Source organism: Phoenix dactylifera, chromosome 1 (assembly GCF_009389715.1).
Source record: "Phoenix dactylifera cultivar Barhee BC4 chromosome 1, palm_55x_up_171113_PBpolish2nd_filt_p, whole genome shotgun sequence".
NCBI classification, from domain to species: Eukaryota; Viridiplantae; Streptophyta; class Magnoliopsida; order Arecales; family Arecaceae; genus Phoenix; species Phoenix dactylifera.
Genome location: NC_052392.1, coordinates 12,165,179 through 12,229,466, shown reverse-complemented (window position 1 = coordinate 12,229,466; position 64,288 = coordinate 12,165,179). Strand labels below are relative to the sequence as shown.

The 64,288-nt window shown below is 39.1% G+C and overlaps 3 protein-coding genes and 1 pseudogene across 3 annotated transcripts; 2 read left to right on the top strand and 2 right to left on the bottom strand.

Annotated features, from left to right (window-relative positions):
- The first annotated feature begins 5,438 nt into the window (after nt 1-5,438).
- LOC120110850 (potassium transporter 10-like) lies at nt 5,439-14,959 on the top strand. Its single transcript, XM_039126701.1, has 9 exons — nt 5,439-6,002; nt 6,096-6,594; nt 6,731-6,784; nt 10,843-11,103; nt 11,184-11,236; nt 11,875-11,998; nt 12,117-12,371; nt 13,461-13,867; nt 14,024-14,959. The coding sequence occupies exons 1-9, from the start codon at nt 5,964-5,966 to the stop codon at nt 14,654-14,656; spliced, it is 2,325 nt and encodes a 774-aa protein (XP_038982629.1). The 5' UTR covers nt 5,439-5,963; the 3' UTR covers nt 14,657-14,959.
- A 1,303-nt stretch (nt 14,960-16,262) lies between these two features.
- LOC120103785 lies at nt 16,263-36,260 on the bottom strand (annotated as a pseudogene).
- On the bottom strand, nt 18,081-18,695 carry LOC120104756. The gene has a single exon (XM_039116593.1). The coding sequence runs from the start codon at nt 18,693-18,695 to the stop codon at nt 18,081-18,083; it is 615 nt and encodes a 204-aa protein (XP_038972521.1).
- A 2,598-nt stretch (nt 36,261-38,858) lies between the features above and the next one.
- Nucleotides 38,859-41,778, top strand: LOC120104492 (zinc finger BED domain-containing protein RICESLEEPER 1-like). The gene is made up of 3 exons (XM_039115795.1): nt 38,859-38,950; nt 39,450-39,671; nt 41,043-41,778. Exons 1-3 carry the CDS (start codon nt 38,859-38,861, stop codon nt 41,776-41,778), a joined length of 1,050 nt encoding a protein of 349 aa, XP_038971723.1.
- The last annotated feature ends 22,510 nt before the right edge of the window (nt 41,779-64,288 follow it).

The following is a 64,288-nucleotide window of genomic DNA, read 5'->3' as shown; positions in this document are numbered from 1 at the left end:
ATCTATATAGACTCTATCGATACGGTGTTGCATATCTGAAAATGCAATGTTTCAAAAACATCGCAATCAACATTTGTTTCAAAAGAATTATCTGAAATTTAGGAGATAAAACTGGCATATTTATTATTTTTTTAAAATTCAATCTTTTTTTAGTTTTTAAGTTAAAACTCCAACAAAATTGCCTTGTGATATATTGTTCCTTGTTGCTGACAAGAGAGAGTGCATGCTGCATGGAGAGTTTGCTTCTCGTCATGAGAGCTGCAAGACATGCTATTTATGTTTCTCTTATACACAAGGTCATGCTGTTCTATGAAATAGCAACATAGTTTGTTTCTCTAGGTCTCCAACACTGATGCCAAAGGCGAATGGAAAATGCTGCTTGTTGATGCAGTCTCTCCTAGTTAAAAACATTGTGATGATCACCTCCACGTAATACCAAAAAGGAGAGCATATATAGGTTAGTTTCTAGTAACCTTAATTGACATACCAACATAAGCATCTTGATCGCTATCACATGTAATGATGTAAAATAGGGGACTTGATATATATTTGGCTGGCTTCCTCCTTCAAGATTTGTGTGTGGAAACCTATGTAGCACGGTTATCTTTGTTCAAAGTTCCAAAGAAGGATTGTGTATCCTAACTGGATGCCAAGCTACCTTGTAGATCTAGAGAATATTGTGCATCCCAAATGCTCGGATCTGATTGTGTATCCACCTTTCGCATTTGTCTATCGAGCTGAGATCCAATGCATTATCGAATAGTATTGTATGCGGTCTGAAATAAGGTATATAGTTATTGTGCCCTCGTATTGTTTAGAGCTCGTGATAGCGATCATCGTATGGAAATGGGTGCTGTGAAAGGACGGTTTGTCGAGGATTTCTCCGTTTCACGTGTGGAGTTTAGAAGTGCATGTGGTAAAGTTGTCCTAGTTCCGAGTAATACTTGTCTCGGACTGTTTGCACAGCTACAACTAAAACAATCTGTATTAAATAGTGTAATTGCCCATAGATATGATCCATCTAATAATTTCTTATGTGAACTTGTTGAATTGTCGAAATGTTGCAAATAAAGAATAAAATATTTCAAAAACATTTGTAAACAGCATTGAAAAATCAATCCACTCATTTATTTGGTTATAACTTCCCATGTGGTTATGCTCTTTTTTAATTTTTTTTCCTTTGAAAAAAGAAATAAAAGAGCTTAAACCAATTATAAATTGGTTCTGTACAATGTGGTGAGTGACCATGCCCCATTCTCCAGTGGATCACACCAGCTCTTTCTGCACCACATCAATCCTCTAGGGCTCGTTTGGTTCGCAGGAATCATTTTTCCTCATAAAAATATGATTCCTAGGAAACATATTCCCGAGAAAATGATGTCTGGAAAAGTATTTTTGGCATGTTCGGTTGACAATGAAAAAGTGATAGATTTTCAGAGTGCTTATGTTTGATTGAACATCCATTTTCCTGGAAAAGTTATGTATAATTCTTATTATACCCTTAATAAAAATTAGATCTTTAATGCCTTTTTAATGCTGAAGGGTTTTTTTAGGAAAAAATACAAATAGAATGATTTCCGGCTCACGGAAAAGTAACTTTTCCATGTTTCTCATGGAAAAGACTTTTCCATGAAACGTGGGAATCATATTTCCATAGGAATTATATTTTCATAGGAATACAACTTTTTCATCTCCATCCTTTGAAAACTCCAACCAAACAAAAAGTATCTCCTTACTTTTCCATTGGCCACACTTTTTCCCCTTCTTTTTTCATGAACCAAACGAGCCCCTAATGTCATGCAACGTCAGATTAATGACTAGCATGGTAAATGCATTGGGCCATGGAGAGAAATCTTCCAAATCATTGTTATGATGGCAAGCCTGTATTTGGTATTTGATAATTTCATTAGCTGAATATTAGTCAAATAAAAATTTTAGAAGTAATTCTATTTTCTTTCTCCCACTTCCACTAGATAGATGTACATTTGGTGTGTGTGCGTGTGTACACTTATCTTGTATATTTATCTATTTATTTATTTATTTGAATTTTGGATTTAATAATTTTAATGGCATACTAGTCATCAAATCAACAATTCCTACTTTACTAGGTAGAGATCCATAGCTTTTTACAATTGCATGCATGCAGTGAAACGGACTAATTTATGAAATTGATGCCTAGATATTTATCTTGTTCTACATATTTAACTAAGTTGACCCATAGAGATGCGTTTAGGGCGCTCTGATCATCATCCAGTTCTTTTCCTTTCTTCTTGCTCCAATAGACCCTTTCCTTCAAAGATGGATATGCCTGAAAAGTGTCCCATGACTTCGTACCCAACTTTTTGTCCATCATTAAAACCTTCCAATTTTTTGTCCCTCTCTTGAGTGCCGTTCCCAACCTTCCTAATGTTTCCATGGCCTAACGCCTAATGACTAGGGTTGAACGCTTTTATGTCTGTTCCAAAAATTTGTGACCTAGATAAGTATGCGATGGCAGCTTTAATTCCCTTTCGCTTCCCAGCCACAAAAAAAAAAAAAAAAAAAAAAAAAAACTCTTGTAAGTAGGCACCTGATAAATGTGGAATAACATTATTTTTTTAGGACCACTGGTCTTCCAGACAAATTAAGCATTTTATTAGGAAAATGTCATGAATCTCTGCTTTTCCCCCAGGCTAGCCCATGATTTAAGATTCCATCTCATTTAAATTTATATCCAGATTTAAACTCAAGCCAACCCACTTAATTGAATCAAGCCTTGTTACATTGATAGTTTATTATTATTATTATTATTTATACAATAAATATATTGAATTCATATAGGGTAGCCTAAATCCAAATGTAAAACTACATTTTGACACATGTACAGCTGATAATTTTGCAGGAGAACATGATGCAATAAGAATATCGAAACATGGGAGACAAAACACCTAAATTCTTAGATTTCTCGATCTAAAATAAATGGCCAACAAAACATCCAATATTTGGCACCTATCCTCTAAGGGATTGCTCCGAGATGGCCCGAAAATACTATTTTAATATATTAATTGCAATCCATTATAAATAAAGAAAGTACTCACAAAATTTTATATATTTATTTTGAAAATATTTTTAGATGTAAATATAATATTGCTAGCTAAATGCTAAATAATAACATTTAATAAGTCTCTATAAATGCCACTATTCCATTGCATAAACTATTATAAATGGCTAGGGCTAGCTGTCATTTAATGTTTTTTATCCAAACAACAGTTTTTCACTTTAATTATAATATCTCAGTGTTTATAATGTTCCCGGTCCATGGTCATATTTTTGGGAGCATTTGGTATCCAATAATCATCCCAAAATTAAAGATGATGTGGATGGAAGTAATATGATTACCGTATTTAGTTGCAACATGATAATTCTATGTAGTAGTAATCCCAAATCATCCCCACTCTTTAAATCGCCACCTAATCTAATAATAAGATACCAATTTTTGAGGCTGGAAATCTAAAATCACCCTAAAGAAGTGATCTTAGGCTGAAATTTGATGACAAAAATATCCTTTAGTACAACTAAAATAATTACTATATTAAATATATTATACTTATGATATATATTATATTATAATATATTATTAATCATATTATTGTCATATTATTATTCAATGATAATTTTAAATTATACTAGAAATATATTAGTGTACTTTATATTTATATAATGAAATTATTTAATATATTAGTTCTATTTTTCTTTTTTTCTAATCAGAATAAATATAAATAAAAACATTAATTCTATAATAACAATTAATATATCTTATAGGATTAATAATTTAAAAAACTAATAAATATTTTTGGAATATACTACTAATAAATATATTAATAATTTTATTATAATATATCTATATGATTAATAAATATATTTTTTTAGAATAAGTTTTGGTATGATATGGCCAGTAATTTTGGATTTTTATGGAATACCAAATAAGTTATTTGTGAATACTTAGAAATCTTTAATCATTGGAATATAGCGTAGATCATCGGGATCAAATTACTCCAAAATAAGGATCATCGATGATCTAAAATTATCTCAAAGATTCTGTTCGGATCACGAAATGCCACCTTTAGGAAAGGAAAGCTTACATCCATTCCTTCTAGCAAAAGATGTCCACCTCCATGCCACTTCGATGCGACCCCCATTTACGAGCCCAGTCTCTCCTTACCAACTCAACATCAACGCCTCTTTCACAATACGGGCTGATGTTGTAACAAAACGTTGATAAGCCGTATGTGCCGCCAGCTGCACTAAGAAGAGCTACCGCATATCATGACAATTCGTGGCAAGCACTCGACAGCAAAAAAAAGTCGGTATCGAGCACAGTAAACGACGCTCTCCCCCCTCCTTTTCATCCTCCAAAAAGCAAAAGCAGGGTCTCCCTTGCAGCGTTGTGTATCGTCACAATACCTGCCATCCGGAGCCACTTTATTATTGGAACGAAAGTAACGGCCTTTCTTTATTTACCCCAGTATAATCTGATTTTAATAATACTACTAGATTGTGTTATTGTTTTTATAAATATATATATATATATATTATTTGAATTGATTTAGAGATATAAATATCTAAAATCATTTTTTTTCTTTTTCGGTACATGGGTAGCTCACACTAGTCTGGGACGAGCACTGTCATTTGAATTAAAACAAAATCATAATTTCAAGAGATTAACAAAAATAGCAAGGTATAATTCGAATAGTTATTGCAATAGAGGGTGATATAGCTGGTATTTATTGTTTATCTCTTGTACACATGAAGAAATTTCTTGGATTGGACTCCTGTCCCCTTCTAAGAGCACCTTAGAAAAATACATTCACAATTTTCTAAAGAAATATGAGAAATATATCTTGTTCAAATCTATTTCTTGCATCTGGGTAAATAAAGGTAACATGTGAATGGAATGTTGAAGTCAATTTTTTCAGTGTCTCATCTGAATGTCATTTTGTGATTCTCTTTTTCATCCGCGTAAACACCATTTGATTCCAACAAAAGTAAAGTGAAACAAACATACGAATCTAGAAAACAAAAATACTATAAGATGCATCAGACACTCAATGAAAGAAGTTTAAAAAAAATGAGCGGCTCTGGTTAATGGCATGTATCATATATCTACTATAGAATATAATTTCTCGTCAAATGAAATAATTTTTTGAGAGTACAGTATGCAATAGTATAGTTAGATATGGGGGAAAAAAAAAAAAATCAAAGTCTTCGCTGCAGACCTCTGCCGTCCAAAATGTTTCTCACATGCAACTGACCTTTTCATCGTCTCTCTAATAACTCTAATAAGAAGTTTCAATTCCACCCTTTTATCCCCCTCCCCTCCCCACCCTAATTTTTTTTCCTTTTTTTTCCCACGCCACCAGGCCACCTCGACACCCATAACCCAAATGCCACCAAAAAAAAAAAAGGCCACCACCAATTCCACACCTCAAAACCCACTGCCTCCACTCTCCTCTCATCTCAGCGGCAACTCTCGGAACCGTTTCTTCCCTTCCCCCGTACAGAAACTGACACCCCCTCCGAGCAGCCATTAAAACTCCCCGGCCTACCCCTTTATCAGCAAACAAAACTGCAGCGGAACCGTCCAACTCCGAACCAACTCCTCGCTCCATTCAATTCCCCTTCTTATCTCTTTCTCTCTCTTCGCTTCTTTCTTTCTTTCTTCTTCTTCTTCTTCTTTTTTCTCACCCTCCCTGGATGATCCTCCGATCCCCATTTGACCTTCGGCTCTAAAATCTCACCTACCCCTACCAAAACCCATAAAAATCAAAGAAGTTTCACCCAAACCCAATTCCCTGCCCTGTCCTTTTCCCCTCTCGAGCTTCTCACTCCCCCAGCATTTAGCTGGGAAATCTTTCTTTCCCATCGACGCGTTCTCTGGAAAAATTCAATGCGTTTTCCAAGATCTTGAGACCTCTCCGCTTGCCATGGATCTCGAGGGCGGCATCTACTCCAGTCCCTCCAAGGTAAGCTGGATTGCTCATCTGTTCCCTGTCTCATCTCATCTTGGCATCTAGTTTTTATGCGCTGATAAGGATTCGAGGGCTGGGTGATGACAGAGGGATTCGTGGAGGGCGGTGTTAACTTTGGCGTACCAGAGCCTGGGGGTGGTGTACGGGGACCTGAGCACGTCGCCGCTGTACGTGTACAAGAGCACCTTCGCGGAGGACATCCAGCACTCGGAGACGAACGAGGAGATCTACGGCGTGCTCTCCTTCGTCTTCTGGACCCTTACCCTCGTCCCGCTCCTCAAGTACGTCTTCATCGTGCTCCGAGCCGATGACAACGGCGAGGGCGGCACCTTCGCGCTCTACTCCCTCCTCTGCCGCCACGCCCGTGTCGGCTTCCTCCCTAACGGCCAGCTTGCCGACGAGGAGCTATCCGCATATAAAAAAGGGGAGAGCATCGGCGGCCGCGGGACGGTGGGCGGCGCGGCCGCGTCGAGGGTGAGGAGGATGCTGGAGAAGCACCAGGTGCTGCAGCGGTGCTTGCTGGTGCTGGCGCTCATAGGGACGTGCATGGTCATCGGGGACGGCGTCCTCACCCCTGCTATTTCTGGTCGTGCTCTTACTTTGGCCTGGACTTCTATAGTTCTATTTGGGTTATTTGGTTTTTGTCCCGCCCCCTCCCCCCCTTCTCTCTCTCTCTCTCCTTTTTTGAATCTTTTCTGATTACGCGATCAGTGATTTGGCAGTTTTTTCGGCGGTTTCGGGGCTGGAGCTTTCAACGTCCAGAGAGCAGCATAAATGTAAGGGAATTCTGAGGTTTGAATATTTTCTTGGATAAATAATTATAACGTATGGAACAAGTTACTGTAGACAGAGAAAAATGCGGCCTGGACAATCAATAGTTTGCTTTTGCAAGTGATTTGAGCGGCACGATCATAATCATTTGGTTCTTTTATGATATAGGCTGTTGCTAGAGCGTGGCGATGATTTTTATTTTTTTTTAATCATGGTTCTATTGATGCAAATGATTGAGTATTGCTTGGTTGTTTGGTAAACGTTTGAGACTGAGACTCAAAGATCCGTATAACTGGATTCTCATGCTCTGGTTGAACTTTCTGCTTGTCTAATTTAACAATATACTCTTCTGGGTAGCCTGAGAGCAACCTTAGATCTTCATTTAGATGCAGATTACACTCATCTGTTGAGCTGTTTCAACCAGGTACATAGAATTAAATATATGCAACTTTGTTTACATTAATATTATTCGGACAACCACAATTGTGATGCATTAGGCCTTAGTTTCATACAGGCTGGCCCTTCTGATTGATGAATCCTCAGCTCATCTGGTATATATAAGAAAGGGGTCACGGTAGATTCAAAAGTTATACTAGGGACTTCATCATTTTGATGAATGACTGACGGGGCAGTCTATTTATAATTTCTTTAGAGCTCTGGAAGAATAATATGGACAACAAGCTGAACATGTATATGTTGCAATGTTTATACAAAACTAGGGGTTGCCATTACAATCATAACATATCCTGCCCAAGTTGGATCATGACTTTTCTACAGGATCAAGACAAGAAGATAAGTTGTTAAACTGTTAACAGGAAGGGAATGTTTTATAGAGGCAATATAACTAGAAATGTTTATGAATGATTTGATATGAGGTGGCTAAGGCATCAAGTCCAACAGATGAGATAGGATGATGCTTGTGGATGCACAGCCATGGATGGAAAATTATGGGTGCTGATAACCAAACAGATCGACCAGCATAATTAACAAGAATAGTTTGCAGGTGCGTAGAGAGTTTTCAGGTAAGCTCATTTGAGCATGACTGGTTCTCTGGCAGCATAATGGACTCTTATTGAAGTGACAATATAAATTTTCAAAATTGTGGCCTAATTTGCTCAACTGGTTGTGTGGATAACAAAGCAAGAAGTAACAATGCTTCATCACATAGAACTTCAAGATGGCAAGATCGGCATATATTTGGTTGATCATGAGAATACTAGCTGATGCACTCCACTGAGTGAGTAGGCTAGCTGGTGACATCACTTGGAGTGACTGAAGTTTCGAGCATCACAGCAACACTGCAAATTCGTGGTGTCAGAACTTTTTAGGGTGCAGTGGAGGTGTGACTGTTCGTCAATATAAGCAATCAATGGTGAAAATGATTGCTAAATTTCATGACAAGGTCTTTTGGATAGTGAAGTTGGTTTAAAGAAAACTAACATCATGAAGTACAAAGGATATATGCAAAATGGAACAACTCCATCAGAAGTGAAGTGTAAGATGCAGTAATTGGCTGCTCTCAAGATTTTCAAATCTCAAGCAAAGGTCTCTTAGATGGCCACACAAGCAGAAAGATAACAATGCTCTAGTACCAAAGTCGTCGCTGGGGTCTGAGGCACATGCAATTGAAGTAAGGTTCCTAAGTATGAAGATATGTACCATAGCATGTTCAGACCCGAAAATGAAGCAATATGTTAAGAGAAAAAATGCAATAACCTAGATGTCCAAGAATCAGCTTTGACTAAATAACGAGACAATTGGATGTTCTACAAAACAAAGATCATTATCAACAAAAGAACCCATGAAAGTTTTAAGAACCCAAAAAGAAACTTCAGATTAGAAGAATATTATAGCCTATATTTAGATCAATGTGAATCTGGGGGTGGAATTGTGAGCTTAAGGGGAATTTTGAAAACAAGCTGCTATAGACATGACATGGAAGGAAGCATGAGCAGCTTACTGAAAATCAGTCAAGCATTGCATATAAAATTATGTTAGATGGCATGGAATAGCCATGCGTGATACATAAGAAACACCGTAGTTTGATGAAGTCCAAATACAGTAGTAACATAAAGCAGATTGAGATGACAATAAACCCAAAGGCTAGCAGGGTGACTTGGAACCCTCTTAGGTCAGGAGAACCTTTTCCTGCTAAACATACATGCAGCATAAACAAGCCTTATATCAGGCAACTTAAACTAAAAAAGGATAATAGAATTTCACCTCATACCAAAATCTTAGGTCCTGCAGTGAATCCAAGAAATAACAAGTCCTTTTAAGCCTAAAACTCGAATTTCAGTGCAGGAGATAATAGAAATAATGTTCTTTAGGGTGATATTTTTAAAAGCTGAATAGATTAAAATGAACCATTGCTATTTGAAGTGATGATGTCCTTTCATGTTGGATATTATCTTTGAGGGACTATTTGCAGTTGAAAAGGAGAGGGCAAGCCTTGGCGTAATGGTACAGGTTTGAAACATGTGGTGACAAGGCTGCGTATATCTGACCCTCCCAAGATCCTATAATAGCGGGAGGCTCATGCTCTAGGCCACCCTTTTTGTAGTTAAAAGGGAGGTGAAAATGAGAGTTTTATCACAAGTCCTTTGGTGGTATGGTGATGTTGAAGGATCGAAGAGGCTCACCAAAGAAGTATTCAGATCCTGAAATAAAATCTGATTTATTTTAGCCATATAGAAGTCAGCATTTATGGTGCACTGGCGGTGAAAAGTTTACAAGAAACTTGGTGAATTGATAAATGTCCAATTACAGCAAACTCTTTAAAAGCTGGTTTACAATAACTTTTACTATATTGTGATAAGTCCTGCTAGATTCTATGCATGAGAGGGTAAATTCAACACAATGACGGAGATGATGATGTAGGATGGCGATCCCATGCTCTGATATCACAAAACTTGGGGAACAAGTTCTGGGGTGAATACTGCATTTCAGCAAGTCATCAGTCCTGATATAGAATTATGAAGGGTAGATGATGGTGATCCCATGATTTAGTATTCCAAAATTTGAGGAACAAGTTCTCCTCGAGTTTTGGGGTGAATATATTTCAGCGCGGCATCCATCCTACGAAAATAAGGGATTCATGCACAATGAGCACTGGAGAACATGTTAAATAGTGCATGATGGAACCATGATGTAGGCTCCAAAAGAAGAGATCCCATTTCTTGTGGAAATCCTTATACAAAAGAATAACAACACATACATAACATCAGTGGTTGGTAATTCATAAAGGATGGATACATAAAATTTATGGGTTTGAGATACTTCATTCATCTACTGGAAAAGTGTGTTGTGATTTTGGCCCCTTTATTTCTTGAACTCACGAGCTTGGTTTTTGTTCTTCCCTTTATTTCCTTTTCTGTTTCCTTTCTGCTATCGTACCTTATTCTGGAATAATATACACCACCTTTGACTTTGGCTCCGTACTGAGGTTTGCTCAGAAGCAGTTTGACATATCTATTAGCAAAAGCTGCGATAATGCGATGCCACTTCCCTCAAAGAAGTGAAAGAACATGAATTGAACATGACAAAGAGGTTGCAAGAAGAGAACTTTTTAGAATAATCATGAAAGTTGGAGACTGCATATCAAATTTAGGATTACTTTTCTAGGTCCTGTCTTCAGTAGGGTGAAGAGATAGTAGGGTTTTAGTGATGTAAGATTATTTGTAAACTCAAGAGATAGCATGACAGGTAAATTTATTGTCTTCTCATTCTTTTTCACTTATAGCAGCTGTATTATGAGTTGAGTGTCAAGATACTATTTTTGTTCAGTACACATCTTGTAGTTATGTGGGATGTAATTTGTGAATGAAATTATGGACTTAAGACAAATAATATGTTGCTTAGGATGCTGACAAATGATTGCCATTCAGTTGCTGACTGTTGGCAGACTGAGTTCTAAGTATGCTGCATACTCGCCGGTTGCTTATGTATCAGTTATTTGTGCCTTCAAGTTGACTTGCTTTGTTGATTTTCCTGTGCAAATCCATACTTACAGAAATCAGGTTTTGAATTTATATTTACTTCTTCAACATCCATTAACCTGCAGATGTGGAAGTTCCTGTTGCATGTTTTGTACTGGTTTGCTTGTTTGCTCTGCAACATTATGGTACCCATCGAGTGGGATTTCTTTTTGCGCCAATCGTCATTACTTGGCTTCTATGTATCAGCATGATTGGTGTCTATAACATTTTCCATTGGAACCCACATGTTTATCAAGCACTCTCTCCGTACTACATGTACAAGTTCTTGAAAAAGACTCAAAGAGGAGGTTGGATGTCCTTGGGTGGAATCTTATTATGCATTACAGGTATGTGAACATGACTTATTTTCTCTGATTGTCTGCCCATTATGCATATATCATATTCTAATTATTTTTCATTCTTGCAGGTTCTGAAGCTATGTTTGCTGATCTGGGACATTTCTCACAGTTATCGATAAAAGTAAGAAACATAAGTCAAAAGATTTAAGGAATCTTAACTCCCTGTGGTGTGCTGGACATGCATGCTCTATTTGATGCATCTGTTTAATAATTTTAATAAGTTCTCCTAGAGCTCCAAGTTCTCTTGAAATTTTACGTTTGCAACTCTTGCAGTTCCATGTACATATTTGCATTCTTATATGACAATAATCGATTAGTTTGAATCTTTAGGCTAGCTGATGAGAAGTAGCAAATGAAGAATTCTTACAAGGGCAAATTATATGACAGTCACTTATGTATCCAATCGCAGTGGTCTACCATGTTGCAAATATTATATTTTCTTTCTCGAGCTTCTGCTTAAGACCATGCTAGTCTTTTACCTAACCTTTTGGAGCTGATAAAGTTGGTTTCTTTTATTTGATTGGAGAATTGGATTCTGTATAGATTTCTTGTAACTTTCTCCTGTGTTGATCATTGTCACTTATGGTTATGCATCTAGATTTAGAGGGACATGAATATCTGTTTAGGCTATTTGATATATGCTCCTTCTTGTAAGGGGACTGGTTATATTTCATTCATGGACACCTTGCTTGTTTGTTATGCTTTCAGCAGCCAGGGATACTGTACTAGATCTTTCTAATGAACCATTCTCATCTGCAGATTGCTTTTACTTCTGTGGTTTATCCATCATTGATCCTCGCATATATGGGACAGGCTGCATATCTATCTAAACATCATATTATTCAAAGTGATTATCGAATTGGATTCTATGTATCCGTACCAGGTAGTCAGTAGTCACTTTTAAGTTTTTGTACTTTTAATACAATGGAATCAAGAAATTTTTTTTTATGTATAACATGTTGACTTTCAGCATATTGATATTTAGAGATTTATCTTGTTAGAGCGGATAAGATGGCCTGTTTTGGCAATAGCTATACTTGCAGCTGTTGTGGGAAGCCAAGCCATTATCACTGGCACGTTTTCCATCATCAAACAGTGCTCTGCTTTGGCCTGCTTTCCTAGAGTGAAGATAATTCACACATCATCTAAAGTACATGGACAAATATACATTCCAGAGATTAACTGGATCTTAATGATATTGTGCTTGGCTGTTACTGTTGGTTTCAGAGACACAAAGCGCATGGGTAATGCATCAGGTAAGACATTGGAGATATAATCAGCTATTCCCTTTGAATTCTATGCTTAACCCTTCTGTTTTAACATATCACAAACCAGCCTCAAGCATATACACAGAGACATGCAGTCATTGCTGTTTGAATAATTATGTGCCTTCTGATAGGAACTAATTTTAGGACATAGGTGACACTCTTTTCAATTCCCGTTGCCCTTAATAATTAAATCTTTACACGTGCATTGAATGTTTAGTTGAAACTACTGTAACTGACTGAGCTACCTCTTTAGAAATCAACTTATAAGTTATAACAAGGCTCTCTTCATTCTGATCCTAAATCCTTCTCTGCATCAAATTTGAAACTATCATTTGGTATTATATGTCATATATTGGATCTATTGATTTGATTTGGATGATTTGCTGAAGATCAATCTTAGGACTTTTAGCTTGAACTATTGACGCCCATAATCAGGTCAGTTAGGTAAACTTGATCATGATCAGACTTTGTCAACGAAGATTTTGGCTTTTAAATGAAAATATATAGAAATATTAGCTCATTTCTTCCTTCCATTTGTAATATTGTCTATATATTCCATTATCTGTAGTTATCAAGATCTTTGATTGTCAACTTTGGATTTGTATAAAGATAATGGTCAAATCCAAGTCTTTTGGACCCTTTATCATGAAGACCATACATGATTTCTGCGATTTATGAACATTAGACCTGTTTAATGTACCATTGATTATAATGGGTACCATGATGCCCTCAAGACTAGCACATGATGTGAAGATACTGAAAGTGATAAGCGGTCAAGCTGTAAATGAACATATTCGATATTTGTATTCCATTATGGATGTTAACTAGTGACTTGTATACATCTTAAGTCAGCAGATTCTTCACTAAATTTCTTGCAACTGAATAGTACCTTCCAAGAGGATGCTTGCTTGGACTTTCATCATTTTCACACCATCTTTGCATAGAAAAACAAATAAAAAAGAAAATCCAGCGCAGTCTGAATGAAAACCTTTGTTGTTTCACTATTCCTACTCCTGTGCAAGTTGTATTATAAATCACGACAAGAGCTAATGTTTTTTTGGTTCTTCCTTGGAACAGGATTGGCAGTAATAACCGTCATGCTGGTCACCACCTGCTTGATGTCCCTGGTGATGGTCTTGTGTTGGCGTAAGAGCATCTTTGTGGCTGTATGTTTCTTACTCTTCTTTGGCACAATCGAAGCTCTCTATTTCTCGGCTTCTCTTATCAAGTTCTTAGAAGGAGCTTGGGTACCTGTTGCCCTCTCCATCATTGTCATGATTATCATGTATGTCTGGCACTATGGCACCCTGAAGAAATACGAGTTTGATGTCCAAAATAAGGTTTCCATCAACTGGCTCCTCAGCCTCGGTCCTTCCCTTGGAATTGTTCGCGTGAAAGGGATTGGCCTCATACATACTGAGCTAGTATCAGGAATCCCGGCCATCTTCTCCCATTTCGTCACCAACCTACCTGCATTCCACCAGGTCTGCTATTTTAATTTGCTTTTCCACTGGTAAACCATATATTGAGCACATTAAATAGTAAAAATGACCTATGTTCGATATGTTTCTTGATCATTGTTCTTCTATGGGATCTGCTTCTCCCTCACACAATTTCAATGACATGCCACAATGCATCAGGTCCTCGTCTTCCTCTGCATCAAGTCAGTCCAAGTGCCACACGTCCGGCCGGAGGAGCGGTTCCTTGTGGGTCGAATCGGCCCCAAGAAGCACAGGCTCTATAGGTGCATCGTCCGCTATGGATACCATGATCTCCACAAGGACGACTTGGAGTTCGAGACGGACTTGGTTTGCAGCATAGCAGAGTTCATAAGGTCAGGGGCTTCTGAAGCCAATGGCATAGCGGAAGAGCCTGAGAAGGATGAAGAGAGAATGGCTGTTGTTGGAGCTGGAGTCCGTTTTGGCGAGGTCGATGCGGAGCCAGCGGATGCGGCCGGCCCTTCAGATTCTAGAGAGATACAATCGCCGGTGATTGCGACGAGGAAAAAGGTGAGGTTTGTGCTGCCCGAGAGCCCGCAGATGGATGGCGGGGTGAGGGAGGAGCTTCAGGATTTGATGGAGGCAAGGGAAGCAGGGACGGCCTTCATCCTTGGGCGTTCCTACGTCAGGGCAAAGAGTGGCTCAGGTTGGATCAAGAGGCTGGCGATCGATCTAGGGTATGATTTTTTGAGCAGGAATAGCAGGTGTCCGGCTTATGCAGTTAGCATCCCTCATGCATCAACTCTGGAGGTAGGGATGATTTATCGTGTCTGAGTTTTTTGATGATACAGTTGTATATGTTCGTTTCTCATGTAAATTATTGTACAAGTTCAGCCTCTCGTCACCTTGCGGTGTTTTCAAATAGCATTCGTGGGAAGCCACGTTCTTGCGGGTGATGAAGGGGAAAAGCATGAAAAAGAAGAATTCATGTCTGCAAAAATTTTAACTTGTCTTGAATTTATGACAGAGAGAATGTAATTAATCAGATTAAACAATCTGATACACTATTGAGGTTGAAAGATACGGTAAGAAAAGCGGATAATGTGCTGAAGGCATTGCTGATCATGGGAAACCTAACATCAATGGCTCTACATACATGATGATGATGGGTTGCTGGACTTTGGCTCAGGATATTTTGTCATCCTCGAATGTTTGTGCTGCCGTGGCGATTCCAGTCCTATCCATTAGAAGAATTGTTATGATATCTGTGGCACCAATTATGCCAGGCTTTAGGAAAAACTGCTCTCGTCCCTTTCGGCTTTGCCCAAGTTGCACTCGGAAAGGCTTTTTAGTTGGGTTTTATTATGCATTAATATTTTTATAAATATTGAATTTTGTATGAATATTTTTTTAAAATTGATATTTTTATCTATATCTTACTTGTTTTACTATTCTATTTTTTATCTTTATTTTTGTATATATACACACCATCTAACGTCATTAAAAAATTATTAATTTTAAATTAAAATAACTAAAATATTTTTAATGGATAGATGTGCAAAAAAATATATTTATAAGACGATCATAATGAAGAATAAAAAAATAATTTTAAATTTTTATTTTATTTTTAATTAAAATAAATATGATTTTTATTAATGATGTTAGAAGAATCATTATATTTGGAACATTTGTGCAAAAACAGGTCAAGAATCTCTGATCTCAACCTGGTATATTAACGGTGCTCCAGCTCCAATTTCCTCGATTGCTCTCTAAACTTTCAGTCGAATCTCTGATCTCAACCTGGTGTTCCAGGCAATCAGGGTTGTAGTTATTTAAATTGGCATGATCTGCCTACAAGATGAACAGCAGAAAGGGATCATTAATGGCTCATCCAGTGTAATAGGAAGCATCAGCGTAAGCTCTAGAGCAGCCAAGCAAACAGGAAGCACTTGACCCCACGTATACTGGCTTCTTAGATGGTTGCGAGTGCATTTTGACTTTAGGTTGGAATCTCAAAGCCCAACTCATCTTAAATGACTCGCCTTAATGGTGGTTTATGGAGGGGTTTTGAGGTCCATGCCAATGGAGTCTCAGGTTGAATGCATTGTTGGCATATTAAGGGATCTTTAAAGGATAGATATGTATGAGGGGGATTCAATTCAATGTTTTGGCCCTTTTGGGGACTGAGATCATGTAAGGAGAGTTCATGTACTTACGTAATTTTGTAGTGAAGTATCCACGTAATGAGAATCAAATTGTCAGCCAACTTACCTTTTCTCTTTTAGGGATTCACCGATGCAAGAGTTGAGGTCGAATAATTTAATTGAGAGATATATGAACTGCACAAATGAATGTATTAAAAGAAATTGCACATTAATAAATATGTCACAATCACTTGAACATAAAAAAGTGAAGTAAAATCAGTTCAACTCACATCAAATGAACAGCAGTAAGTTATCTCAATTGAATTGAAATCCATTGAACTGAAACAGAAACGTACAACATCAGAACATTTACACGGCCATATTACACTCAATCGAAAATAGAAACTGAAACGGTAACAAACTCAGATACCTCCAGAATTCACAAGAGTTTATGGTTCACTGACACATTGAGGCTGCTCAATTAACAATGTGTCCAAAAAATACTTCACATATACCTGGTAGCAAGCTTAAATACATAGTACACTCAAACTGAAGCTGAAACTGAAATGGTGACAAATTTAATCACGTACTGAATTTACTAGATTCACTGAGACCATTCAATTTACAGTGCATCCAAGCAGTGCTTCATATGTATCTGGTAACTACAAATACCAAGTTTAGAGGTCCATGAATTCATTATCCTCAATTCAGCCACTTCTCCCATTATTACCACGCCAGAAGGATCTGAGAGGAAATTGCGATAACCACGACCCAGATCCTGATGCAACAGCTCTGGCCCCCTCCATCTCCGCAATATCTTCACGCCAAAACTTGATAACATGGAGGCTCTCCTCCTCAGTCGACCTCTGGACAATGATTCGAGATGCATACCCCTTTTCTCTCATTGAACGGCAAATCTGGGAAGGATTGTTGGCTGTGAGGGTGACCATATAAAGCCAACCCTCACCTGAAAGCAGCTCATCTACAACAGGAAGGATCCTGTCTATCACCTTGCGTCATTCTCTCCTCCAGCCCAAGAAGCAGTTATCCCATCACAGCCAACTTCTTCTTCAGGTGTTGGCACATAAGGAGGATTAACCACCACCACATCTATCATACCAGCAAGGCGTTTGTGAAGCCCGGAAGCAATATTTGTGGTCATTATCTCTGCATGTACACTGTGAGCTTCAAGTGTCGCACGAGTCACCTCCACAGCATGTGGGTTGATGTCAGTTGCAAAATAATGGACTCCAGAGTTTTCTTCCCCAAGCATGAGGGCCAAAGATGTGATCACATAGCCACTCCCGCAGCCCACTTCCATGCATAACCTTGGCCTGTGCTGCAACAAATTTGCTCTATCAGCTAGAAGAGCATCCACTAGGGCAAATGAGTCATCACATGGCTCATACACCTCAGGGTGGCAGCTGAGGAGTCGAATCTGAGCAGTTTTGTATAACGACTCTGATGAAACCTACCAAGAATAACAGTTTCAGTTTCAGAAATCAGTTCAAAGGCGAAATTCACAAATAACATCCATTTTCTATTCCATAACTAAATGGTCCAAATAATTCAAGTATCCCAATCCTTCCCCTCCCTGCCATGAGGCATGATGTTACTGGTTCTAGCTTACAGTTCTGCTGCTCAACTTGCATTTTGTGGGAAAACTAGAGGATCCGATATCTATACCATAGTCCATGGCAGCTATCCAGCATAAGAACCTAGCCAAATAAATAGATGCCCCATATTAGAACGGCAAAATTCTTACATGATGGACAGAACCTGAATGATGCGGAACAGATAATTTAAGGAAGAAAATAAGAAGGGAAAGGAGGAGAGGGGAGTTCTGGAGTCCACCAGATGCCAAAGCAACGTTTTTTTTTTTAATCAAAATACTCTCCAACTACAACAATAGACATGGGGGTTCCATATATAGCCCCTATGCAACTACCCATGATTCCCACAAATGATCATATAACTACCCATGATCCCCACAACATCATGGTTCACTACAATAGCTAAATACAGTCATAACAAGCCAGCAACTAACAAAAGACGAAAATACATAATAAATAAACGAAAATACACAAAAAAATAAAACTAAGGCGGCCAAAGTGCTATGTACGCCGGCGACGCCTATACACATGCTGGAAACGGTGGTCTGTGTCCCCACCAACTCCCCTCAGCTGAGAAAAGTTCGCCTCTGGCGAAACGGATGTCTGGTAATGCTCCAACAGGTCTGAAGCAAGTCGCTGGAGCTCATTTCTGCTAATCCAGGTATCATCTGACGGAGGTCGACCATGCCATCTGACCAGATATCGCTGATAACCACCGTTCTGCGTACTGACAATCTGATCGTCCAAAATCTGTTCCATTGTGTCTGTGATCTGCGGAGAAAAAGGTACAGGAGGCAAGACAGGAGTAGGAGATATGGTCTCAAAGTTGGATGTGAGGTCAGTGTCAGGTTCATTGAATGGGTCTGCAGGAATAGTTGTCGGACCTCGGTAGGCAACTAAGTCTTCTACATTAAAAACTGGATTAATCCCAAAATCACTTGGAATATCCACCACATATGCATTAGATCCAACCCGTTTCAGAATTTTGTATGGACGCATACTTCGGGCGTGCAATTTCCTAACGGCTCCTGATGGAAACCGTTCAGGTCTGATTCTGATCATTACATCATCACCCACTCGAAATTCTTGATAACGTCGACGTAAGTCAACAGCCATTTTATATCTCACATTATTGATTTCAATTTTCTTATTAATCTCTTTATGTAAATTTTGCATGTGTTGCGCAAAGGACTCAGCGGTCTCAGAGATTCTATTGTTAGGTGCTACTGGGATAAGATCAACAGGTTTTCGCGGAACATAGCCTAAGACAATTTCGAAAGGGCTCAAACCAGAGGTCCTGCTCACAGAGCTATTGTAGGCGAATTCAGCTGTGGATAGGAGAAGATCCCAATTACCCGGGTGGTCACCCACTAAACATCGTAGAAGGTTTCCTAGGCTACGGTTGACCACCTCAGTTTACCCATCTGTCTGAGGGTGATAGGCTGTGGAATATTTAAGCTTTGTACCCATAAAATTCCAGAGGATCTTCCAAAAATAACTAACAAATTTGACATCTCTATCAGTCACTATCTATTTTGGAAGCCCGTGGAGCCTAACAACCTCATCAAAGATGATCCTTGCAACTTTGGAGGCGTCAGAAGTCTTGGAAGTGGGCAGAAAATGTGCCATCTTAGAGAACCGATCCACTACCACGAGAATGGAATCATGCTTACTTCTAGTCTTTGGCAACCCTAGCACAAAAACCATACTAATGTCCTGCCAAGGATGATCTGGGACAGGAAGGGGGGTATGTAAGCCAGTATTTTGTTTGCGCTGTTTGGATAGATGACAAGTACGACACTGACTAACAATTTTTGCAACGTTCCGTTTTAAACTAGGCCAATAAAATCTTTGTTCGACCATATCAATGGTCTTATTTCTACCAAAATGGCCAGCTATTCCTCCCACATGGAGTTCCCAAACAAGAAAATCTCTAAGGGATGTTTGAGGGATACACAACTTGTTTCCTCGGAACACGAAAGCATCAATCACAAGATAGTCACTATTATCCCTGGTGTGACTTTCTAACACACTAGCATAGATCTCAGCGAAGTCTGGAAAAGTTGCATAATCGGCAATCATACGATCAAATCCAGTAACCTTTATACTTACTGACAAAAGTAATGCTACACGTCGGCTTAGGGCATCAGCTGCCTTGTTGTCAATTTCTGCTTTATGACATAACACGAAGGTGTATTCTTGAAGAAATTCAGCCCACTTTCCGTGTCGTGAACTCAATCGTTTCTGAAAATTCAAATACCTCAAAGCTTCATGATCGGAATATAATACGAACTCTTGAGGTAACAAATAGTGACGCCAGTGACGCAGCGCTTGTACAACTGCATAAAATTCTTTGTCATAGATGGAATATTTTCGTTTGGCATCATTCAGCTTCTCACTAAAGTATGCGATAGGATATTTTTCTTGGCTTAAGACACCACCTATACCTATACCAGATGCATCACAAGAGACTTCAAAAACTTTAGTAAAATCTGAGAGGCGCATTACCGGAGCTTCAGTCATTTTAGTCTTGATCTCTTGGAATACCCTTGAAGCCGCAACGATCCAACGAAATTCACCTTTCCGGATACAATCCGTAATCGGTGTAGTGATCGTACTAAAATTCTTGATGAACCTCCTATAAAAGGTGGCTAGGCCGTGGAAGCTTCGCACCTCAAATAATGTAGTAGGCTCGGACCATTCAAGAATAGCTTGGACTTTCTGTGGGTCTGCTGAAACACCCTCAGAAGACACAACAAATCCTAAGAAGATTACACGATCAGTCATAAATGAACACTTCTTAAGGTTCGCATATAGGCTTTCTTTCCTTAGTGAATTGCAGACCAAACGTAGGTGTTCAAGGTGTTGTTCCTTGTTTTTGCTATAAATTAAGATATCATCAAAATAGACTACAAGGAATTTTCCCATGAAAGGTCTTAGCACTTGGGTTATAATTCGCATAAATGTGCTAGATGCATTTGTCAACCCAAAGGGCATGACTAGCCACTCGTATAATCCATCCTTGGTTTTGAAAGCTGTTTTCCATTCATCACCAGGGCGGATACGGATTTGGTGGTAACCACTCTTAAGGTCAATTTTGGAGAAGATAGTGGCACCTGCCATCATGTCAAGCATGTCATCCAATCGTGGTATTGGAAATCGATATTTAACCGTTATCTTATTGATTGCCCTGCTATCTACACACATTCTCCAAGTGCCATCTTTTTTGGGTGTTAGAAGTACAGGCACTGCACACGGGCTAAGACTCTCTCGGATGAACCTCTTTTGGAGTAGTTCATCAACTTGCCGTTTCAATTCAGCGTGTTCAATCGGATTGAGTTTATAATGAGGCAAGTTCGGGAGAGTCGCCCCTGGGACCAAATCTATGGCGTGCTGAATGTCACGCATAGGGGGAAGCTCATCAGGAAGGTCCTCAGGAAAGAGATCCTTAAATTCTTCCAGAACATGATGAACTTCTTTCGGAAAATCTATTTGAAAATCAGGAACTTCTTTGGATACTAACACAATGACTGGATTCTTGGGCTGCTGCTTTCTCAAATTCCTTAGGACTAATGATTTGAAGGCACTTTTCAACCTTCACATCCTTCTTTCCAGCAATAGAAGGCCTAGGAGGCAAAGGGTTTAGTCGAATTTTCTTTCCTTGGTGAACAAAAGAACAGGAATTGGATTTGCCATAAATGGTCACATCCAAATCATAAAGCCACGATCTACCAAGGATGATGTGTCCAACGTCCATGGGAATAATATCACACCAGACCTTATCATTATATTCAGAAAAGTTGATTTGGACTAGACAACGCTCAGTGACTGGTATAGCGGTTTTATCCACCCAAGACACATTATAAGGGTTAGGATGAGGCACTGTCTTTAACTGTAGCTTCTTGACAGTTCTTGTGGATACAACGTTGACACTACTCCCACTGTCAATGATAACCTTACAGCTATGTTCGCCACATTTGATATAGGTGTGAAATATGGATCGACGCCTCCAGTCATCATCTTCTTGCTTAGGTTGTGTAAGAACACACCTAACTACGCCTAAAGGGGTGGAACCCTCAAGTGAGCCGGGTTCCTTACCTTCATCTGACTCTTCAGGGTCTATCTCTGGTTCATGGACCAACTCATCCTCTTCATCATTTCTATTTTCTTCGATGACCAGTGTTTTCTTAGTAGGACATTGACTAGCTCTATGCCCAAAACCAAAATATCTGTAACACTGATCTCGAGAAATTTTGGGTGGTTCACTTAAAATTCCCTTAGTCTTTTGATCATTAATTTTTGGAGATTCTGTCGCTTGATTTCTAATATTAGGCTTACTCCAAGTGTTAGTTTGACTACCGTGGGTGAACTTATGATTGGCCTCCTTAAGATCAAATCGCCTAAAAGTTGTCTTATTAGTATAACGCTCGATGTCTTGGACAAGTTGATAGGCATGTTCTAATGAATTGACCTCGTGTAGAATAAGCTCTTTTTGTAAATCATCTCGCAATCCGGACCTAAATCTAGAAAGGGTCAATTCCACACTCTCGCGTGCATCGCATCGCATGAAGAACTCATCAAAGCGAGCGATGTACTCAGACACATGTTTGTTTCCTTGAATCAGTCGTTGCCACTGATCTAACAGGCGACTCTTATAGGATGTTGGGAGATATTTTTCTTTTAACTTTTCCTTCATTTCATCCCATTGTACCACAGGGGGTTGCCTAGCTCTAGCAAGCATATTTTCTATTGTGTTCCAATGCAACTTTGCAGGACCAGTGAGCTTCATTTTTGCAAAACGAACTCTGCGATCTTCAGATAGATTATACCATTCAAAGTAATGGTCCATATCAGCGAGCCAGTCAATGAAGACTTTTGGGTCGAGACGACCATCATAACTTGGTGCATCGAATCCTAATACTGCGCATTACATGCTCATCTGGTGTCTCACGCGCTCTTAGATAGTCCCTTTGGTGTTGTTGCCTAAGGCCTCTGGGGCGGGGCGGTTCAAACTCACCAAGTTCAGACTCTCCATCGTTGTGAGTAACTTGGAGGTTGGTGATTGAATTTTCAGCCAAAGTCAAGCGGATATTCAGCCTAGTTTCAAGGTCAGTGATCCTTGCCCCTAATCTGGTTTCTAATGCTGCTATGGCATCTAACGCCTGTTGGTTTGGGTTGGTAGACATCTCATGTGAGTAGGATGTACCACTGCGAGTTGTCATGCTCTAGAATACGAAAATCCTAGATATAAAAATAGCTTTCAGATTAAAATTAACAATTTTGACTAAAAGGCTTATGTCAGAGTCTTGGTTGCTCTCGAATTTGCACAGGTGATAACTAAATATCAGGACCTTAGATATTGCTAACCTTGGTCTGGGTCATGCAAAATCTTCGCAGGTTAATCTAACGAAAGTGGGGTCCTTCAAATTGATTTGGGTTTCACCAGATTCAAGTAAAATTTCCTAGTTGCCTTTTGAGGATTTGAAAATAATTTGTAAGGCTCAATATGTATTTTCAAGGGGCATAGGCTATTACAAAATTAAGGTCCTATCTCAAACCGACAACATGAAGTGAAAACAATAATAATCTAAAGATAAACTAGTTTATAGGGAAAGCCTGAAAAATTATTTAAAGGAAAGATACCTTTTCTTACAGATCTGAGTCAGTGGATGAGTTTGGATGTCAGAGTGTAGGATGCAGAACCGGAGCCTGACGATTTGTAGAAGATGCTGCTGGAAGACGGTCGACTGCGGGTATCGTTGTGGAAGCCCAACTCACTGCAGGATCTAGATCCAAGTACAGGGGCCTGAAAGCTAGGCCCGCAAGACAATGGGCCAGAGGATCAACTAGGCTCGCGTGACAACGGGCCAAACACTGGGCCGGCCCGCTCGCCCGAAAGCAGGAAATTTAGAAGGGACCCGAAGCTTCTGGAATAGCTTCAGATCCCTCTGAGCAATGGGGAAAAGGGCTGAGGGAGACAGGGGGGGCGAAGAGAGGAGCGGTGTCGGAGGGTGGCGATCTTCGTTTTGGGGAGCGAAGGAAACGGCGAGGGCGGACGATGGAGTCGGCAACGGAGGTGGAGGTGGTGGCGCGGGGGAAAGAGAGGTCTCGGTGAGATGGGAGGGAGAAGGAAAAAAAAAGATTAGGGTTTGAGGGATAAGGTATGGGAGAGAGAAGGGTCTTAGTGAGCTGAGAGGGAGAAGAAATGGGGTGAACTCGAGGGTTGGTGGAGGGTGGAGGCAACGGAGAAGATGAAGGGGGGTGGCGGTGTGACCGAGGCAACGGTGTGTGCGGTCGCGGAGGTGAGCGGCGTCGGCGAACGAGAATGGCCTGGCGGCGGAAAGGAGAGGCGGCTCGGCGGCAGCAAAGGGGAACGCAGCGACCTGCCGGCGGCGGCCCTGTGGACGGCCGATCGTGAAGAAGAAGAGGTACTCTTTTCTTTTCCTTTTTTTTTTTGACTAACTTGTGCGACTCACGTGCGATGGAACACGTGGGCCTCACGTGGGTTGGGGCACATGCAACTCATGTGCAACTCCTTTTTTTTTTTTGCGGATTCGGGCTGATGAACTGGTAACAGGTGAGGGACTTACCCGCTAACTGGTGTTTCTTCAACCTCCCGACGGTTTCGGGAGGTGGTTCCGGACTCTGCGGCTATTACTGCAGGGTGGAACCTGTGGCTTGCGGTGGTGGACGACGGCCGGCCACCCGCTCCGAACACTATTCCTCTTTCCAGATCTCTTCTCTGTGAATGGGGTCTGCGGCTGCTACGGTAGATCTGCGAGACAGAGACGAAAAAAGGGAAGCGATGCTCCTCTTTTTGGTAAAGCGAACTGCGCGTGGCCCTTCCACACGCTCCGGCGTCCGTGGTGGTCGGGGTACAGCGTAGATCTCGTGCGCCCACCTGAACCCAAGAATCCGGCGCTGCTCCGCCATACACAGGGTGGAACTTCTGTGGGAGTTTCGGGAACAGAGGAAACAGCAAAGGATTTTTTTTTTTTTGTAGTTTGTCCCACTGCACTCCAGAAAATGGCAGAGAAAGGGATGGGGAGGGAAATAGACGGACAAGATCAGGGCGTTGGCACAGAGGCAAACCCTGGCTGGCTCTGATACCAAACTGATGCGGAACAGATAATTTAAGGAAGAAAATAAGGGAAAGGAGGAGAGGGGAGTTCTGGAGTCCACCAGATGCCAAAGCAACATTTTTTTTTAATCAAAATACTCTCCAACTACAACAATAGACATGGGGGTTCCATATATAGCCCCTATGCAACTACCCATGATTCCCACAAATGATCATGTAACCCCCCATGATCCCCACAACATCATGGTTCACTACAATAGCTAAATACAGTCATAACAAGCCAGCAACTAACAAAAGATGAAAATACATAATAAATAAACGAAAATACATAAGAAAATAAAACTAGGGCGGCCAAAGTGCTATGCACGCCGGCGACGCCTATACACATGCTGGAAACGGTGGTCTGTGTCCCCACCACTGAATGCATCAAAATTAATGCATATTTACTTCTCATTTCATTGCTTTATTTCAAACATAGCGAAAATCAATAAGGTGTAAAAAATACTTGATGCAAATGAGCCCAAAAGAATAATAACCGTACCAATCGGTACTATACCGTACCAAGTGTACCATACCAATACTGGTACCGAATCTGTATGTAGTCTTGTACCGTACCGATACTCAATACATCTCGCCATTTCGTACCATGCCGCATGCCAACACTGTAATATGATGGTACTAGTACAAGATCCAGTACCAAGATGGCAAACCTTGCTATATAGTGTATGATACTTGCTATGATGAGTTATGACAAAAGAGGAAAAAATTCTATTTACACATTAGAGAGCTTAACAACAATAAAACTAGGAAGAATGTAACATCAGCACATAAGAAAAGTAGTTTTAGTAAAACATGACATTTTTGGGATAAGTATGCATTCGCACCATCAGGTGACTTGAATCACAAGTTTAGAGAGATTTGACAAGAATGTCCAACAGAAAAGCACTGAAACAAGCAAAGAACCAATAAACTGGAAAATCATTAAGAGAAATTGGATTATTTCAGCTATATAACATCCCATGCTACTTGCCGATAAGAATAGTGGTGATGAACAAAATTGCACCAACCATTAACAATGGTGATTGCTTAAGAGCCACAGGATTGTGATTACACAGACAAGTATGGCGATATGCTGTCATACTAAAGTGAAAGTTGGTTTGGTTTTATGCAGTGTTTTACTGTATCAATGGTGTACCATAATGGTTGTATAACTTTAGAGAACATGCAGGAAAAAAAAAAACTAGCAGCAGACGGCTGCAACCCACCATAAGTAAGATTTTCAAAAGATGATAATTGCAGGATCTCAACCACAAATTTGTATATCTGGATCTTGCATGTTTGAGAAAAGAATAAAAGAAAATATATTTTTATAAAAAGGTTGAGAGTTGGAATGCATGGCATTGTAAAATTGGTACATACTTCAGGACTGAAGAAAGTCAGAATTAGAGATAAAATCAAACCAGTTACAAGATATTCTCATAATTGATTGGACTCGCACGGGGAAAACAAAAACTACTACATCCGACCAAGTTCCTTCTTTGTCGTAGTGATAAAACTGCTATGAGCTGCATGGAGAAACTTGTCTCCACTGAACAACATTTCAGAGCTCCAACGCATACGTTCATCTCCATCAAGGATTTAGCATTAGCTAAGCAAAATGTGAAAGTTAGACACCCTAGCTTCCTTTTATATAGACATATATCCATTGATATTACTAGCAGAAGAATGAAGTACCAACATATTGTCTTTTCAAGCTTTATGAATGTTCTTCTGCCTAACTCTAACTTGAAAATTTTACGGTATTGTGTTTCTAGATAATAATATTTTGGTCGCCGCAGTAGCTGATGTCATGAGCATATAGCATGTAAAACACTTCAATCATCCTCAAATGAATGGTCAACATCATCATTTTAAACCAGCTTTTTTGCCCTCTAGCGACATAACTGGTCATGGCACCCTTCTAAAACTGTGGCAAGTGGACCCTCTTTCTCCACTACCGGGTCATGTCAGGTATGGGGTAGAGCAATCAAATACCTATTTTATGCTATTACCAATATACTAAGAACTCGTTTGGTTCGTGGAAAAATTTGTTTCTCATTAGAATGTTTTTTTTAGAAAGCTGATGCTTGGGTCTATGATACCTGAAAAAGTGATTTTTGCATATTTGGTTGATCATAAAAAAGTGGCACATTCCAGAGTGGCTTATATTTGGTTGAGCATCTACTTTTCGGAAAATGTTGTATAAAATACCTATTATGCCCTTAATAAAAGGAAAAACTTTACCCCATTCTATTTAAAAGCTTAAGGGCACTTTTAAAAAAAAAGATTAGCCCGATTCCCAACCAGTGGAAATTGAATTTTTTCATGTCCTACATGAGTTTTTCTTTTCTATGAAATGTAGGAATCTTATTCCCATAGGAAAGCTATTTTTTCATCTCTCTCCTTAGAAAACTCCAACCAAACATGAAGTATTTCTTCATATTCCTGTTGACCCCACTTTCCCCCCTCCTCTTCCCCAAATCAAACAAGTTCTAAAAGGCAAATGGTGGGCACCCATGGTGGACATTCTATACCCAACGCGGGCTATTAAGACATTAATATTTTCTAAGGATCAACTAGCCAATATTTCACATGAGCCTGATGCAAAAAATACCAAGAAAAACTATCAATCACGAAGCATAATTTAATGTAAAAATCATCACGCCTACATCCATACAATGTGGGCAACCACTATCAACTCAAACAAGTTAGCTCTCCGATGCACCATAGTGGGATAAGAAATGAGAAATAAGAACAACATATTGAACATTGATACAAGATAAGGAGTGCCGGGAAAAAAAAATAACGGTTATATCAGCATATAACGAATTCACGATAAGCATAACATATGAGCATTTCACCATCTAATTTAAGGTTCAGTCATTCAATGACAAAGTAGCAAAACTAGTAATTAACAAATTAAACTGTTACTTTTTTTAGAATAACTTTTTATTAATTTTATTATTGAGTTCAGTAACTGTTTTGAACCAAGTAGTCGTATTTCCCATCGAAATTAAAACAATAGCAGAGAGAAATGCTAAAAGCTTAAAATATAGCAAGCTAAATGCAAACTTTGAAAAGACCAATCCATAAAGTCCTCTGTTTCTTCTCTTTTTTTCTATCTCCTTCCTCATCTTTTTTTCCCTCTCCTCTTTATAACTTCCTGTGAGTGTGGGCTTGTGACCAGATGCACTGGTGATAGGAATCAGCAGAAAACAAGAGAACGGAGGGGGAATCAGCATTGAGCAGAGAAAGGGGGAAAAAGAAAGAAAAAAGAAATTAAAGCAGAGAAAAAAACAGGGGAAAAATAGAGGGTGATTTTGATGTGCTATAACAAGACTATGAGAGTCAATGACTGATTACTTCGCAATCTGCTGTTATTTGTTTTGCCATAACAGAAGGGAACAAGGGAATGAAACAGTTTTGATCTGCTGCCGCAATGAGTTGAAACCAGACACCGCATGTTTTTGGGCAAGAAAAGGAAAAGAAGCAAGGATATCTCGCCTCCTCTGCTTTGGCTCAGAATCTGGTCCGTAGAAAGGTTAAGGAGAGGGAGGAGGCAAGCAAAAGGAAAGAAGCAAGATTCACCGTCTCGGTACCGGACTCCGTACCGGTGCCTTACTAGCACAGTATTAGTACGGTACGGTACGAAATTTTTTTGGCGTAACGAGTATCAGTACGCCACCCGTACCGGATACGGGTACCGAACCGGTATGTACGTCCCATATCATTCGGTTCGGACCGGTACGGCGTACCATTCCGAAGAAGAGTATTTGTTACTTTTTAAGAGGGAAAGAGAGGAAGAAACAAAAAAAAAAAAACTTACTTGTACGCCAGCAATGGAGGTCTGGTATTGATTGGTCGCAGAACCCCTTCTTCCTCCTTCCCTTTTTCTTTCTCTATTTCCATATGTCAACTAGGACTTGAAAAGAGACAACTGATGCACATTGACAAACAGACTAATCTTTTTATGATAGACCTCAAGCCAACCAATTGAGCCATCTGGTTCACTTAAAAGCGATCCCCATTTTACTACTGGAAGCATATGCTATATCACCTGATACAGCAGCACCACATCGGGTTTTACCCTCTATATAGGCTGCCCCATACCTGGCTGCCATGCCAGGCAACCATGGACCAAGGCATGGTGGTTTAGGCCCAAAATTAGCATGGTAACCACCACGGCAGTCATCATGACTATTTTTTCAGAACAATGGCTATTACTAATATAAGCAATGTTCACAAAATCAGCAAGTCGAACATTTTCGTTTGATCTCTTACATGTGCTGCAATTATCCATCCAGTGACTCCTTAATATAAAGTTACGCATGTGATCATTTGTCTAACACTTTGTGGATGGAAATCCTTTGTGTTTATTCTTTAATGATTTTATAATTCATCTGAGTATTAAACCACAGAAAACCGATGACATAAATCATGTAATAGATGATCTTGGTAATTTTTCTTTTTGATCCCTTATTGCTAATGCTGATATATAATTTTAGGCAACGCACTTCTTTTTGCCTACCCATACTGCATATCCAGTATGAATCTCTTCTCAACTTAAATACCTATTCTCCGTGTGTGTCTTGTATTCCTAAACTACAACAAAAAATGCAGTTAAGTTCATTTTCACTTGATCAGTTTCAGTGTTATCTTCAGTGATACCTCCGCTGTTGAGAAGAATCTAATGCCAAGCTCCCATCAAGGGGATCCAAATTATCTTTCCAGTCTCAGAGATTATGCTCAGTATAATTGTCCAACTTCTCCATCAACTTCAGCTTTTCTTCAGACATGGCAACTTTATCTTAATTATGCTGCTCATACTGCTCCCAAATAAAGTCAAAATCAAAGCATCTTAAAATAACCTTTATGTTGAAATCACCTTTTCCTTTGTTTGGCAAACTCCCGATATCCATCATTGGTTTCCTATCTTTAGTTTGTTGATAAGAGTATCTCCTTTGATTGACTCTATTTTCTCTAATCAAAATCCAGGCATTTTTTTTTGGTTTTCTGATATGATTACATATATGGGTTGCATCTGATCAGGTCCAGGTGGTCCAATCAAAATGTGTCCTATTATGCATGTAAGATCGATATGAAAGCTCAGGTCTCAGTTGTTGACAGCGATACCTAAATCATGGCCCATAGGCCTATACTCTGAATATGGCTCAAGAGACTCAAAGAAGAGTTTGAGAGAATTACGAAAATCTAGAAACCACTCAAACTTGTGCCAGCACATCCCTGATTCAAACTAGGTTCAAATTGACCAAAATATACCTATTCCCATGTAATTTCAGCATAAATTTGCACAGCAGTCAAACAAATGGCTATTACTCTCTACCATAAAGTTGAAATCTTGCATTCACTAAAAAGCATTAGATTCTTGACTCAGCGCCCTTTTAAATGAGTACCATATCGCCAATGCTATGGCAAATGCAATTTTTTGAGAAATTTTGGAAGTGTGATGCAAGTGTCAAGTGGACTGATCTGGTCAGGGCACGTGACACCAGTGTTCAGCAGGGAATCTACTAAAAACTTATTGAAGCCATGAGAAGACCAATGAAATTAATGATGATTTTGAGGGCGTCCTGAAAACTGGGGCATTATAAGACGTAGATATCTTAATTATTCTGAGGAACAGCCCAAATGGGGCATTTACAACACCAAACTCAGGGTAAACAAAAAACTGAAACAGACAGAAAAATTAAAAATTACAAATAAAAATAAAGAATAAAAATGAAAAGTAGAAAATATGAGACTATGATAAAAGTAGAAATGAAAATATAATAGTATACATAACCACCAAAAACTTTAGTTCAGATGGTACATTCTCTTGCTTGATAACCAAGATATCAAGGTTCCGATTCTAGATAGTCTCGGGCTCCCCTTTCGACCCCTGATTAATTAACTTTCTCGGTTTTGCAAGCAGTGGTTCAGCCTACACAGGGGCCTATGCTCTGACCTAGGTGAAATGGGGTGGGATAGCATAGCAGGTGGGGATTATCCCGTCCTGGTCTCAAAAAAGCCAAAGAAAATACAACAGTATGTAAAACAGAAAAACAAAAACAAAGAATATAAAAGAACATACACGGAACAAGAAAAAAATAAAAAATGAACTAAACAATTGAAAAAATAAAACCAATTCATGAAAGACTAAATCATAAAAAAAATAGCCAACATGGAGAGTATTATAAACCTGAAAATGCAGAACAGATTTAAAAGTACAAATTAAAAAAATAGAAAAAAGGAATTAAGGCATAATCACAAAACTCAAATGATCAAACTATAAGTAAAACAAAAAAATTTTACAAAATATAATGTAAGAAAATAGAAATATATAAAAAAAAAACAAAAGTAATAGTCTGGAAGTTTACTAGAATTAGAAGCTAGAAGACAAAATACACAAAATACAAAAATGGAAAATACATATTAGCAAAGTTATAATAGACAAAAACAACTAAAATAACACAACAAACACATCAAGGAATCTAAAGAAAAAAACTAAAGGACAAAACTAAACATAAAAACAGAACACACAAACCAAATTATGTAGAACTAGATATGCAAAGTAAAAGGAACAAACTGAAAATTACTAAATCAATAAACCAAAATAAAATAAATCAAAACAAAAGTAGAACATATAAGATTGCAAATACAAAATGCATGAAAAACACATAAGAGAGATTAAAACAATATCACTGAAGGTAAAGAGATGTAGCAGAGTGAGTAACGAAGAAAATCTAAAGTGAAATATATATAAAAATATAAAGAAAAAAAATAACAATAACAAAAATTAGAAAAGGCATAACATACTGTTGACAATAGATTGACTCTAAGATATATAAAAAAAGTAAAATAGAACATACACAAGTGAATCTATGGAAAAATTAAACTAAAAGTACAAAACAAAGATAAAACAGGAAAGAAAGTAAAAAAGAGCTGAAAGATAAAAATAGAAGATTCAAACCAAAGTATGAAGAACTAAAAGTGCAAAGTAGAGGTACATATACAAAACAAAACAAAATAAACTTAAAATGGAAAATAAAACATATATAGACTGTATGAATTGAAAATAGTAAATGGATGAAAAGTACAAATAAAAAAAGAAAAATAATAAAAATTAGAAGAATACAGGAAAAGCTAAAAGTTCCATAGAAAAAGTACAACGAATAATATAGAATAAAGAAATGTTAAGTAAACAAAATATGAGAATGAACAAAGTAAAGACATATAAAAAAGAAGAGGAAACATTGAGTCTTTTCTTTTCTTTTTTTTTTCTGACACTCCTAACTGCGTGATGCAAGCAACAGGGACCACTAATCTGATCCAATAAGCCCTGTGAATTGCATCCACGGTCTTTACATAATACACATTTCACAACACGAGCTGACTTAGACTGTAAGGTTATTCTTGCGGCTTGTTTATGTTTGCTCAAATATCTCCTTACACTTTTATTACTTAATTGAACCACAGTAATCCATTGTTAACTGATGGAACCAGCACAGTAGGAGTTTCCTTTTTCATGTTAAATAATTTCTCGTTCCTCTTATTCAATCTTTGGTGAAGCTCTTTGTTTACGAATTGATCATATGAAACATCATCCTTCCAGGTTGCTAAAATTACCATCATCTTAATCAATAAATTTTGGTGGAATTCTGCCTTATCATCTAGATATGGATGATGTGCTCTAAGAAGCCCTAGTATTTCGCTGCAAAGAAAACGATACATTGGCCTGTGTTTGGGAAAATGTAAACTAAATCTCTTTCCCTCTCTGAAAAGTACAGATATATTGTAGTTTTTCACAGCTTTACAACCAAAATTGCTTTCATTATCCCACTTATCCATCATAAAAATTAGCACAAAGCACAATTTGCAGAAGTTGTTAGATGTTATTCGCAGCCCCCATTAGTGTGCATAGCACAGTTGAAAGCACTTCAAGTACTTGCTAGCTAAACTACATTATATCCCATGACAATCCTAACATGACTCCCAAAGCTGTAGATTTTCATCAAAACTGTGTTTGATAGTTAATAGAAATATCTAATTCAAGATTTAAATAGAAACTATTTCTTGATAAAAAATCTCTGCGGGATTGTGTCAAATGGAAATTGCACATGATTGAGAAGATAATATAGAGAAAAGGAGGATCGTAGAGTAATTGGAAATTATATATTTGCCAAACAAACCACTTCAATATTATTATTTTAACAAAGACAAGAAGTAAAAAAACTAATGGTGGTATTGGATTAAAAAATTGAAAAGGATAAAATTGAGTTCACTATGCACTTGAGCTTGCTTCAAATCCGAGCTGGCGAATGAAAAATTACTGGAATGGACTTAGAAAAATGGGAAAAGGGTCATAGATCCACTTGCGGGTCAAATTTGAAACATGAGAAACCACAGATCCGTGTTACTTACCCACATTGCTTGAAGAACTAACATGAATGAGTAAAGAACAATGGCATGCATGTTTTATGTAGGATTTGCCAAAATTCCACTAGTTGGCAAATGATTGGATAAATTACACTAGCAGAAAATGGGGGTTATAGTTCAATGGTGCTTTATATATCAAGCATGTTGTGAGATTTCAATCTTGAACTAAAACCTATCCTTAGATTACATTCACAATAATGACGTGGAGGTTAGTTAGAACAAGGTTTTTTTTTGGGGGGTACAACGGCGGCTCACACCTGGCGAGTGTGAATGCGACCAACAAAATCAGAAAACAAAAGACTGTCTAAGGCCTCTGGCAGTGACGTGTGGTCCACCCAGACGAATCCTCCCGCATGGTGGAACAAGGTTTTAAGTTTCCGCCAAAACCAATCCAATTTGGGTTCGAAACCTAATCGAAACTGAATGGATTTTTCGATTTCAGTCAGTTTCGGTCCAGTTTTGCTAGTTTCGGCCAAATCCAATCAAAACTGCTATTTTTATTATTTTTATTTAACAAGTTAATATGGCTAATATTTTCTAAATTGAGCAATATTATTCAATTACACATTTATCTAAGGCTTTGTTTATCAAATTTGTGTTAGTGGTTATTATATTAGGTAAGATGCATTATGAAATAATGAAACAAAAAGAATTCTTATTTATATGGGTTTTTCTTGCTTACATGTATTACTCAATTGAAATTGAATGCAGCATGCTTAGATGATTCCTTTTGGGGGGCCTAGATGGGTTATTAATATGGAATAGGATGAAATATTCTTAGTCGGATGTTTTATTGCCTAGATGAGTTCCTCAAATGAAATAAAACAAAATATGCTTAGATGGGTTTAAAAAGAAATAGTGAAACATGTACTGGGAAAATTTTAATATAATCCAAAAAAAAAGAGAAAATACAGGATATTTACAAAAAATAGAGAAATGTGTAGGTAGATTACAAAAATTTGCTAAGATGGTAGGAAAATATAATACATTTATAGTGAGTGGAAAGTTTAGTACATGTTCAAAATATAATTTAATTTTAGCTTGAAACTAGCATTACATGAAAACTTAAGATCCTAAATAACTTAGAACACAATAAAATAATATGAAAAAAATTGTCTTAAATTATAATTATTTTTCTTATTTTTTTCACTCTTTTGGTATTTTTATTACTTTTTTGACCAAACATCCAAAACTCAAAACTAGAGGAGGAACCAATAGTATCACCTAGTTCTTTGTTGTATCAATTTGTGGACTTAGAATGCACAATCAATGTATTCTGGATACAATACATACATGCTGCCAGTACAATCAATGTACCCGAAAACACAACCCCGATAAATGCATGTTTATATGAGTGTATAATTCTAGTAGGTTATAAAATCAAGGAACTTACTTGATAAATGATTGAATTATGCTTAAGTTTACAGCTATAAATCAAGTGATATCCAAAATTCTGTTTAGTAATGGCATCATGCTGAGTATTGGAAATGAATGTTCTCCAGCACCTACTCATGGAAGTTAAAAAAACAAGCTGGCATATCTTCCCTAGTAGATGTATATCGTGATCGCAAAAAGGGTTTGAAATACAACCATCGAACTTAAGGTATGGTATAACTAATATATAAGGGTACCAGATTATCCAAATCTTGAACATATAAACAACTTCCAAGACGTATGATGGACCAAATGTAAATCTACATTTAATAGATCCCAAGAAATAGGGCATACCAATTTTTAGTCTTCGAGACGATCACATGAGTTTTTTTTAATGCACTGCCAAGCCCCTGAAAAGTTCAATCAGATTGAATAATAGTCACCAAGATGCCTCTGAACCTATATACAAAGGCAAAGTTATGTACGGGTCATCTTTAAGTTTAAACAACAAAACATTAAAAAGAAAACTTTAAACCCTAATTGCCATAAATAAAATTGGAAAGCCTACATGTAAACTGTAAAATCAGGGCAACAGACAATTTATTGCCTAAAAGGAAGTTGGCAACCCCAATGACAATCCAATCCTTATCCATTATCTAGTTCTTAAAAGAATTCCAGGTTGATTAATATTACCTCGATATGTGCTATATAATTTATTTCCGTGATATCATACATTACATCATCTACAGGTCAATCTATAGGTTGTTGCCTGCATTGATGGCTATCAATAAAAATCAAACAAATCCTTATCTACCAGACCCTGTAAACATTTACTTCTTGATAGGTTTCTCCTATTTTTTGCGATTGATGGGAGGTTAAGCCTCAATTGCAGACAAAAGTTACAACCTAAACAATCAGCAGAGATGAAGGAAAAAAGAAAAACAAACAGCATCATCTGCAGAGAAATAAGAGGCTTGTTTAGCACCAGCTGACCAATCAGCTGATTGTTTGGCTGCTCTAAACATGGGAGCAGCCTGAAAAAATTGGAGATACATTCCAAGATGTCAGATATCTGTAAGCAAAGGCCATGACGAAGCACGATAGGGTTATATTTTAATTAAAAAATCTCAAATAAAAGATTAGATAATATGGCTCACGAGGGTTTCGCGAGATATCAAAGTTTGGCAAGTAAGAGTCAATTAAGTCCTGTCGAAAATTTTTAAAACGGAACCAGATTTTTTTTTCCTTCCAAAACATTATTTAGAGAGAGAGAGAGAGAGAGAGAGAGAGAGAGAGAGAGAGAGAGAGAGAGAGATTTTAAAAATAAAAAAATAAAGTGCATTGAGATCTTGCTACAGAAAACCCTAGATTTCTAACAAAGACAAGCCTTAATGAAGATTTAAAGCAAGAAACTAACAATAGACATCAAAACCAAGACATCGTCCCAAGAGATTGCTTTGAGAGTAGACAAGGAAAAGAAAGAAAGAAAGAAAAGATTTGAGTGCATCGAGATCTTGCTACACAAACCCTAGGCTTCTTTACCTCTTAGTCCGCCAAAAAACGGGAGATAGGATGCCAGAAGGTTCGGCCATTCCCCGACAAGATCGCCCTTTCTCCAGGGATGGAAGGCAAGATCGGCGGAGAAACAGAAGACTGCAGATGGGGGCGTCGGTTCTCTCCTCGCCGGTGGCCGCGCGGCGGAGGTCTGGATAACAAGCAAGAGGATCAGCAACCCGCCTTGGGGCGATAATCTATCACAGGAAGAAAAAAGCGGGATACGGTAATATTTATAGGACCCTCGTGGGCCGCCTGCCTTCCGCCAGAACAAAGCGGGCCGGGCTGTGTTCGTGTCCGCCGCAGTTCGACCTACTATGGACCGGGCCAACCTGCCCCAGGCCGCTTCGGTCTTTGGGCTCATGTGGAGATTTCTATGCGTTATCTTCCAAATACGTTACCTTTTTAGTGGCACCTTAGCGCGGCACCTATATATATCAAATTGTACGACGTCAGGTTTTCTCGCCATATCCAACCAAGAATATGCATGGGTTTCAGCAGGCAACACATAGGGGTGGCAATCGGGTCTGGTCAGGCATAAACAGGTCGGGTCAAATACAGGTCGGGTCAGAAAACTATAAATCTGAACCCGACCTGTTTATTAAACGGTTCAGGAATTGCAAACCTGAACCTGACCTGTTTATTAAACAGATAACCCGACCCGACCCGTTTAACCTGTTTAATAAACAGGTAATCTGTTTACCCAACCCGACCCGACCTGTTTAACCTGTTTGCCCAACCTGACCCGTTTAACCTGTTTAGACCTGTTTAATCTGTCCAACCCAACCTGTTTAACCTGCCCAACCCGACCTGTTTAGACCCGTTTAACCTGTTTAGACTTGTTTAACCCGTTTAACCTGTTTAACCCGTTTAACCTGCCCAACAGTTAAACGGGTTAAACGGTTTAAACGGGTCAGACATCTAAAACTCGTATCCAACCCAATTAATAAACAGGTTAAACGGGTCGATCTGTTTACGATCCGAACCTGTTTAGGCCAAATCCAAACCTGTTTATGGCGGGTCGAACACGGGTCGGGTTGGCGGGTCAGATCATATTTTGCCACCCCTAGCAACACACATGCATAGCATGTCAAGTATCCAAGTTCAATTAGCTCACCAATGTTTATGCAATTCCAATAATATTGTTTCCTTGGCTCTATTTTTTTCGTGTTTCCTCACTATGTTTGAGCTAGAATATGAGGTTCAGTTCATTCAACATGCAATACGCATATATGACACTTCAAGTGTAATCTTTATATGCAGGTGTCAGAATTTTCAATAGTATCATTTCTTTAGGTTGATTTATTTCTATCCTATAACATGATTATTAGGCAAAAAAAATAACAACTATTCTATTTAAATTTATTTTCCAGATAAACATGATCAAAGCACCTCCGATGCATTTAAAAGTGCTACACAATTACTTTATGGAGGCCATATAACATAATAGTCCTAATACATGTGTAGAGAAACTGGCCAAGTACCTCTCCTATATACATGTATCGACACATAAGAATGCCCTTGCTTTCAATAAAGTAGCATGAAAATTTACGAACGTGTATCACATCCTTCCACATTTTAGTAATGTAGGACAATGAAGAGGAAAATAAATAACTTGCATGGGCTCAAAAACTTCAATCATCATCAGGATACAATATGGTTGCTCATTGATTGACCCTAGGGCCATGTCAAGCATATACTCGTATTAACATTTTGATTATCATTGCTATGCGAGTATAAGAGGGTTTTGGAGTACTAGTCAGATACAAAAATAGGAAAAATCATAACTTCAAAAATACCCTCAACTTAGTAACCACAAGTCCATAATGGTTGCATGGAATTGGGAACTCCTAACATAGCTGCAATGGTGGCACATCAGCATTGAGATGCCACTGCATCATGATTGCCCCACCTAGTGCTATAATGGTTGCCTAGAGACCATCCAACTTATAGCCCATCACTCAACAAGATATAAAGACATATAATGTATCATACACCTAATCAAAGGACCAAAAGATTGGGACCACACGACGACCATCACAAAACAACAACTACGCCAAGCTCCGTAAATCGGCTTTAGATTGATACCAAGGACTCAGTAACATAACAGAATACACAAGTTGGTCATTAACAAGGGCCGGCAGTAGAGGGGAGGAAGGGAGGGCCATAAAAACTCGCCAAAGGCTTCATGGTGGCCAAGAGAGGACATGAAGCAGCTGTTTATGTTCAAAAGAATGAACTATTTCGGGGATATTGCACCAACATTTTTTTTTTTCGAAGTGGGTAATTCATATTGTTCTAGTATGAATATATCCAAGAAATCAAATAATAACGCATCTCGAAATACTCTCGTAGCAAGTAAACAATCCGTCCACAGTACATTATGGAACTGATGAACTACGAAGGAGGCTATCCAGTTCGCAAATCCATTAGCTTCTCGGTAAATGTGCCTCACAACAGATAAAGTGCCCCCTCACAATAAGCTCCAAATGCCTTGTAGTAAGGGATGGACATCCACATCCCTAGCTTGCCCCTGGATCTATAAGATCATCGTAGCAGAGTCGCCCTCCACGAAGATGGAACTGGCTCCTAGGCCGCGCTGAGCAAAGCTAATACCCACCCAAATGGCCCTCAATTCCGGTCCAGGAATCGAGGTGTCAAAGATCAGGCTGCCACCCACAAAAACGAGTCTAGAGTTCGGGCCTCTAATCACAAATCTTGCTCCACCTTTAGTGCCACTCTCTAGCACATCGAAGTTTACTTTAAGAAAGTTCAGGATTGGGGGCTCCCAAGAGATGAACATGCTGCAAGAGCAGATGGACCCACACTCTTTAAGGCTCAAAGTTGTAGGAACTAGGAATACAAGCGACTTGGATATTGGGATCAAGTAAGGAACTTCCTTGAATAATTCAAGTGACCCAACAGGACCTAGTCGAGGAAGTCTAACAAATATAGAGATCATAGGCCCTCCCTCCATGTCCCATTTGATGATCATTAAACCTTGTCCAACCACATCGTCATGTAGTGAGTGCATTGCCTCCTGGGCCAGCCAGGTATAGGGCTGGAAGTGGGCTCGGGCCGGCCCGAAGCCCATCGGGTCGGGCCGCCCGCGGGCCGGGCTATGGGCTAGAAAATTGAACCCAAATTTGTATCGGGCCGGGCTCGGGCTGGGAAATTAAACCCAAATTTTTATCGGGCCGAGTTCGGGTTTCCCATTGGCCCGGCCCGGGCCCGGACCAAGCCCGAGCCCAGTGCCAGCCCGAACCAAGCCCGAAGCGAGCGGCGGTAAATAGGTTAGCCTGTAACCTGTTACTCTGTTAGCCCTATTTTGTAGCCGAATCGTGATTTCCCTATTTGCTTGCCGTTGCCGATTTGGGGATTTGCAGAGGGCCAGCCCGGAGCCGAAGGAGACCGTCGTCATCGTCGTCGTCGTCGGCTACAGTTCGGTGTCGGCTCGTCATCGTCGTCGTCGTCGGCTCGTCGTCATCGGCTCGTCGAGTGCAGAGGCGAGACGAGAGCGGGGGAGGCTCGTCGGTGGTGGTTTTCGAGTGCTACTGTGCTAGGGTTTCTCCGCTCGTCGTCGTCGGCTCGTCGTCGTCGGCTCTCAGGTTAGGCTCCCTACTTCCGATTTTGCTGTTCTCCTCCCCACCCCCACTCTCTCTCTATCTTTCTCTCTTCTCTCTCTCTCCCTCTTACCCTCTTACAGTCTTACCCGGCTCTTGTTGATTTGGAGAGGAGTGCTGTGGCCTGTGGGAAAGCTCTTGTTTTGATTCTAGGATCAAGATCTGGAATACAAATGTGCATTTTCCCCCTTATCTTTCAGTTGCTCTTGTTTGGGCTGTTTGATCCATTAAACTCAGAATTTTTTCTGAAATGGCATATGGTTTATGTTGATTTGTTCTTTAACTTGGCTTCTGTGACTTTTCTGTGGTGCCATTTTTATTGATCTATCTTTCGTGATTTATGCCTAATTTTATTGGACGAAAGTTTATAATGAGAGGAAGAAGGTTGGTCCATCTGGCAGACTGGCACTTTGTACATTATTGTATCCTTAGTTTGCATGCAGTATAAAAGTTACCAATTTTTCGGCTTTCATTTCCAGGCTTCTATTATGCCTAATTGTTGTAAACTTATTTGAGCTCATTTTGAAGCCCACATTGTGCAGGATTTTGTGGCTGTGGTTCACTAGGCAATAGTGTTCATTCTCAATGATTTGTTTCTTCACCATTTTCTAGATTGAAGCTTTTATTGTTATAATAGTAGTTGGCTGTCTTAATGTCACTCATCATGCTTCCTTAAACATGTCTTTTTTTTTCTTGAGAAGTGTAGTTTTCCTTCATATTTTTGGCAAAATGTTTCTTTTTCTTGATGTGCTCTTACTTACCTTTTTCCACCGATGAATTTTTCATTTACTTGATAGTAACTGTATTAAGGAAAACATTTGATTGGCCAGGGCAAATGAAAATTATGTATTATATGTTGTGCCAATGCATTTGATTGAGTGTGACATGTAATGAGATATTCTAGGATTGATGATATATTGTAGAAAATTAATGCAGAAAATTATGGAGGACTTGATGTTGACTTATGTATTATATGCTGTGTTATCTCCTTGATGTCATATCCACCTCTTGAGATAACATTATATACATTGTAGATTTTTTTCTTGGTTATCTATGAGTTCACTAAGAAGACATTATAGAATGATACTTACCATTGTAGGATGCTCCGATCTGTCATTCTGTCTGTGTACTTTCTTGTAAAAAATGCTAATGAGAGTCATATACTCATATCTGTACAAAAATTTGAAGTATGTTTTTCTTAGTTATTTAATCTAAGATTCTTTGTTACAATAGTTGCAATTGTGGCTAGATTACAATAGTTGATCTCCAACTTTGTCAATAACAAGAGTTTTAAATTTTCGTACATATCTGATGCTATAGGTTAAATTTGTGATATTTATTTTGTTATTTGGGCAGATTATTTTTACTAATGTCTCATTCTAAAGTGGGTGAAAATGAGACTGTTGAAGATTTAAGGAATGAGGATGATAGAAATGAAGATACTGCTGAAAATATTTGTGACAATTCTTCTAGAAAAAGATCTTGGGTATGGAATCACTTTATCGAGGAAAAAAATTCTGAAGGGTCAATAGCTAAGTGCAAATATTGTAAAAAAGTTTTAAGTGGGAGCACTAAAGGAGGAACGAGTCATCTAAAACGTCATCTTGAAAATGTTTGCAAGAGGTATCAAAAGAATTCGACTAATCAGTTGCTCTTACTACCAAGTTCAAAAGATCCGATAAAGTGTTTCAAATTCAATCAAGAAGAGAGTAGAAAAATTCTTGCAAAATTTATCATATGTGCTGAGCTTCCATTTCGTATTGTTGAGCACACTGTTTTTCTGGATTTTATGAGATCTCTTCAGCCATTATTCAAAATTATGGGTCGTAAGACTGTAAAACATGATTGTATGGCTTTGTATCAAGAAGAGAGGAAAAAATTGCATGATGTATTCAAGAACCTAAGTTCTCGAGTTAGTTTCACTACTGATATTTGGACATCAAATCAGAAAATCGGTTACATTTCTTTCACAGCACATTATATTGATTCTGACTTTACTCTGCATAAGAAGATTATTAGTTTCAAGAAACTTCCATACCCTCACACCAGCTTTGCAATTGAAGATGCTGTAAAAAAATGTCTTGTTGAATGAGAATTGGATTATAAAATATATGCTATTACTTTGGATAATTGCAGCACAAATGATGCTGTAATGAGAAGGCTCCGAGATCACTTTTGTGCTTCAATGTTGTTTAGTGGGGAGTACAGTCATATTAGATGTTGTGCACATATATTAAATATTATGGTTCAGGATGGAATGAAAATCATTCATGAAGCTATTGAATGTATAAGAGAAATTGTTAGATATGTCTCTGCATCCCCATCTGGAATGCAAGCATTTAATGAAATTGTACAGCATATGAGACTTCCTGCTAGAAAAGGACTCACTTTGGATGTTCCTACAAGATGGAATTCTACTTATGAAATGTTGCATGATGCACTTGGTTATAAAGATACTCTTATTAGATATGCAACTGAGCATTCATGTGTATGCCCCACCAATGATGAATGGAAAAAGGCTTCTATAATTCTTAAATTTTTAGAAGCCTTTCTTGATGCCACTAAAGTATTTTCTGGTTGTAAGTATCCCACATCCAATTTATACCTAAAAGAAGTTTGGGGAATTAGGGCTTTGTTGATGGATGAAAGTATCGATACTGATGAAACAGTGAAGCAATTAACAAATGAGATGCTAAAGAAGTTTAACAAATATTGGTCTCAGTGCAATAATTTGTTGGTAATTGCTTCTATTTTGGATCCCAGATCAAAGTTGATATTTGTAGAATTTTGTTATCAAAAGGCATTTAAGTTGGAGGAGTGCAAGAAAAAGATTGATGATATTCGTGCTTGTCTTTTTCAATTGTATAATGAGTATGTAGATGCAACAAGAATGCATCCCTCTATGAGTTCAAGTGAGCGAACATCTAATTTTGGTGGACAAGGTGATATAAGTTCAGTTTCTTCCAAAAAAAAATTTGGTATGGACTTTGCTCAATTTAGAAGTCAGAGTTCTTCAAAACGCCCTAAGAGATCCGAGTTGGATAGTTATTTGGATGATGATGTACTTCCTGATTTGGAGAATAAAGAGTTTGACATCTTGGCTTGGTGGAAGAGCAATGCAGCAGTCTATCCTATACTATCAAGAATGGCTCGAGATGTTCTAGCTATTCCAGTCTCCACTGTTTCATCTGAGTCAGCATTCAGCACTGGTGGTAGAGTTGTGGATCAGTATCGAAGCTCTTTGAGCCCTTCTACCGTAGAAGCCTTAGTGTGTACCCAAGATTGGCTTCGTGAACAATATGATGAAGGTATATAAATCTTTTAAATTTATCTAATATTTTTTATTTGCTTATTGTACTTATAATTTAAACATTTATGATTGATTTGTGTGTTAACAGTTGCAAATTGCTCGAGTTCTGTAACGTTGAATGTAGATGACGACACCCTGGACTCCTGGAGTGGGCAATTTGGGAGAACTGAATGACGATACCCTCATCAGATCTAGTTCATACCTAAAGTATCAAGTATGAAGTATGTTTGTTGATGGAGTATTTTCATGTGGATCATGGTTATTTGTTGCAAAATTTTATGAGAGTTGTATGTTTTTGAACTGCAGGCTTGAAGCTGACTTCAGGGGGTTTCTCTATTACATGGATATGATGAATATATTATTGTGCAGGGAACAACGACTTCAGGCCGATGATTTTTTTTATCCTCCTGTTTTTGATGGAATCCTTTTGTTTGGTTTCAGTTGTATCGTTGCAGTTGGTTGCATGGAATGAATTTTTTTGCAAGTTATCTTCAAACCATCAGATGCTATTTTGTTAATGATCTGTCTGATTGCCTACTTGGTCCATCTTATATTTGATTTAAGTTGAATAGGTTGTTTGCTTGTCGACATTTTTGCTTGTATGTTTACAAGAGCAGCATATGGAACCACTCAGGGGAATGACATTATAAAGCTGAATTTTGATCCGTATATCTACTGTTTCTTTGTGGTTCTTTAAAGGTAAGTGCACTATTATCCATTGCTGGGTTGCTTCAGTGACTTTATGATGAACCATGGAACCAGCTGTAGTTCCAGGAGAGCAGAAAATTGGGTGGCAGGTTTGGTCTTCAAGTGATTTTAGAATGTCCAATAAGGAAACCATTTTCTATTGGCACAATGGGTTGCCACAATGTTATGTCCCAATAATTGTTATTGATCAATGTTTTATTTTTAATATCTTTCATATTATTGCTCTTTCTTGGTTTCTGGAGTGTATACTGAGATGAAACAAATATTTCTCAGGAGATTCTATTTCATCACGCTCTCCAAATGTATCTAAACCTCCACAACTGTCGCCTTTAACAATTTTAGGTCTGCAACTACCTGCACGCCCATTAAAACAGATTAGCTTTTTCAGTGGCAAGAAGGAGGTTCAGAGCTCTGCAACTGTTCTTGGTTATGTTGCACATGTAAGTTTTCGTTTTCTTTTCTTTTTGAAAAATTTACGTAGCTGACATGGCCTGACAACTGAATATGCATTTGTCTTCTGCTCATCTCTCTTAAATTTGAGTTCAAGTTGTATTAAAGTTCATGTGATTTTGAAATTTTGCATGTAGCTGTGTAGCAAAACACGTCATGCTCAAGAGTCTCACTTTGTAGAGCTATCATGGTAAGCAGGTAGAGATATCAGGGTCGGCTTGTTATTTATTTTCTTCCTTGCTTTGCAGGCTGTATTGCTTATTGCATCGTACCTTGATGTTCCTCTACGATATCCTTTGCGCTTGGGAGGCTCACGTTCATATATTCATGACTATGCTCCTTCAGTTGAGTCTATATCATCAGATTTGTCAGCAAATCCAATTCTTATGGGCATGAATGTAAAGCCTACAGAATTTCCACTCTTTCTGGAAGGCCAAGATTCTACAAGAGCAGCATATGCAATATTTTTGTTGAATAAGGTTCATCTTCTATGCTTTATTGTGCTTCTGTCTCTCTGTTTAAGGTAGAAGTTGGCATCAATATGTATCTCCATATGTTGCTACCAATAGGTTTGTCTAAATCTAACAAGTATTGGAAGTCAGATGGTTCACTTTGACTGACAGATGTTACTTCTTATCATTGCCTACATATTTGCTTATCTGGACTCTCTGGGATATCTGCTTTTAATTAAAGTATAATAATCACAAAGCCAATCAGTTGCTCACTTTTCTAATGAAACAAGAGAGGATATTTTAAGTTCTCTTTGTTCAAGAATAGCATGAACTTGTTTGCATGTCGTGCATGATTGCTGCTTCAAACAAAAAATGCTGTTAGTAATATAAGGAAGCAGGTGAGAATGAAACATCAGAAAAAGCCAGAAAACACAAAGGAGGATATGCTATGACCCAAACGGGCTGGCCGGGCTCGGGATCGGGCCGGGCTCGGGATCGGGCTGGCCCAAACGAGCTGGCCCAAACGGGCCGAAACGGGCCGGCCCAGGTTAGGGCCCAACTGGGCCGGCCCAAATGAGCTCGGGCCGGGCTCGGGCCTTGTTCCTTAAAAATTTTTCGGGCCCCGGCCCGGCCCGAAGCCCGGAAAAAAAATTCGGGCCGGGCTTGGGTAGGGGTTTGGCCCGACCCGGCCCGGCCCACTTCCAGCCCTAGCCAGGTATTCTCCAAGGTGTGCCAACCAATAACAAACTCGATCATGGGCAAAATCTTTGGGGAGTATACGGACAGTTGCCAATCCACCGCAATCAGCTCCTCCGTGAATGGCAACTATAGTGAGATTCAAGCATTTCCTTGGTTGGCTTATTGTTTACCTTATATAAAAGATATGTTGTTACAAAGTTGTTATAGCGTAGCACTATTCTAGAAATTACATTCCTTAGAAAATCTGCTGTTATAGCGGCAACTGCAGCGAGATTCAAACATTTTCTTGGCTGGCTTATTGTTTATCTTATATAAAAGATATGCTGCCACAAAGTTGTTATAGCGTAGCACTATTCTAGAAATTACATTTCTTGTATAGAAGATCTGTTGTTATAGCTTAGCTTAATTTTAGGATGCACCAACCTGTATTCTTTATATATATACATCATGTACATCAATAAAAATGCGTGCGAGCCTTTCTTAAACTAGCATTTTACTCTTCTACATGGTATCAGATTAAAGCCTTTATCTCCATTGAGTTTTTCTTTTGATCCAAGCCTTCGCCATGGCTAATTCCACATCCCAAACCTCTTTGAATGTCACTCAATTTCCCTCCTCCTCCACTGAAAATCCTCTCATCGCCATCAATGCCTCAACTCAGGTTACTGCTCGACTCACACCAACCAACTTTTCCTCCTAAAGTGCTCAATTTGAGCCTCTTCTTCTTTGCTATAATCTATATGGTTATGTCGATGGCAGTCTCAAATGTCCTTCAATGCCTACTGCTACGTCATCGACACCTAATGCAACAGCCAGTGCTGTCTATACCCACTGGTACCGTCAAGACAAACTCATTTTAAGTGCCATTCTTGCATTGGTCTCCGATGCTGTGATACCCCTCATAGCAACCTCAAAAACATCCCGAGATGCCTAGAATAAGCTGATCAAACTTTATGCCAGCCATTCCCACACTCGTGTCATGCAGCTCAAGGAGGAGCTAACTCTCATTCAGCATGGTAGCCACAATGTTACTGAGTTTTTACAAACTATAAAAACTCTTGCTGATGAACTTGCACTTAATGATGCCCCATTGTCTGATGATGACATCACCCTCTATGTACTAAAAGATCTTGGCCCTAAATACCTAGACATTGCTACTCGTATTCGTGCAAGGGAATTCTCCTTGTCCTTCAAAGAGCTCCATGATCTGCTGGTAGGCCATGAGTCCTATTTAAAATGCCTTGAAGCCTCCTCTCAGCCGTTGGTGGTCACTGCAAATTTCACCCAACGCAAGCCGTCCTTTGGTCAGTGCCACTACAAAAAGAACTCGTCCTCCTTTTGCAACAACCAAAACCGTAAGGGCGACTCCCAGAACTGGTATTCTAAGCATAAATCTTCTCCTAAATGTCAGTTCTGTGATCAGTTCGGCAACATTGCCAAGCATTGTCCTCAGCTGCACCGTCCGGAGCCCACTGCCAATTGCACTACCACTGCTCAGACCAAGGATAAACGATGGCTCATTGATTCCGCTATCTGTCACAATATCACTACTAAGCTATCTAATCTCCATCTGCACTCTGAATATGACGGCACCGATGAAGTTGTAATCAGCGATGGTTTAGGTTTGCTTGTGACACATGTTGGTTCTTTATCTATCCAATATCCTGATCGCATCTTTCATGTTAACAATACTCTATGAGTCCCTACTCTTCAAAAGAATCTTCTATCTATTTATCATTTCACTAAACAAAATGATGTTTTTTTTTAATTTCACCCATCTTTTTTCCTTATGAAGGATCGGAGAACGGGGAAGACTCTTCTATGAGAACCGTGTGAGCATGTTGTGTACCCTCTATCAGACCCTATTAGCATACCAAAGACAAATAAGGCATTTGCTTTTGTTCATGAGAAGACCTCTTTCGATGGTTGGCATAGTCGATTTGGTCATCCCTCTCCCAAGGTCGTCTCTCATCTTGTTGCTTCTTTTTCTTTGTCTGTTACTAGTGCCAAGTCGTCTTCCAAACTTTATGATTCTTGTGCCATTAATAAAGCTCACAAATTATCTTTGCATAAGCATGGTCTGACAATCAATGCTCCCTTTGATCTTGTCTACATCGATGTTTGGGATCCGTCTCCCATCACTAGTGTTATTGGTCACAATTATTACATCATTTTTATAGATCAGTTCACAAAGTATGTGTGGTTCTTCCCTCTCAAACAAAAATCTGATGTCCAAACCTTATTTCAACAATATCACAAAATGATTGAGACACGGTTTAACACCAAAATTCGTGGTCTCTACTCTGATAATGGTGGCGAATTTGTTGCCTTAAAATCATATCTCTCTGATCATAGAATCAGTCACTATACGTCGGCCCCACATACTCCTCAACAAAATGGAGTCTCGGAACCCCGTCATCGCCATGTGGTTGAAACCGGTCTCACTCTCCTCACTCATGCCTCTCTTTCGCAAGAATTCTGGTCCTATGCTTTCTCTATTGCAACCTACCTCATAAATAGGTTGCCAACTCCTGTATTGCACTACAAGTCTCCCGTTGAGGCTTTATTCAGTCTGCAGCCTAACTACCTTAAACTTTGATCATTCGGTTGTCTCTGCTACCCATGGCTAAAGCCTTATAATAGCCATAAGATGCAACCAAAATCCCTTGCCTGTCTCTTCATTGGCTACTCCACAAGTCAGAGTGCCTACCTATGTCTCCATCTTTCCACAAACAGACTCTGTCACCCGTCATGTCACCTTCGACGTATCTGTCTACCCATACAAAGAGTCCACCATAGCATCAAAATCAACTCTGCCACCATTTGAGAAGCATCTTTTTGGAGTTCCAGCAGTCTCTATTGTATCATTGGGGGCCTCCCATGCCGCAACACCTATGCAAGCACATCCTCGTGAGGTCTCTTCCCCATCCACTTCGACTGACCCTATGAGTCCTTGTCCACCCCGCCATCCCACCTGAGCCCCACACCTGCACCTCCTACCGATGAACCCGTGGCCCTACCTCCGCCACCTATACCTACCCGTAACCACCACATGACCACCCACTCCATGAACAACATCTACCGGCCAAGCAACTCTTTGTTGCCATGAAATATCCACTCCATGCACCCTTAGAACCTACATGTGTTAGTCAGGCTCTCAAGGACCCTCGTTGGCATACAATTATGTCAGATGAATTCACAGCCCTTCTCAAGCATGAAACCTGGGATCTTGTACCTTCTCATGCTGGTCAGAATCTAGTTGGCAGCAAGTGGGTGTTTCATGTGAAACGCAACCCAGATGACTCTATCAGTCGGTACAAAGTCCGTCTGGTTGCAAAAGGTTTTCACCAACGCCCTAGAGTTGATTACTCAGAGACATTCAGTCCGGTTGTTAAACTGGCCACTATTCGACTTATACTGTCTCTTGCCGCAATGAAAGGTTGGTCTCTCCGACAGTTGGACGTAAATAATCCTTTTTGCATGGTACTCTCGAAGACTCAGTGTTCATGAAATAGCCGCCTGGTTGTGAAGATCCTTTAAACCCTATTTTGTCTGTAAATTGAAGAAGAGCATTTACGGTCTTAAGCAAGCTCCTCGCTCATGGTACTAATCCCTTCAAGTAAGCTCTTCTCAGCTATGGTTTTACATATTCATGCACCGACACTTCCTTATTTATCCATAACTCTAATGGTCTTACTTGCTACTGCCTAGTGTATGTCGATGATCTTATTATAACAAGCAGTGATTCTTCCTTTGTGTCCAAGATCATAGCACAACTTGGCTCCCAATTTTCAATCATAGACATTGGTAATCTCCACTACTTCTTGGGCATCGAGATGATACCTACTACTCAAGGTCTCTTCCTCTCACAACACAAGTACGTATGTGATCTCTTATTCCGCACCAACATGGATGGTGCTAAGACGGTTGTTGCCCAGATAGACAACCCAAGAGGGGGGGGGGGGTGAATTGGGTTTTAAAATAATCTTACAATTTAAAACGATGTGGATGACTAATTAAAGCTATTGCAAGTTGTTCGATTAATTGCTATGTGCTGTGAGTGATATGAGAGTAAGAGAAAGAGAGACAATCAATCACAAACACCAAGTTTTATAGTGGTTCGGAGCTAACCCTTGCTCCTATGTCCACTCCCCAAGTCTCACTTGAGAATTCACTATAACCCCTTGGATTACAGCCGGTTGTTTTCCAAGCTCACAACCAAACTTGTTGTTTTACGAGCTCACAACGAACTCGGTCGGTTTTCCCAGGCTCACCGACTAGAACCAACCCCGATTGTTTTCCCGGGATCACAATCGAACCCTTACACGTTGGTTTTACACTCGGCTCACCAACCAACCTCTATACCCTTGATTCAATCCCCCGATTGAACCAAGCAAAGACAATGTGTAGATGAAAAGAACAAACAGAAAAATACAGCTTCTCAAAAGCAGATAAATGGCAATATGAACAATAACGAAGTTAAGAGCCCTCAAACGCTTTTAAGTTGGAGAAGAGGAAGGGCTTCTTGAACTTCGGGTCTCCTCTTGAATGTGTAGTCGACTTGAATGCAGGAGGAGGCTCTTTCAATGTTGGAAAGAAGTAGGTGGATGCAGTTAATGCTGCTCTTCCCTCTTTTTCGTTGAAGAACAAGTTGCAGAGATTGAAAGCTTGATTACTTGGAGTGGAATGGTTGTTCTCTGCTTTGCTACAGTCCTCTGTAGCTATTTAAACCAACCCCCACGGAAACTAGCCGTTAGAGAGCTTTTTCTGCCCGTTCTGCACACTCTGTACACCCTGACAATGTGTCCGTTGGTGGGTTGGAGTCGACTCGCGCGATCAGGAGTCGACTCGGCTGTAGCGGGAGTCGACTCATGCTTTTCTGGAGTCGACTCGGCAACTGTTTTGGATTTGAATTAAAGTAGCCTCTTAGGCTGGGAGTCGACTCGTCTTGACCTGGAGTCGACTCGCCAACTTCTGGAGCTGACTTGGCTTTCTCGGAGTCGGCTCATCCCATGGAGTCCGTGGATCTATTTTTGAATTTGGTCCACTCGAGTCGACTCGACAATCCTAGGAGTCGACTCGGCGCTCAGAGCCCGAACTCCCTATCTTCTGTCTTTTGCCTCGTCCAGTCTTGGAGTCGACTCGAACTTCCCCGGAGTCGACTCGGTTCTCAGTTTCCGAAACACTGTCTTTTGTCTTTTTGATGTAGAGCTGCCTTGGAGTCGACTCTAGCTGTCTGGGAGTCGACTCGAATCTCAGAGACAGTAAATTGGTCTTCTGTCTTCTTTGTGGTTGCGGAGTCTCGGAGTCGACTCGCGTATTGCGGGAGTTGACTCGAGTCTCAGAGTTCGAAAAACGTTCTCTGACTTTTTCTTTGTGTTCCTCTGAGAGTCGACTCTCACTTTCTTTGAAGTCGACTTGCCAACCATCGGAGTCGACTCGCATTCCACGGGAGTCGACTCGAATCTCAGACCCGAAAACTGCTCTCTGACTTTTCTGCCGTGGCTCCTTGGAGTCGACTCTTGCTACCCTGGAGTCGACTCGGTGAACATCGGAGTCGACTCGCGCACTTCAGGAGTCGACTCGCTGACAGGTTTTGAGTTGATGCTTTCTGTTCGTCTGTCTGTTCTAAGTCGGAGTCGACTCGTACTTATCCGGAGTCGACTCGAGCCCGTGCCAGTGAACTTGATATGCTTGGAGTCGACTCGTGATACTCTGGAGTCGACTCGAGTCTCAGACTTTGGTTCAGGCTGACTTCTTAACTTATCCAAAATATTATGAACCAAGTCTAGAGACACTTAGACAAGATTTTCACTGAAACACTTAATTGAATTCATTAGTAAGCAAGAGATATACTCAAATGCTTTGAGCTCATCAAAATCAAATAGGGTTTTAATCAATCACTCCACAATCTCCCCCTTTTTGATGATGACAAAACATTGAGTATATGTAAAGTGAATTGCTCAATAAACAATGAAATAAAATCCATAATTGAATTCAAATGTCTGGTAATTCAATTTATCCAAGCTTGAAAGGAGTGAAACAATAAATTTTGGAGTTAAAGCTCCCCCTTTCATTTGGAATTATATAAGCCTTCATATTATACAATCAATTGTTTGGCTTATATATCTTTAATGATTTAGCTTGATTAATATTCAGATTCTCCCCCTCAACATATGCATTCTACTATGTTTTGATTCTCTGAATTTCCTTTTAATGCTTTGAAGTTTTTGAACTGAATTTTTTGTTTTTAGAGGAAAAATCTGTCAATTTGTTCTTGAGTAGGATTCAGCTAATCTCCGAATATCCCTTGAATAGATTCTGGAGATTACTCCATTAGGAGCCCCAAAAGAGAGATAATGAGCCTCGAGGTACCAAATCCACTTAGAACAAATTTTGTGTGTTTTAACAGTTTTTTTTGATTTTCATTGATTCCTTTTACATATTTTATACATATTTCTCCCCCTTTTTGTCATCGTATCAAAAAGAAGGTAAGCACACACAATCAATGGCACAACCAATCAATCATCAAATGGCACAGAATTGAAGAAAATATGGCTACTCATTGTATTGATTTGCATGTAAATACATTTGAGAGTACAAAAAAATAAGGCAAAACAATACAGTCAAAACAAAACACAAAAAGTAGCTATGGTCTCCTCGAGGATGTAGCTCCTCCTCTCGAAGATGTATCTCCTCCTCTCGAGGACGTGGCTCCTCCTCTCGAGGATGTAGCTCCTCCTCTCAATCTGCTCTGCTCCATGAGGAGGGTGACTGCATCTGTAACATGCCCGAGCTGAGTGATAATGGACGAAGTGGCTCTACTATGTGTAGTAGAGAGCTCAGTCACCGACGTCTGAAGTGCGTCCAGCTTGTCGATGAGCACATTCGACAAGCGCTCGGCCCCCTCGGTAGTGGTGTGCATGTCACGACCGATGTCCTCCCTCATCTGTCGAGTGGTGCTCGTGACCTCACTCATGCTATGAAACTGGGCCTGGAGCAAAGTCCTCATGTTGTAGATCTCTTCCCGCACATGAGCCGTCATGTCAGTCACGGCCGTCAGGGAAGGGACCAACGCTGAAGATGGAGCGGGAGAGGGAGCAGGCACCGAACCTCGGAGCTCCTGAAGCAACTCATCCCTCAGATCTCGGACTATCTCCTGTCGCAGCTCCCGGAGCTGCTCAGGAGCGATGCGGACCTCCATGGATGGTGGAGCCGAGGAGGAGGGTCCGGCGGAGGTGGTAGGAGCAGAAGTGGATGGAAAGTCTGGTAAGTCGGGAAGGTCAGAGTCTGGCTCATGACTGGGGGAAGGTCTGGTGGTCTGTGTGGTGATGGAAGACTTCCTAACCCATGTCCCCTCTCTCTTCCGAAACCCCATCCTGTGTAGGGTCCCTGCACGCGTGCGATCAGTCCATCGCAATGCGCGAAAGGGTTTCCCCTCAGGGATAGGAATCTCGTACTCCCTAAATAACAAGGTGAAGACCATACCGTAGGGCAAAGTGAGCCTAGGTCTGTCTAATGGCTCACACATGTATCGATATATGAGTTTGGGGAAGTTGATTGGGGTGTCATGAAGCATGTAGAACATGAGAGCTAGGTCTCTCTCAGATACAAAGTCAAATCTCCCGGTCTTAGGGAAGATGGACCTAGACAATATACTTAGGAGGATCCGCATCTCAATCGGAAGTGAGCTAGCGGATACCTCGTCTAAGGGTGACTGGGGTGGATGCCCTAGAACGGCCGTAAGGGCCTCAACCCTGTCCTCGGGATGTGTGGGAGCCACCCCTACTAGTGGAAGGTGGAGGATGTGGGCAATAAGATCCTCCGTAATGAACAGAGGGACACCGGCTACCGTGCCCTCGATACCCCCATCTCCCCGATGGACGGTACCGTAAAACTCTCTAATGAGCCCTGGATATGTGGGGAGATCTAAGGTGAGGAAGTACTCTAAGCCCTGGGCCCTAAGTCTATCACTTATAGTGAACCCTTCCCGGGAGAGATAGTCGAAGTCGACATATCTCCCGGTGGTGACGGCCTTCTCGGCTAATGGCCTCGCGGGAACCGCCCTTGGCGGGGAACGAGCCGGAGGTTGTGGCCTCGCGGGATCGTGCCGAGCCTTGGAGCGCCTCTCGGGACCGGCCTCGGGTCGGGACCTCTTCCGGACTACGGTTTTACGCGGCATAATGACCTAGAACGGGATGAAAACCTAAAGGATGGTGAAAGGTCGACGGAGAAGGCTTGGGAACGACCGGGGATGACCTAGGAAGGGAGGAAAACCCTAAGGGACGGTGAAAAATCGATGGGAAAAGGCCTTTGGGACGACCGGGGACGACCTAGGAGTCGGCTCTAGGGCTTGTGAACAGTGGCGGCTGATAAAGAAGTGTTTTCGAAACGACAAAGTTAGGGTTAAAAAGTCGGATCCCGACTGCGAGTCGACTCCACTGAGTCGCGAGTCGACTTGACCTCGAGTCGACTCCAGAATATGCGCGAGTCGACTCTCCTTATGCGCCTGTAGACCTCGAGTCGACTCCAGCAAATGCGCGAGTCGACTCCCCCTTAGGAGCCGACTCTGAAACTTACTCGAGTCGTCTCTAACTTTGGCACGCACCTAAAAATCATGTTATGTTCGTGCCGAATGAGGAAAAATCACTAAATTATGATCTGATTTGATGATCATAGAAAAGAAACTCTATTTTAACTACAATCTAATCATCAAAATCAACGAATCTAGTGAAAACTACCACTAGGATGGATCAATCACTCCTAATCCCCTCCTAAGCACACTAAACCTTTCTTCACTTAGGGGTTTTGTAAAAATGTCTGCTAATTGATCATCAGTACAAACAAATTGTAGTGTCACATCACCATTCAGTACATGATCTCTTATGAAGTGATGTCTTATCTCAATGTGTTTAGTTCTTGAATGCTGAATTAGATTTTTAGTTAGATTAATGGCACTTGTATTATCACAGTTAATAGGTATTTTATCTTGTTTAATGCCATAATCTTCTAATTGTTGTTTGATCCACAAGATTTGAGCACAACAACTCCCGGCTGCAACATATTCAGCTTCAGCAGTAGATAATGCAACCGAGTTTTGTTTCTTGCTAAACCATGAGATTAGGTTTTCTCCTAGAAATTGACAAGACCCGCTGGTACTTTTTCTATCAAGCTTACATCCAGCGAAGTCTGAATCTATGTATCCTATTAAGTTTAGGCTTGATTCTTTAGAGTACCATAATCCTATATTCTTAGTTCCTATTAAGTATTTAAAAATTCTCTTAACTGCAACTAGATGTGATTCCTTAGGATTAGCCTGATATCTAGCACACATGCAGACACTAAACATAATATCAGGTCTACTTGCAGTAAGATACAATAAAGATCCTATCATACCTCTATACAGTTTCTGATCTACAGATTTACCTGATTCATCTTGATCTAATTTGCATGATGAGCTCATGGGGGTGCTGATTGACTTGTTTCCCTCCATATCAAACTTCTTGAGCATCTCCTTGATATATTTGGCTTGATTGATGAAGATGCCTCCTTCAGACTGTTTGATTTGAAGCCCGAGGAAGTAGTTCAGCTCTCCCATCATGCTCATCTCAAATTCACTCTGCATCAAATCAGCAAATTCTTCGCAGAGGCGATTGTTAGTAGCACCGACAATGATATCATCAACATAAATCTGTACTAGTAGCATATCTTGGTTTTTCTTTTTCAGAAATAGTGTTGTATCTACATTACCCCTAGAGAACTCATGTTCTAGTAGGAATTTGCTAAGCCTCTCATACCATGCTCTAGGTGCTTGTTTTAAACCATAAAGTGCTTTGTTCAGTTTATATACATGATTAGGGTATTGATGATTTTCAAAACTAGGAGGTTGTTCTACATATACCTCCTCATTTATATACCCATTTAAAAATGCACTTTTTACATCCATTTGAAATAGTTTGAAGTCCTTAGAGCATGCATATGCTAATAATAATCTAATAGCCTCAAGTCTAGATACAGGAGCAAAGGTTTCATCAAAATCTATACCTTCTTCTTGATTATAACCCTTTGCTACTAGTCTAGCCTTATTCCTTATAACAATTCCATTTTGATCAAGTTTATTTTTATAAATCCATTTAGTACCTATAATCGGATATTCAGAAGGTCTCTCTACTAGATTCCATACCTTGTTTCTAGTAAATTGGTTTAATTCTTCTTGCATTGCATTTATCCAATTTACATCATTTTCGGCTTCTTCTATATGTTTGGGCTCAAAGTGTGAGACGAAAGCTAGATGGTTATTTAAATTCCTAAGAGATGCTCTAGTCCTAACCGGTTGAGATGGATCATCTAGAATTAGTTCCTTAGGATGCCCGTGAGCATACCTCCAAGCTTTAGTTAGCCCATGATTCACAATAGCCTCTTGGCTTGATGATGCTCCTTCAATCAATTTTTGATTATCATCTTGTAATGTCATCTCATCTATCTTTTCTTCAAGAATTTCAGCATCATCATCAAAGTTAACTTTCTTACTAGAGGAGATGTCACTAGAATCATCAAATACAACATGTATAGATTCTTCTATAACTAAGGTTCTTTTATTAAAGACTCTATAGGCTTTACTAGTTGTAGAGTAACCTAAGAATATTCCCTCATCAGATTTAGAGTCAAATTTACCTAGATTATCTTTCCCATTATTATGAACAAAACACCTACATCCAAAAACATGAAAGTAATTAACTTTTGGTTTTCTGTTTTTCCAAAGTTCATAAGGTGTTTTCTTTATGATGGGTCTCAATAGAACTCTATTTAATATATGACAAGAGGTATTAATGGCTTCTCCCCAAAAGTACTTAGGGAGGTTACTTTCACATAACATAGTTCTAGCCATTTTCTCTAGAGTTCTATTTTTCCTCTCCACAACTCCATTTTGTTGTGGTGTCCTAGGTGCAGAAAAATTATGGGTTATCCCCTTTTTACTACAAAACTCATCAAATGACTGATTTTCGAATTCGGTACCATGGTCACTTCTAATGGCTATTACTGAAGTATCTCTAGCATTGGTTACTTCCTTATGAAACTTTTTAAATACTGAAAAAGCTTGATCTTTATGTGCTAAGAACATAACCCAAGTGTATCTAGAATAGTCATCTACAATAACTAGACCATATTTATTTCCACCTAGGCTAGTGGTTCTAGTTGGTCCGAATAGGTCCATGTGTAATAATTCTAGAGGTCTAGATGTAGAGACACATTTTATGGATTTAAATGAGTTCCTAGATTGTTTGCCAAATTGACATGCTTCACATATTTTGTTCTTCTCAAATTTTAATTTTGGCAAACCTATCACGGAATCTCTTTTAACTAGTTTAGTTATTGTGTCCATGCTTGCATGACCTAACTTACGGTGCCATAACCAGCTAGCATCATTATCCTTAGTTTCATTAACAACTAGACATTGGTTATGTTTGGCAAGATCTTCAAGGTCTACAACATATACATTCCCACGTCTAATTCCTTTAAAAAACTAAACTATTGTCATTAGGGTTTGTTATAATGCATAGTGATGGTTTAAACATAACATCATACCCTTTATCACATAATTGACTAATGCTTAATAAGTTATGCTTAAGACCATCAACATATCTAACATTATCAATAAAAGTAGAAGGGGTAATTTGAACTTTACCAATACCAATGATGTGACCTTGGTTGTTGTCTCCAAAAGTCACAGCACCTCCCTTCTTAGCTTCAAGGGTGAAAAATTGATCCTTGTCACCCGTCATGTGTCTTGAGCAGCCACTATCCAAATACCAGCAGTTTTTGTTGACCTTGGCTGCAAGACACTCCTACACAAGCAAATCATATCATCTTAGGTACCCAAATTTTCTTGGGTCCTTCATGGTTAGTCAAGTTGGTTCCTTTTGGAACCCATACCCTTTTAATTTTTCTTTTTGTTTTACCTTTCCTAAAATTACACACATTTGCTTTATGACCTATAGTTCCACAACAAAAGCAGGTTATTTTCTTAGTTTTACTTTCCCCAGCTTTAACAAAGAAGTTACTAAGAAGTTTTTGTTTATTTCTTGGTTTATATCCTAAACCCGCTTTATTAAATACTGCTCGTTGACTATTTAGTATCATATTTAACTTTTCAGAACTATATGTAAATTTTTCAACCAAAGGTTTGTATTTGTTAAGTTCTTTAGTTAGTGTTTGATTTTCTGCTTTTAGATCATTTAGTTCTTTTGTGAGATCCTTGTTTAAGATTTGTTTATGGTTTTTAAGTTCTGAAAATTCCTTAGTTAGTTCTTCGTTATCTTTACTTAAGGTGTTAGTTTTCTTAATTAAGAGTTGGTTGCTTGTCTTAAGTTCTAGATTTTCTTTGGTGATACAGTCCTTATCCTTAACTAGTTTATCGCATTTAAGTATGTATGATTGATTAGCTATTTTTAGTTCTTTATTCTTAAGATTTATGGCCTTATATTCTATCATTAATTCATTAAATGCATCATAAAGTTCATCAAAAGAAAAATCGAGATGTGATTCAGATGTTACCTCATTTTCATTGGCCATGAAGCACAAATTGGCCTTTTCTTCTTGTTCTTCATCCGATGATGAAAATGATGCGTCGGAGTCCGATAAGGTGGTGACGAGGGCTTTCTTCTTCTTGTACTTGTTGCCCTTCTTTAGTAAGGGACACTCAGCTCTGATGTGTCCCGGTTTTTTACACTCATAGCAGCCAATCCCCTCATTTTTCCTTTTCTTACCTTTGTCCTTGCGGTAGGAATTTGAGGGGCCTCTCCTTTGATGATAGGACTTCTTGTGGTTGATGAATTTTCTGAATTTGCGCACAAGAAGAGCCTCACCATCATCTTCCTCATGTTCTTCTTCTTCACTGCTGCTACTGCAAGACAAGTCCTTGTTAGATGAAGTAGATTTAAGAGCTATTACCTTTTTCTTATGGGAGGACTCTTCCTCGTTGTGTTGCTTCATGGTTAGCTCGTGCGTCATTAGGAATCCAAGAAGCTCCTCAAGTGGTAACTTGTTCAAGTCCTTGGCTTCTTGGATTGCCGTCACTTTAGCTTTCCATGACCTTGGTAGACAACGAAGGATTTTTCTGACAAGCTCACTGTTAGTATAGTTCTTGCCAAGGCTTTTTAGGCCATTGACAATGTCAGTAAACCTAGTGAACATGCATGTGATTGTTTCATTAGAATCCATTTTAAATAGTTCATACTTATGAACCAAAATATTTATTTTGGATTCTTTGACTTGATTCGTGCCCTCATGGGTCACTTCAAGTCTGTCCCAAATCTCTTTTGCAGAATTGCAAGTTGAGACCCTATTGAATTCATTTCTATCTAAGGCACAATAAAGCACATTCATAGCTTTAGAGTTTAGTTGTGCCTTTCTCATGTCATGTTCATCCCAATCCTTTTCTAGTTTGGGTACCGTGACACCCTCTACATATATGGATGGGATGTATGGCCCATTTACTACAATGGTCCACATCTCATAGTCTTGGGCTTAGATGAATATTCTCATCCTAGCCTTCCAATATGAGTAGTCGGATCCATTAAAGAATGGGGGTCTTTGGGTGGACTGACCCTCAATGTGGGAAGATCCAAATGGGGTTGTCATTTCGATCTTTTACTCTTGGGTGGAAGAGTTTAGGCTCTGATACCACTTGTTGCCCAGATAGACAACCCAAGAGGGGGGGGTGAATTGGGTTTTAAAATAATCTTTCATTGTGGTTCCTGTATGTCGTGCGGTCATGAAAAGTATGGTTCATATCTGAATACAGAACATACATTTGAAGAGTCGCTTTAAAGACAAGCTACTAAGCTGAATGTCAAGATCTTGGTATGATATTCATTAAAGGCAAATGAGTTAAAGGCAAATGACTTAAATCAAATTATCCAGGACATCCACGTCATCCGTGTCTGGACGATCTGCAGGTGGGGCATGCTCAGACTGGGACCCGACTGAGTATGGGGCTCATCGGGCTGTTGGGAACGATCAGAAGTAGATCCCACGGATGTGTGCTGAAACTCAATATCTCTGAAATGTTTTCCTTGCGGCATGTTGTAATCTAGTATACACAAAAAAGAATTAATATTAGTTAAAAATTAAATCCATAAAAATAATTTATTAATTGCAAAATAATTTAATGCATAAAAGTAATGTTTTTCTTACCATTAAGAAACTAGCCAGCTCTCATTCAACATCCATCCTAACCAAACTAGTAGAATTCAGTTCATCAATTGGTGGAACATTAAAAGGCATACACTGAGTATAAGTCTCATCATCTTCCTCTGCTAACTCTTTTTTCATATCATACAAGTCCCTAGGTTTAGTCTTAATAACAACAGACCAATCTTTATCCTTCGAGTCTTGCACGAAGAACACTTGTTGAGCTTGAGATGAAAAAACAAATGGGTCATCTTTCAATAGCACACCAGTATGTATCAACCTTGAAAAATTTACTAGTGTGAAGCCATTTATATCTTGCCTCAAATCTCTAGATGAGTTTATATCCACCCAATCACATCGAAATAATACTACCTTAAAGTTTCCGTAATAATCTAACTCATAAACATCTGTTAGGGCACCATAATAAATTTTTCCGTCCGCCTCAACCCTAACTCCACTATTTTGGATTTTTCTAAATTTTTTATGTTTTTTTTGTATGAAATTTAAAACCATTTATAATGAACCCATCATATCTGTTGACAATATTGTTCGGACCTCGAGCAAGGACTATTAATTCATTGGAACAATGTCTCTCCATCATGGTCGGTACCTAAAAAAATTTAAGTCGGATAATACTTAATTCTTCAAAGTTCCGATCGTAGAATATAATAAAAGACCTAATAGGATTCAACGTCTAACCTGTTTTAATAACCATTCAGGAAATAACTCAACCAACCATCTTTGCTCAATCCGTGAGGTAGGATGAATGTTATTGTTGGCGCTTCGCTGAGCCACTAAAAAATCTCTGCACGAGAAAAAATTTATTTGTTTTGAATATTATATCTGATATGACAGTAAATTATGATTTCTTATAAATATACTGACCTGCAATACTCGGATATTAAGTCACTGTGAAGTAAGACATAACGATGTGCCTGTGCCAATAATTTGTGATGAATTACAGTACTTTCAGCTTTCCCCACAAATCTTCCACCAGATGAGAACTTGTACTCCTCTGCATTATGTATAATATCGTAATTCCTTTGTGGTCGATTAAAAGCAGTTTCAACTCCTTCAAGGTATCTCGAGCAAAATGTCAAACACTCATCAGCAATATATCCCTCCGCAATCGATCCCTCGGGATAGGCTCGATTGCGTACATATTCCTTTAAGCGCACAAGATACCTTCAACAGTAAATTTTAATGCTCAACATCAACATCGAGGAAGATAATAGGATATATATTCATATTAATAATAAATATGGACATTCGAGTTTAAGAATATCACCTCTCAATAGGATACATCCAACGATAGTGAACCGGTCCACCAAGTTTAGCTTCCCCAACCAAGTGAATGACTAGATGAACCATAATAGTAAAAAACCTAGGAGGAAAGATCTTCTCCATATGGCACAGTGTTAGTGCAACATTAGACTCCAATTGATCAAGCTCCTTGAGATCTAGAACTTTGGAACATAATGCCTTAAAGAAGGATGATAACTGAGACACAATTGCAAGAACTTGTTTCTGTGTTGATGATCTTAAAGCCAATGGAAAGATATCTTGCATCAAAATATGGCCATCGTGACTTTTAAGATTCATAAGTTTTCGCTCTTTAAGATTAACGCATCTTGAAATATTCGATGCATACCCATCTGGAACCTTCATCTTTTTCAAAATCGTTAGAAAAAGATCCTTTTCTGGAGTAGACATTGTGTAACATGCAGGAGGTATAAAATATTTATCATTGGGTTGTTCTTTCGGATGAAGCTCTTGTCTTATGCCCATGTCTTTCAAATCAAGATGCGCTTTCAAGTTGTCTTTAGTCTTTCCTTCAAGATTTAACATTGTTCCAATCAAGTTATCACAAACATTCTTTTCTATATGCATGACATCAAGATTATGTCGAAGAAGATTATACTCCCAATAAGGTAATTCAAAAAAAATGCTCCTTTTTTTCCATAACTGCTTCTGTGTAGATACCGAGTTTGTGCCATCGTCATTTTCCTGTTCATAAATACTGTCATCATTCTCGAAGTTGTCAGCATCCTCAAAAACCTGTGTCATTGAGCTGCCAACATCCCCCCTCCCCGCTTCTTTGAACTGTTGAATGCCTTACCAGGTATATAGTTAGTGCCATGAGTTTGTTTAAGAACTTTAGTTCCAGTTGGTGAAATAGGTGCAGATCGCAACTCTATGGTACCATCAAACTGATTATTCTGATGTCGAAATGGATGATTTGCTTCTAACCATCTTCGATGACCCATATAACAGAATTTTCCTCCATGTTTTAACCAATATGAATGAGTTAAATCTCCACAAGAAGGGCATGCAATACGCCCCTTAGTGCTCCAACCGGATACATTAGCATATGCAGAAAAATCATTGATTGTCCAGATAAGAGCTGCATGCAATTTAAATGTTCGGCCAGTGAAAGCATCAAATGCATCAACACCCTGCCATAACTTTTTCAATTCATCTATTAAAGGCTGCAGAAAAATATCTATATCATTACATGGGCTCTTATCACCGAGAATAACCATTGATAGAATGAGTGAAGACTGTTTCATACACATCCATGGTGGCAAATTATATGGAACCAAAACAACTGGCCAAGTGCTGTATGTAGAACTCATCGTTCGAAATGGATTAAATCCATCAGTTGCCAAACCCAGCCTTACACTGCGAACATCAGAAGCAAATTCGTGATGCCTATCATCAAATGCTTTCCATGCTAAACTATCCACTGGATGTCTTAACATTCCATCCCTTGTACGTCCTTCATCATGCCATCTCATTAAGGAAGCCGTCTTTGATGATGCATACATCCTTTTCAATCTAGGTATGAGAGGAAAATACCTCAAAACTTTAGCCGAAATTTTTTTAGACTATGCAGCATCCACTTCATTCGACAAATCATGCCCGTCTTCATTTTATTTTTTCCATCGTGAAGACCCACATGTTCGGCACGAATCTTCATTAATATTTTCACCACGGTATAAAATACGGTCATTTGGACAACTGTGTATCTTCTCATATCCAAGATTCAAGTCTTTTACTAGTTTTTTGGCTTCATAAGAAGTTGTCGGCAAAATAACACCTTCTGAAAATGCATCTTTTAATAATTGAAGAAGCATAGTAAAAGACTTCCTAGACCATCCATTCAAATATTTTAAATGGAATAAATGCACCATAAAAGAAATCTTCGTAAAATTCTTACAACCCGGATATAGTTCTTTATCACAATCTTTCAGCAAGTTATGATACCGAGTTGTGTTATCTTCAGAGTCTATAAGTTCCTCAACATGTATAGATTCAGTAACGGTATGCTCATCACCTATTGGAGCTTCTTATTGCTTTCCACTAAAATCTGTTAAATTTCTAATATTATGTTTAAGAGCATCTCTGAGTAAGCCCCTCATATCATCTTCTACAATAGGATTTCTGTCTGTGTTACTAGATCCAATAGTAGCAGTGTGTTCTATAATTAAGGGTTGGTTAGATGAAGACGACAATTTAGACTCTTCATGAAATATCCATTCTGTATAACCCTTCAGAAAACCATTCCATACCAAATGTTCTTCAACAATTTGTGGAGCGATAGCATAACAATTTACATATTTTTGACATGGACAAAAAATATTCTCATTCATTTCAGATTTCTCAAAAGCAAATTTAACGAAATTCTGAACTCCATTCAAATATTCGGCACTGGATCTCGACTTATTTATCCAACTTTTGTCCATTCTATCAAAATACTGATTGAACTGCAAATAATATAAAAAAATAATAAACGAAATTAGGGTATGAATCATCAATACGAACTCATGGTACAAATCTTGGCGAATTTTATTAATACAAAATATAAGATTTCGAGAAGCATATGATGTGTGAGAGGGGGACTAAATATTTAGTGCAGTATTAACTTTTTCAAAACTTAGGCAAGGGATTATATAGCTGCGAACTAGATATCCACTTAGACAAAGAAGTCAAAAGGTAACTCAACACTGATTCCACCATGTGAGAGTTTGCTATTGTGATAAAGTAGATTCTTGATGTGTGGGAGGGGGACTAAATATTTAGTGCAGTATTAACTTTTTCTTCTATTCTTCTCTTCGGAGTGTATAACAGAGAAGTGGTATTTTGAATGACAACAACTATCTGTTTCTAATACCATCTTCTCTGGCTCCAAATTCCCTTTGACAAACTCATCAAACTTATTCATGTGTCTCAGATATTGCATATGGGGAAACTTGTATTCTCTAATACTGATAGTTTAAATCTATCCATGATGTTATCCTATAAGTTAGGCAAAAGAGATAACTTCGTACTTTAATTGGTGGATGAGGAACAATGTGCTGTTCCATACATGCTCAGAAATATTCGATTTAGATAGGAAAGTGAATTTGGTCCATATCCATTGCACAATGGCTTCCCTTTTCAGCACAATGTGCTGTTCCATTTTCATGGAATTTGGTAATGAAACTTAGCTGCTGTGCAGGGGGTTTTTAAAGAGGGGAAGTATGAAAATGCTTAGGCATAGCAATCGGTTTCAATATGACTGCATAGGATCAGTATATTTGGCACAAGAGGCACAGAATTAATTAGAGACTTAAAATGATCTAGACAAACTTATGACTTTGGGAATCTAATTGGGTTCACATTTTTATCCTTCTCTTGCTGATATACTAATTGCCTGTGATTTAAAAAAGGTTGTAAAGAGTAACTTTTTGGTCATGAATAGATACCTATCATGCCTTCTAAGGTACTTATTATTGGTAATATAGACA

Coding starts and splice junctions, on each gene's coding strand:
- LOC120104492 (XM_039115795.1), top strand. CDS start 38,859: ATGAACATGCTGCAAGAGCAGATGGACCCACACTCTTTAAGGCTCAAA. Junction 38,951..39,449: donor GACTTGGATATTGGGATCAA/GTAAGGAACTTC, acceptor GGGGATTTGCAG/AGGGCCAGCCCGGAGCCGAA. Junction 39,672..41,042: donor TCGTCGTCGTCGGCTCTCAG/GTTAGGCTCCCT, acceptor TTATTTGGGCAG/ATTATTTTTACTAATGTCTC.
- LOC120104756 (XM_039116593.1), bottom strand. CDS start 18,695: ATGGCTGTTGACTTACGTCGACGTTATCAAGAATTTCGAGTGGGTGAT.
- LOC120110850 (XM_039126701.1), top strand. CDS start 5,964: ATGGATCTCGAGGGCGGCATCTACTCCAGTCCCTCCAAG. Junction 11,999..12,116: donor ATTCTATGTATCCGTACCAG/GTAGTCAGTAGT, acceptor TTATCTTGTTAG/AGCGGATAAGATGGCCTGTT. Junction 13,868..14,023: donor ACCTACCTGCATTCCACCAG/GTCTGCTATTTT, acceptor ACAATGCATCAG/GTCCTCGTCTTCCTCTGCAT.